This window comes from Haliotis rufescens, unplaced genomic scaffold (genome assembly GCF_023055435.1).
Source record: "Haliotis rufescens isolate VD_foot unplaced genomic scaffold, xgHalRufe1.0.p SCAF_32, whole genome shotgun sequence".
Lineage (NCBI taxonomy): Eukaryota > Metazoa > Mollusca > Gastropoda > Lepetellida > Haliotidae > Haliotis > Haliotis rufescens.
Window position 1 is genome coordinate 2452622 of NW_025964024.1, and position 72089 is coordinate 2524710.

General features: G+C 44.3%; 3 protein-coding genes across 3 annotated transcripts; 1 reads left to right on the forward strand and 2 right to left on the reverse strand.

The window, feature by feature from the left end:
* Window positions 1-24114: 24114 nt before the first annotated feature.
* Window positions 24115-48858, reverse strand: LOC125371943 (polycystic kidney disease protein 1-like 3). Its single transcript, XM_048380644.1, has 4 exons — window positions 48718-48858; window positions 43969-44029; window positions 42998-43060; window positions 24115-25367 (listed from the first exon to the last, which is right to left on the reverse strand). Exons 1-4 carry the CDS (start codon window positions 48856-48858, stop codon window positions 24115-24117), a joined length of 1518 nt encoding a protein of 505 aa, XP_048236601.1.
* Window positions 48859-49924: 1066 nt separating this feature from the next.
* On the forward strand, window positions 49925-52285 carry LOC124152078 (achaete-scute homolog 1-like). Its single transcript, XM_046524825.2, has 2 exons — window positions 49925-50784; window positions 51496-52285. The coding sequence occupies exons 1-2, from the start codon at window positions 50103-50105 to the stop codon at window positions 51531-51533; spliced, it is 720 nt and encodes a 239-aa protein (XP_046380781.1). The 5' UTR covers window positions 49925-50102; the 3' UTR covers window positions 51534-52285.
* Window positions 52286-57195: 4910 nt separating this feature from the next.
* LOC125371944 (extensin-like) lies at window positions 57196-58665 on the reverse strand. Its single transcript, XM_048380645.1, has one exon. The coding sequence runs from the start codon at window positions 58663-58665 to the stop codon at window positions 57196-57198; it is 1470 nt and encodes a 489-aa protein (XP_048236602.1).
* Between the last annotated feature and the right edge of the window lie 13424 nt (window positions 58666-72089).

Genomic DNA, 72089 nt, shown 5'->3' on the forward strand with positions numbered 1-72089 from the left:
TAACGTCCACTTCGACGTCGGTATACTCGAATCCTTCCATCGCTGTGGCTGAGGTGAAAACGAGACCCGTCAGTGAATAGAACTTGTCCCCACTGCATGGCCGTCCAGCGTAGACGCTGTCTGCACCACTGTAGAAGTGCTTGACGGTGGTTTCCTGTCAAAATGGGATGTCTGGCGGGTATTCTGGTGACAATCCCTGCACATCTGAGGCGACGACGTACGGTTTGTGAAGATATTCGTCGAAGGCCAGGGATGCTTCTTGCAGTCACTGTTGCTGGCTGGAATCAATTTCGTAGGTGTGTTGTTAGAATCCAGTTGTCTTGTCGATTATTGGTTACGCTTGGCCTGCGACTCCGAGGTTGGTCTCTGACTGCATTCGTCTGTTGCGAACGTTGCCGTAAACACCAAATGATGTTTCTGTGGACGTTAAATTGTCTTGCAACATCTCGTTGACTCGATCCTGCTTCAAGCATACCAATGGCTCGCAGACGATCATTTTCGGACAGGCGTGGCATTTCGTAATGTTTTATAATTGCGAAAGTTTGTTGTTTTTATGGGGGTGTTGTTGTCAGCACGATGCTAAACAATACATATGGAATCCCTTTAACGCACATGTTTTATACCCATTCTTGGGTAGTGAAATGCATGGGGCTTGCATAAAAGTCAACTTTTGCATGGAATGCATGCTTTTCTGTAGCAGTTGCGTTTTTGTGACTTGATTCCATACATGTACTACAATATTGAAAACCAAACTTTACTTGTTTGAAAAATACACTAACATATTGGTGTCACAGGAACTCTTGTTGTTGAGTATATGTTAAAAAAGAATTTAGCCTGTTTACAAGCAAGTAGTGAGTGAGTTTGGTTTAACGGCGCTTTGAACGGTATTTCAGTTATATCACGGCGTGTCAGCTTGATGTGGGAGGACAGCCCGAAGTGTTGCAGGTCTCAGACGTTTACCACTTTGGCGAAAACCTCGAGTACGGGTATGGTGCAGACAAACCTATGAAACATAATCGGGGTGAATCGGGATTCGAACCCACGATCATAGGTTTCTGGCGGGCCAAGTGCGCGCAACAGTAGAGACTGAAGGCCATATAACAGAAACTCCTGGTTCCCAATACCGGCCAACATGACTTTTTTTCGCGTTCATATATGCTACTTCCTTTTCTCCAATTTAATTCATATCATGAAGTTTGCATGTTGCGACACAATGTTTATGGTGTTCTTAATGATGAAATACAAAATATAAAAAAACACATAAATAACTAACCACGTGACGATCAAGAAAAACATGAAATGTGTTACTTGTATCAAATAATAATATATATAAATTGAAATATCGACTTTGAATGATGACAAGGTCTATGAAGTTAGGGATGCGTTTCCATTCTTAGTTTGAATTACCGTATCTATGTTGTAAATAATTAGAGAGTATCTTTCATATCGTCAGATTTACGGGCCTACTTAATTTTTATTTATCAGTGTGGAAGTAGACATAAGATACTTTTTTACAAGTTAACGGCTAGTGAAACGTGTTTTCCAAGAGCTCTACACCCATCTACATTTCACAACTTTTGCATGTTCTTTATTCCAAGATTTCAAAGAGCGTCATACAACTCTTGCTCAGAAGCTGTTTGATCAAGGTTGCAACATTCGAGGCCTAAGTGAAGTTTTAAGTTAACATGTGGAGGGTACTAATATTTCGAAATCTGACGCATCAGTGGCAAAAAGTATGTACGATGCAATTTCCTTTTTTGACTTGTCTTTTCAGGTTAACAATTGAATAGCCTTTACATGTGTATGTGAGTGAGTGAGTGAGTATGGTTTTACGCCGCTTTTAGCAATATTCCAGCAATATCACGGCGGGGGATACCAGAAATGGGATTCACACAATGTACCCATGTCGAGAATCAAACCCGGGTCTTCGGCGTTACGAGTGAACGCTTTAACCACTAGGCTACCCGACCGCCCCATATGTGTTTGTGACGGATGGCACTTGTGGGACAGGTTGCGCTCAAATTTAATATTAATAAAAAAATTCTTTGGAATTGGCCCATTTACAGCCCTAGACGTATCCAGGCCAACAAACCTCATCATGTCCTTTTTGATAAATCCAATGAAATCATTGAATTTTCTGTACCCTTTGACACTAATGTGATTGACAAGATTGAGAAAAAAACATGGCAAATATACGGATCTCGCTTACGAAATGTCACGCTTGCATCCCAAGTACCTCCCAATCTCTTGACTGACATTGGGAGAGTACCCGGGTTTGCTTCCAGGAATACAGCCCTTCCGCCAAAATGGGTAATGCAGAAGGCTGCAGGATTGGGGAGTCTTCACATTCTCCGAAAAGTTCTGGGTGGGTTTGACTAGGCAGCGCTTCCTGGGAGAAGTCCCACTCGCTCTCTGGGCTGCGTTTAGAGGGGGCAGGGGCCATGAGCTGATGATGAGCCTAACCAGGCTGACTGTGCCAGGATCACCCGAACCCTCTTTGCTGCATTTGATGTTTTAATCTGTACATAATGATAAACTCTAATGAAAAACAATTTTACAGGCAACAAATGCATCCAATGGCAGTGATGAGAAAAGACCAACCATGGATTCCAGTGAAAGGTTTTGGAAACAGTTGTGGCAACTGTAACCTCGAGGAACCATGGGTAGAGGAATATAATGATTGTGTACACGAAATAATAATAATAATAATAATAATAATAATAATAATAATGATAATAATATTTATTATTATTAAGAGGAACCATGGGTAGAGGAATATAATGATTGTGTACACGAAATAATAATAATAATAATAATAATAATAATAATAATAATAATGATAATAATATTATTATTATTTAGAGGAACCATGGGTAGAGGAATATAATGATTGTGTACACGAAATAATAATAATAATAATGATAATACTATTTATTATTATTTAGAGGAACCATGGGTAGAGGAATATAATGATTGTGTACACGAAATAATAATAATAATAATAATAATGATAATAATATTTATTATTATTTAACGTAATTCGATATACATGGCATATGTTATATGCGCTACAAAAGAGGTGTATGGACTGTACAGTAATAAAGACGAGGAAATTCGTTAATTTAAAGCTTTAGGGGCCATAGCTAAAAAATCGGTTTATCCGTGCATCGAAACAAGCGGAGTTCGGGAATACAGTTCGGGACCTAGAAAGATAACGTCGGTACCACAAAGTGTTATCGCAATAATCGAGTTGTCGAGTTAAAGGAGTTCGAATTAACCGCATGTAGGACATTACAAAAACATTTTACCCTAATGAATTTTAACAAACTGTGAGGCAACAAAAAATATACCCAGTTTTTTATGTGATTGAAAATTGTTAAAGTGTATTATGTCCATCTAACCATCACTCGATCCAGAAACAGTTTGTGAAAAGTAATCTGTAAGTGTATGTAAAACTAAATTAGGTCAATGAAGACTAGGGTAAGAAATGGATTGCAATCCAATGACCTCTTCCATGCTTCAAATGTTGTAAATTTTTGCCGAAAAGCGCAAATTTATTTATTTTCAAAAAAGATGTCTGAGACCCATCGGCAGTTGTGTTTTATTATATTTAAAATTATATTTTAGAGGTATTTTTTGAGTGACGATTAAGCGCCAGGACAGTTCATTTGTAGGATATGGTATCGCTTACTTAAGATTTTTTCAATTGAAAATGAAGCATTTGATAAAATTAATTGAAAGGTATGGTTTCTCTTGCCCCCAGTTTAGTATTGACTATCCATAGCAAAATGGTGAACCCGGTTTCCGAAAATAATTATTTTGATTTATGGTATTTATTTGATTCACGATAATCCTTGACCACATTACATATTAACAGATCCAGAAGTAATTAATTAAGAAACAACACATCCCTTTGACACGACCAATATTTTATTGTAAATGTTGTTGGCATGTATTGAGTGTCGCCATGCATTCTCCGTCCATGTTAACGCCGTCCGATCACTGACCAGGCTACCCTGGCCGTGTTTACCTGTCTGACAGCCCCTGGGTCAGTACAAGTGTAAAGTGGCGTAGGCTAGGTGGCGGTGTTGAAAGAAAGCAATTAAAACACTAATGTGTAGTATGACTTATAACGTGGTTCCTTTAAAGAAAACCCCGGGTGGTCTGTCGACCAGTTCACTTTGTCCAATACACAATGCTACATTGGCGCATCATTAATTTTAAAATTCAAATAAAATGATTTGTTGAGGTATGCCTGACCTTCACAATGCTAAAATCTGCTGGGATGGCAGACTCTCCTGGCCCCACTCAGTCGACCCCGCCCAACCCAGACCTTTCGTGACACGCGCTCCCGGACCCCAGGGGAGATATAGCTGGGATGTAATCAGGGTGTACACCCGGGCCTTTGAAGCTTGGCGGGTGGGGCAGAGGGGTGGACATTGTCATAGAGTTCTGTTAGGCCACTGATTAGTAAGATGAGGGTAATTGGTCGTTAGTAAGGCTAGGCATAGCTTCACATCACAGTTGGAGGGAGTCGGCCGGTGGTCAGAACCCCTTTTGTTTAGATTAACGCTGCCCAACACTCCATGGGTGCTGGAGGTCAAGAGTTACCCAATGACCTTCACTAGCAAGGACAATCAGTCCATTAACTGTCTTTGTTACTCACTGTTGCAATCGGAGCCTCCATATGGCCTTCACTATATCACACACCCTGTGTATTGACTGAAGTAATTATACCTCGGCATTGTATGTGGGGTTGTGGTGATGTGCAGGACGGCGTTGATGAGGTATTGACAGGAGTTAAAGTCATCTGATTCCTGTTCGTATTCTCTGATTTCCAATATGTAGCTTCTACCGCTAATCTCATGTAATCAAGTACAACGCGAAGCGTAAGGCCTACCCCAGGTCCTATTTCTCCGACAACTCGTAAAGTCTGAGAAACGCAATGATTTCCACTCCGATAAAGAGGAACGTTTCGCTCTCTCACCTCCCCGATCGTATCACTCACGCGCACCTTTCAGTCTTCTTCAAGCAGAAATGACATATTAATTGTGTCATTGCCATCATGACTCCTCATGTCTTCCTGACAGACGAACAGCGTCACGGGGACAAGATCAAAACGCGGCCTTTTTTGACATCTTCAAAATTTAATGATTCATGCTGTGGGGTTTGTCTCACTTCTGTGTTTGTGACGTCACATTGGCGGACACCTCTTTGTTCCTTCTGGACCACGTAATGAGGCAGAGAAAATGACCTCACGCCCGGCCTCCGACGACGACCACGTGAAGCGCCTTGTCACACAGCACGTGACGCCATGGCAACAGTTTAAACTACTAGGTTTTAAGGGTGGGCGGTTCAGGTGTTTCTTATCAGGAAGATCTCTCCGTATTTAGACATTAGTAGAGATTGGGATCTTAGACAATATGACGTCATGATAACAAAGGTCACGTCGTTGCCAACGCCAAGTTGATCCGACTGTCGGCACAAGACGCCCACGTGGGAACTCTAGGTGGAGAAGGTACCCAGTATCCTTGTCGTAAGATCCAATTAAAATCGATTTAATGATAAATAAGATAGTGTGTCATCGACACTTACGGCATTTATCGTTGCTCATGCTATCAGCCACTGGTATATCTTTTCCAGATGGGAAATATTACAGAAAAATATCGTACATGGACACAATAGTCGCATATACATTAGAAGACATATTTTATTTATTAAACAAATGGTATATCTTTCAATGCAGGAGCATGTTTGTGCTTCAGACAGGCCAAGGTTCGTTATCAAGGACGATTGGGCACGCCAGAAACCTATGATTGTGGGTTCGAATCCCGGTTCGCCCCGATTATGTTTCTAGGTTTGTCAGCACCATACCCGTGCTCGTGGGTTTCACCGAAGTGGTAAACGTTTGAAACATGCATCACTTCGGGCTTTCCTCCCACATTAAACTGACACGCCGTGATATAACTGGAATACTGTTAAAAGCGGCGTTAAACCCAACTCACTGACTCACTATCAAGGACGATTCAAATAGACGATTAGCGGAGAGTGCAGCAGGCCTTAGATACATTGCCAAATTTTCACAGACAAAGATCAATTTATCTGTGATATTGGTTGTTATGATGTTAAAAAAGTGAAACATGTTTGCAAAGTTATCCCAGTGTTCCTAACGTAGGATAGGTCTATTAGCATATAGATAGGAATATCCCACAAAACTGGGGTCGATGACATGCATCAACCAAGTCAGCTAGCCTGACCACCCGATCCTGTAAGTTGCCTCTTAGGACAAGCATATTTGCCTCTTACGACGAGCATGGGTTGCTGAAGGACATTTTCTAACCCTGATCTTCACGGGTACAAATAGATAAGAATAACCCCGTACTGTATATGTCTACAAATAGATAGGAATAACACCGCTCAGTAGATGTCTACAAGGAGATAGGAATAGGTCGATGCTGTAGATGTCTAAAAATATATAAGAACAACCACGTACTATATATGTCTACGTTAAGATAGTAAAAGCGCCGTGCTGTTTATGTCTACACATACACGAAGGTCTAAGTTTCGGTATAAACCAGTTTTGTCATCCTACCCCAGCACAGCCTCGATAGGCCCAGGCCCAGTGGGGAAGCCGCGTTAGAATTGCTCCCTCAAACTCAAGTATTTACAGACCGCCATCATAAAGCTGGAATAATGCTGAGTGCGGCGTTGAACAACAAATAAACAATGGCAGACCTAGTTTTACTTCAAATACCTTTTCTGAGTCGCGAAGCATGATTCGTTTGTTCTGTACTAGTGAGTGAGTATGTTTTTTACGCCGCTTTTAGCAATATCACGGCGAGGGACACCAGAAATGGGCTTCACACATTGTACCCATGTCGGGAATCGAGCCCTTTAACCACTAGGCTACCCGACCGCCCTTTGTTCTGAACTATGTGATAGTGAACGAGTGAGAGGGTTTGGTTTATCCCCGCTTAGATATGTAGTCAGTCATATCACTGCTATACACATTTAACAGGGAAATGACGATAATGAGACAGGTCATCATACCTTGCACCATCAACACAAATATCAGTCGGCAGAATTCGCATTTGAAATGTGAACATTTCCTATATATCTGCACAGCGACACCTTGAACCCCTTATACTAATTGGGGCGGTCGGGTAGCCTAGTGGTTAAAGCGTTCGCTCGTCACGCCGAAGACCCGGGTTCGATTCCCGACATGGGTACAATGTGTGAAGCCCATTTCTGGTGTCCCCCGCCGTGATATTGCTGGAATATTGCTAAAAGCGGTGTAAAACCATACTCACTCACTCACTCACTTATACTTATTAATTTGTTATATGAACACTCGAGGACCAGGTTTTAATTTGAAATTATGCAAATATATACTTATTTTGCCTGATTGTCACAATTATAGTCGAGCCGTACGCAAGTAAATATACACAAACTATTCTGCTTAAGTATCCATAATTGTTTACGATTTTCTTACTTTAATTTTTTTCAATAACTAACATAATTTGTAAACAAAAAATATAAAAGGATAATAATATCATGTTACATTCAAATAAGCAGATTGTGTGCAAAAAAATCCATTCAGCCAAAATAGTGAAATGAAATGTTTTAGTGCCCATAATAATACCCGAATCACGTCAGAATTGAATGCAAATTGTTGCTTGCTCAATTATAAGTTTCAGTTTGAATGAATTAATTTCTAGGTATATTTGTATACTAATTCAAACGAGCGTTCTAACATTCTTTGACATGACAATTCCTGCATATTTTCCTGAATATGAGAATGGCATTCAATAAGCTTTTCTTTATAACAACAAAAGTACGGAAGGCCCTATTAGCCAAGTTTAGCAACGTAGTCGGGCTAGACGGTCGCGGACACGTGCCACGGTGGAGTCAGTGATGCGCTGACAGTAATTGGTATAATTTAAATCCATATGATTGGTTTAATGTCCTTTAAATCCTTTTTTTCATTGTACGTCGCCTGTACAGCCAGTATTAAAACACATTTAATCGCCATCCGATTCGTCGAATATGAGCAATGTTTACCATTTCTAAATCTTGAAACCTTTTGGCCTACGCTACCATGAAATAATTGCCAAGCATTAAACTACCACAAAGATAAATAAGGGTGTTAACGTACTTGATTATTGAACATGTCATATCTTAAGACCGCCTCCGTGGTCTAATGGTAGAGCTTCCGCCTGGAGAGCGCAAGGTCCGGGGTTCGATCCTCAGCCTCGTCATACCAAAAGACGTTAAACGATGGTACTTGTTGTTACCCTGTCTGGCGCTCGGCATTAATGGGCTAAAACAAGGACTGGTCGGCTCGGAGTCAGTATACTGTGTCTGAGTGTCTGAGTGTCATGTTAAACTGCGGCATGGTATGTCAGTGTGCTAGCTCTATAAATCGGCATCAGTCCGGACTAGTACAAGCAGCCACACACACACACACATACACGTGCATGCACGTCGCTATATAAGTGCAATAATCTTGGACGCGACGTTAAACCCCATTTCACCGCCTGTTATATCTTAAGTCAATCATAACGAAAACTACAATGTTCCGCATTTATCTATGGGAATCCATGCATTCGGACGCGTATGTTATTTTAACTCAGAGTCGTTTAAAGATTGAAATTATTTAACCGATTTGATAATATATATATATATATATATATATATATATATATATATATATATATATATATTGAAGTTCGTATTGATGTATGAGGTGAAGTTAAATGGGGTTTAACGTCGTGTCCAAGATTATAACACTTATATAGCGACGTGCATGCACGTGTGTACACGTCCGGACTGACGCCGATTTATAGTGATAGCCCACTGAGATACCATGCCGCAGTTTAACATGAATCCACAGTATACTGACTCCGAGGTGACCAGTCCTTGTTTAAGCCCCTTAATGTCGAGCTCCAGGCAGGGTAACAATCAGTAACATCTTTTGGTATGACGCGGCCGGGGATCGAACCCCGGACCTTTCGCTCTCCGGGCGGACGCTGTACCACTAGACCGGTCTGTGACGTTTCGATGAATGATTTGCATGGTGATTCTGAAGACGCACAGAAGCCGGTTCCACAAAGCGATCGTAGCGCTAAGCTGATCGTAACTCCCATACATAGACTTAGGACTGCCGTAGCTCTACGATCGCTTTGTCGAAGGGGCTTCTTAGGAGTGAGTGAGTGAGTGAGCGAGTGAGTGAGTGCGTGTGTGGGTGGGTGGGTGGGTGGATGACTTAGTGAGTGAGTGAGTGGGTGAGACACAGTGAGTGGGGTCGGTGAGAGAGAAGCAGTGAGTGGGTTAGCGCAATGAGTGAGGGAGTGATTGAGCACAGTGAGTGGGTGAGTGGATGAGTGAGGGAGTGAGTGAGGTAGTAAATGGGTGGGTGGGTGGATGAGTGAGTGAGTGAGTGGGGTAGTAAATGGGTGGGTGGGTGGATGAGTGAGGGAGTGAGTGAGGTAGTAAATGGATGGGTGGGTGGATGAGTGAGAGAGTGAGTGAGGTAGTAAATGGGTGGGTGGGTGGATGAGTGAGAGAGTGAGTGAGGTAGTAAATGGGTGCGTGGGTATATAAGTGAGGGAGTGAGTGAGGTAGTAAATGGGTGGGTGGGTGGATGAGTGAGGGAGTGAGTGAGGTAGTAAATGGGTGGGTGGGTGGATGAGTGAGAGAGTGAGTGAGGAAGTAAATGGGTGGGTGGGTGGATGAGTGAGAGAGTGAGTGAGGTAGTAAATGGGTGGGTGGGTGGATGAGTGAGAGAGTGAGTGAGGTAGTAAATGGGTGGGTGGGTGGATGAGTGAGGGAGTGAGTGAGTGAGGTAGTAAATGGGTGGGCGGGTGGGTGGATGAGTGAGGGAGTGAGTGAGGTAGTAAATGGGCGGGTGGATGAGTGAGGGAGTGAGTGAGGTAGTAAATGGGTGGGTGGGTGGATGAGTGAGGGAATGAGTGATGTAGTAAATGGATGGGCGGGTGGATGAGTGAGGGAGTGAGTGAGGTAGTAAATGGGTGGGTGGGTGGATGAGTGAGGGAGTGAGTGAGGTAGTAAATGGGTGGGTGGGTGGATGAGTGAGAGAGTGAGTGAGGTAGTAAATGGGTGGGTGGGTGGATGAGTGAGGGAATGAGTGATGTAGTAAATGGATGGGCGGGTGGATGAGTGAGGGAGTGAGTGAGGTAGTAAATGGGTGGGTGGATGAGTGAGGGAGTGAGTGAGGTAGTAAATGGGTGGGTGGGTGGATGAGTGAGAGAGTGAGTGAGGTAGTAAATGGGTGGGTGGGTGGATGAGTGAGAGAGTGAGTGAGGTAGTAAATGGGTGGGTGGGTGGATGAGTGAGGGAGTGAGTGAGGTAGTAAATGGGTGGCTGGGTTGATGAGTGAGAGAATGAGTGAGGTAGAAAATGGGTGGGTGGGTGGATGAGTGAGGGAGTGAGTGAGGTAGTAAATGGATGGGTGGGTGGATGTATGAAGGAGTGAGTGAGGTAGTAAATGGGTGGGTGGGTGGATGAGTGAGGGAGTGAGTGAGGTAGTAAATGGGTGGGTGGGTGGGTGGATGAGTGAGGGAGTGAGTGAGGTAGTAAATGGGTGGGTGGGTGGATGAGTGAGGGAGTGAGTGAGGTAGTAAATGGGTGGGTGGGTGGATGAGTGAGAGAGTGAGTGAGGTAGTAAATGGGTGGGTGGGTGGATGAGTGAGGGAGTGAGTGAGGTAGTAAATGGGTGGGTGGGTGGATGAGTGAGGGAGTGAGTGAGGTAGTAAATGGGTGGGTGGGTGGATGAGTGAGGGAGTGAGTGAGGTAGTAAATGGGTGGCTGGGTTGATGAGTGAGAGAATGAGTGAGGTAGAAAATGGGTGGGTGGGTGGATGAGTGAGGGAGTGAGTGAGGTAGTAAATGGATGGGTGGGTGGATGTATGAAGGAGTGAGTGAGGTAGTAAATGGGTGGGTGGGTGGATGAGTGAGGGAGTGAGTGAGGTAGTAAATGGGTGGGTGGGTGGGTGGATGAGTGAGGGAGTGAGTGAGGTAGTAAATGGGTGGGTGGGTGGATGAGTGAGGGAGTGAGTGAGGTAGTAAATGGGTGGGTGGGTGGATGAGTGAGGGAGTGAGTGAGGTAGTAAATGGGTGGGTGGGTGGATGAGTGAGGGAGTGAGTGAGGTAGTAAACCATTGGGTAGGTGGATGAGTGAGGGAGTGAGTGAGGTAGTAAATGGGCGGGTGGATGAGTGAGGGAGTGAGTGAGGTAGGAAATGGGTTGTGGCGGGATGAGTGAGGGAGTGAGTGAGGTAGTAAATGGGCGGGTGGATGAGTGAGGGAGTGAGTGAGGTAGTAAATGGGCGGGTGGATGAGTGAGGGAGTGAGTGAGGTAGTAAATGGGTGGGTGGCGGGATGAGTGAGGGAGTGAGTGAGGTAGTAAATGGGTGGGTGGGTGCATGAGTGAGTGAGGTAGTAAATGGGTGGGTGGGTTTCTGAATGAGTGAGTGAGATACATTGAGTGAGCGGGTGAGTGACTGAGCACAGTAAGTGGATGGGCAGGTTGAGTGTGTGAGTGAGTGAGCTAAATGAGTGACCGCCATTATACAGCTGGAATTTTGCTGAGTGCGGCGTTAAACAAAAAACAAACCAACAGAACGAAGACAAATATCATACTTTGAACTGAATTAGTCAAGTTTAGATATAAATTGCAAACAAATAATAACTTCTCATTTGAGAAAAATGTTTTATCGGATATCGTCTTTTGATAATTATGAGGGATTTAAATAATCCACGACTGGACAGAGCTGTGAAACACAGACGGTTCTGAGCAGCCGGTTGCGCAGCAGCGTCAGGTAACCACTTTATGCCCTGGATAAGGCCCGATACACGGTCCCTGTGTGACGACAGCCCCCTCTAGGAGATTATCTCCCACACAAAGGAGGCGAGGGGGTGGGGGTGGGGGCTGATTGGAAGATGTCACTGATTCAAGAATGAAATAATAAACTGAAATTAAAAAATCCGATTTTGTTTTGTGTTTTTTCTCTCGTCAGTATTACAATCCGGCAGCAATAAAACCTTCTTGACAGTTCCAATAAATGTTGTGAGCGGTACTGTATTCACCTTGGGAAACAACCCCATCACAATTCATTGTCTTCGTGTAATAATACACCCCCAACCCACCCCAACCCCCACACACACCTCTGCACAGCTGAACTTATTTAGAAAGTAGTGTGCATTATTGTCAAGAAAATATTTAACTCAGGCATATGTGGAAAAGCGGAGAGCTGACATCTCTCCTTTTGTGCACAGATTTCACGCAAGGACAATGGTATAAAAACGATAGACGACTACATTTGAGGTCAGTTCAGTTTTCCATCATATTTTATCAGAACAAAATGGAGACTGCTTCACTCGCAGGGGAGGTAAGCTCAATAGGACGTAAGCTGCACCAAATTATTGCAATACTTATGGAATGTCCCTGAAGGGAATATGGCTTTATGTCATGTTATAAATTGACAACGAATAAACACTAATCCACTTTGTCTTAAAGTGCACGATTTTGAAGTCTCGACTTAGAACTCAGCACAGAAAATCACGTTACAGATTAGTCGAAAAATCTTCACAAAGTAGCCAGGTTTGATTCTAGTAATCTCTTCATCTACCAAATATCGACTGTTCCCGCGTGATGTCCCCAGTTCCTTTCATCTGAATAGGTCCAAGTCTCTGCAACTGTGCAGTCACCCGCACATTGCTCTGGGATGGTGTGTATGCGGGTAACGGCGGCACTAGCCTGGTATCTGACACGAGACTACAACGAGATCAAGCTCTTCAAGCACGAGTCAATCCAATATGGCCTCTCTTATCTTTGATCTCGCGAGAAGAGGCGAGACCCCGTGTGATGAAATGTAGTTGCACACGGCCCCCTGGTGAGAGGTGATCCTCTGTGGATCTGTCACCTGTGCAAGTCCCAGCTCTTTCTGGGACATCCTGGGACCATGATTCATCACATGCATAGTTCCACCTGTCTAACCCGTCTCTCCTGCGATTGCACGGAACCAGGGCAAACGCACGGTGCTTTTATCGGCAAACCACTGTACAGTAGTGTGAATGAGAGTTAGAGGAGTCCAATTACAACTGAATATTGTTGAGTGCAGTGCTTACATCTAAACAAGTTAGAGGAATACAGACATTGTTGCAGTATTTCCATCTGAACAAGTTAGAGGAGCACAGGCATTGGTTGGGTGCAGTATTTACATCTGAATAGGTTTTAGAGGAACTCAGACATTCGTTGAGTGCAGTGTTTACATCTGAACAAGTTAGAGGAGCACAGGCATTGGTTGGGTGCAGTATTTACACCTGAACAGGTTTTAGAGGAACTCAGACATTAGTTGAGTGCAGTATTTCCATCTGAACAAGTTAGAGGAGCACAGGCATTGGTTGGGTGCAGTATTTACATCTGAACAGGTTTTAGAGGAATTCAGACATTGGTTGAGCGCAGTATTTTACATCTGAACATATTGGAGGAACACATTCATTGGTGCGGTATTTCGTCTGAACATATTATATGAACACTTTGGTTGAGCGCACTATTTATATCTGGACGTATTAGATGAACACAAACATTGGTTGAGTGCAGTTTTTCCATCTGAACAAGTTAGAGGAACACAGACATTGGTGCGGTATTTACATCTGAACAAGTTAGAAGCGCGCAGGCATTGGTTGTGTCAGTATTTACATCTGAACAAGTTAGAAGCGCGCAGGCATTGGTTGGCTGCAGTATTTACATCTGAACAGGTTTTAGAGGAACACAGACATTGGTTGAGTGCAGTATTGACATGTGAACAAGTTGGGGGAGCACATACACTGGTTCAGTATTTACATCTGAACATATTTGATGAAAACAGACTTTGGTTGAGTGCAGTATTTATATCTGAACATATTAGATGAACACAGACATTAGTTCGGTGCAGTATTTACATCTGAAAATGTTAGATGAACACAGACAGTGGTTGAGTGCAGTATTTACATCTGAACAGGTTTGAGTTGAACACAGACATTGGTTGGGTGCAGTATTTACTTCTGAACATATTAGATGAACACAGACAATAGTTCGGTGCAGTATTGACATCTGAACATGTTAGATGAACACAGACATTGGTTGGAGCAGTATTTAAGTATTGACATATGAACATGTTAGATAAACACAGACATTGGTTGTGTCAGTATTTACATCTAAACATGTTAGAAGCGCGCAGGCATTGGTTGGGTGCAGTATTAACATCTGAACAGGTTTTAGAGGAACACAGACTTTGGTTGAGTGCAGTATTTACATCTGAACATATCAGATGAACACAGACATTGGTGCAGTATTTACATCTGAACATGTTAGATGAACACAGACATTGGTGCAGTATTTACATCTGAACATGTTAGATGAACACATACATTGGTGCAGTATTTACATCTGAACAGGTTTTAGAGGAACACAGACTTTGGTTGAGTGCAGTATTTACATCTGAACATATCAGATGAACACAGACATTGGTGCAGTATTTACATCTGAACATGTTAGATGAACACAGACATTGGTGCAGTATTTACATCTGAACATGTTAGATGAACACAGACATTGGTGCAGTATTTACATCTGAACATGTTAGATGAACACAGACATTGGTGCAGTATTTACATCTGAACATGTTAGATAAACACAGACATTGGTTGTGTGCAGTATTTACATCTAAATAAGTTAGATGAACACAGACATTGGTTGGGTGCAGTATTTACATCAGAGCAAGTTAGATGAACACAGACATTGGTTGGGTGCAGTATTTACATCTGAACATGTTAGATAAACACAGACATTGGTTGTGTGCAGTATTTACATCTAAATAAGTTAGATGAACACAGACATTGGTTGGGTGCAGTATTTACATCAGAGCAAGTTAGATGAACACAGACATTGGTTGGGTGCAGTATTTACATCTGAACATGTTAGATGAACACAGACATTGGTTGAGTGCAGTATTGACATCTGAACATGTTAGATGAACACAGAGAATAGTTCGGTGCAGTATTTACATGGGAACAAGTTAGAGGAATACAGACATTGGTTGGGTGCAGTATTGACATCTGAACATGTTAGATGAACACAGACATTGGTTGAGTGCAGTATTGACATCTGAACATGTTAGATGAACACAGACATTGGTTGGGTGCAGTATTGACATCTGAACAAGTTAGAGGAACACAGACATTGGTTGGGTGCAGTATTGACATCTGAACATGTTAGATGAACACAATCATTGGTTGTGTCAGTATTTACATCTGAGCATGTTAGATTAACACAGACATTGGTTGGGTGCAGTATTTACATCTGAACATGTTAGATGAACACAGACATTGGTTGAGTGCAGTATTTACATCTGAACATTTTAGATGAACACAGGCATTGGTTGTGTCAGTATTTACATCTGAGCATGTTAGATGAACACAGACATTGGTTGGGTGCAGTATTTACATCTGAGCATGTTAGATGAACACAGACATTGGTTGAGTGCAGTATTACATCTGAACATGTTAGATGAACACAGACATTGGTTGGGTGCAGTATTTACATCTGAACATGTTAGATAATCACAGACATTGGTTGAGTGCAGTATTTACATCTGAACATGTTAGATGAACACAGACATTGGTTGGGTGCAGGATTTACATCTGAACATGTTAGATGAACACAGACATTGGTTGAGTACAGTATTTACATCTAAACATGTTAGAGGAACACAGACATTGGTTGGGTGCAGTATTTACATCTGAACATGTTAGATGATCACAGACATTGGTTGGGTGAAGTATTGTCATCTGAACAATTTAGATGAACACAGTCATTGGTTGAGTGCAGTGTTGTCATCTGAACATTTTAGATGAACACAGGCATTGGTTGAGTGCAGTATTTACATCTGAACATGTTAGATGAACACATACATTGGTGCAGTATTTACATCTGAACAGGTTTTAGAGGAACACAGACTTTGGTTGAGTGCAGTATTTACATCTGAACATATCAGATGAACACAGACATTGGTGCAGTATTTACATCTGAACATGTTAGATGAACACAGACATTGGTGCAGTATTTACATCTGAACATGTTAGATGAACACAGACATTGGTGCAGTATTTACATCTGAACATGTTAGATGAACACAGACATTGGTGCAGTATTTACATCTGAACATGTTAGATAAACACAGACATTGGTTGTGTGCAGTATTTACATCTAAATAAGTTAGATGAACACAGACATTGGTTGGGTGCAGTATTTACATCAGAGCAAGTTAGATGAACACAGACATTGGTTGGGTGCAGTATTTACATCTGAACATGTTAGATGAACACAGACATTGGTTGAGTGCAGTATTGACATCTGAACATGTTAGATGAACACAGAGAATAGTTCGGTGCAGTATTTACATGGGAACAAGTTAGAGGAATACAGACATTGGTTGGGTGCAGTATTGACATCTGAACATGTTAGATGAACACAGACATTGGTTGAGTGCAGTATTGACATCTGAACATGTTAGATGAACACAGACATTGGTTGGGTGCAGTATTGACATCTGAACAAGTTAGAGGAACACAGACATTGGTTGGGTGCAGTATTGACATCTGAACATGTTAGATGAACACAATCATTGGTTGTGTCAGTATTTACATCTGAGCATGTTAGATTAACACAGACATTGGTTGGGTGCAGTATTTACATCTGAACATGTTAGATGAACACAGACATTGGTTGAGTGCAGTATTTACATCTGAACATTTTAGATGAACACAGGCATTGGTTGTGTCAGTATTTACATCTGAGCATGTTAGATGAACACAGACATTGGTTGGGTGCAGTATTTACATCTGAGCATGTTAGATGAACACAGACATTGGTTGAGTGCAGTATTACATCTGAACATGTTAGATGAACACAGACATTGGTTGGGTGCAGTATTTACATCTGAACATGTTAGATAATCACAGACATTGGTTGAGTGCAGTATTTACATCTGAACATGTTAGATGAACACAGACATTGGTTGGGTGCAGGATTTACATCTGAACATGTTAGATGAACACAGACATTGGTTGAGTACAGTATTTACATCTAAACATGTTAGAGGAACACAGACATTGGTTGGGTGCAGTATTTACATCTGAACATGTTAGATGATCACAGACATTGGTTGGGTGCAGTATTGTCATCTGAACAATTTAGATGAACACAGTCATTGGTTGAGTGCAGTGTTGTCATCTGAACATTTTAGATGAACACAGGCATTGGTTGAGTGCAGTATTTACATCTGAACATTTTGGTTGAACACAGACATTGGATGAGTGCAGTATTTACATCTGAACATGTTAGAGGAACACAGACATTGGTTGAGTGCAGTATTTACATCTGAACATGTTAGAGGAACACAGACATTGGTTGAGTGCAGTGTTGTCATCTGAACATGTTAGATGAACACAAACATTGGTTGAGTGCAGTATTGACATCTGAACATTTTAGATGAACACAAACATTGGTTGGGTGCAGTATTTACATCTGAACATTTTAGATGAACACAGACATTGGCTGAGTGCAGTATTTACATCTGAACATTTTAGATGAACACAGACATTGGTTGAGTGCAGTATTGACATCTGAACATTTTAGATGAACACAGACATTGGTTGGGTGCAGTATTTACATCTGAACAAGTCAGAGGAACACAGACATTGGTTGGGTGCAGTATTTACATCTGAACATGTTAGATGAACACAGACATTGGTTGAGTGCAGTATTGTCATCTGAACAATTTAGATGAACACAGACATTGGTTGAGTGCAGTATTGACATCTGAACATTTTAGATGAACACAGACATTGGTTGGGTGCAGTATTTACATCTGAACATTTTAGATGAACACAGACATTGGTTGAGTGCAGTATTGACATTTGAACATTTTAGATGAACACAGACATTGGTTGAGTGCAGTATTGACATCTGAACAAGTAATATGGGCACATATTTCGGCGCATATTTTTGCTCCTATGTTACCTTATCTTTCTGTTGTCAAACACAATTGGTGATCTCGCCTTGGAGCATGTTCAGACAATCAAATAAAAGTACAAGATTAACCTTCATAAAAATAATGGAATATAAAATCGTTCTACATATTTATTTTCATATTTTAATGAGAACAAAACGTGTCTTTCATATTCTTCTATTTCATGGCCACCGGGTGCTATGTACATAACTCCACCCCAACTGCCCGGGGTACGGCTGGTCGACTCACCACCTCCCCGGGACCTGCCCCTCCCCCGGCTCTCTGTTCAGACATCGTTATACCCCATTCTTCTACCTTCACCAACTACCTGCCCTCCTGTTCATATCTACCTGTGAACTCTCCCTGTGAAAGCGCATCAGACATATGCCCTGCTGACATGTACTTGCCGGAGGATAATCTCACCTCGGTGTGTTCTCCCTCCCCCACAACGCCCCCTTCCTGCCATTTGTGCACATCCCGTCATTTCCCGACCAAACAGTTCCCATAGCAGATCTCTTACCAAGTGGATATTTACGTATTTTTTATATATTGATATATCATATATTCTTGGATTGATATATTATATTATTTGTTTTGTTCGAACAATACTTACAATGTTAATATGCAACAAACACATATAATTGAGTCATTTACTAGTACTAGTCCTATTATTTGTTGTTTTTATTCAATTGGCTTACAAGCGCAATTTGTTTCCCAAAAGAATTACTTGCATTCATCAAGCAGTTTTTTGTTTTATTCCTCTACCCTTTTTAAAACAACTGTGAAGTCATCTTTTAAAAAAATAGGTGTATCCGCGCTTGTGTATCTTGACATTCAAATACATCCAAGCCGCATGAGTAATTGGTTGCCACAATACGCACGTTGGTGTTTTTCTTTCTGACATATACTCTGCCTCTCGGTTTGCCTGGCGTGTTTGTGAGTCAACGAAGCCCAATGTGCGTTTTGAAACATGTGTAGAGTTTTCTCTCAGAAATTATATTGTCAATTTGTATAAAAGGTATGATAAATAATACATGTTCTGTCTGTCTGTTTTAGTATATGGGTCATAAGACGTATGGTTTTAGTGTCTTACATTGTCAACACCCGGAAATGACTCACAAAACTGGTTTTGAAAAAATCTTTTGCATGTTTAACTCTCTGTCAAATATTAACATGCTGAAACGTACACCCCCACCCCCACCCCCACCCCCACCCCCACCCCAGCCGTCACCCCACAACACCCACCCATCCCGTTCCTAAAGCAAGTATTCTCCTTCCATTCTCCCCTTCCATTCTCTCCCTCCAGGTAGACCTTACAGGAGTTCGTCTCAGGTCAAGTTCCCAGAACCGCCCCTCAGTCCCCATATGAGCTGTATTAGAGGGGTCTGGATCGGATTATTCCCCCGTGAATCCCGTGGGACATGCACCTCTGGTGAGGCAGGGGATTACCCCCACCCCCTATCTGTCTCCGCGTGTGATCCTCATTTGACAGATCTGATTCTTCCGGTCGCAATGATTCCTGGGAACGAAAAGCCTCATCAACGACTAGCTACATCAACAACATGTATGGCGCCGGGAGATGGTGCGCGCAGTTGTCGACAGTTTTGCGTCCCAGTGTGAAGCAATTTGTTCCCTGTCGAAGTGTTGCTGGAATAAAATACAAGGTGTAAAATGGCACATCATTTTTTTAAAAAGAAAGAGAAAAAAAATAAAATAAAATACTAAAGGCATTAAAGTAAATGCATTGAATTATCATTGTATCAATTGTTCTATTCATGAAATTAATGCGTCCTCAAATGAATGCGAGTGTCAACCCCCTAGCCAATAATGCGTCATGAAATGAGTGTATGTCTAAGTAGTATAGTATAGTATAGTATAGTATAGTATAGTATAGTATAGTATAGTATAGTATAGTATAGCATAGTATAGTATAGTATAGTGCCGTAAAAGGTGACTATGCTTGTCGTAAAAGGCGACTAACGGGATCGGGTGGTCAGGCTCGCTGACTTGGTTGATGCATGTCATCGATTCCAATTGCGTGGATCGATGCTCATGATATTAATCACTGGATTGTCTGGTCCAGACTCGATTATTTACAGAGCGCCGTCATAAAACTGGAATACTGCTGAGTGCGGCGTTAAACAACAAACCAACCAACTAGATAGATAGTATAGTATACAGTCGGATGACAACACTACTGGATCTAGTCGGACCATGATAACACTACTGGATCTAGTCGGACCATGATAACACTATTGGATCTAGTCGAACCATGACAACACTACTGGATCTAGTCGGACCATGATAACACTACTGGATCTAGTCGGACCACGATAACACTACTGGATCTAGTCGGACCATGATAACGCTACTGGATCTGATCGGACCATGATAACACTACTGGATCTAGTCGGACCATGATAACACTACTGGATCTAGTTGGACCATGATAACACTTCTGAATCTAGTCGGACCATGATAACACTACTGGATCTAGTCGGACCATGATAGCACTACTGGATCTAGTCGGACCATGATAACACTTCTGGATCTAGTCGGACTATGATAATACTTCTGGATCTAGTCGGACCATGATAACACTACTGGATCACGCCGAACACCGGGTATTCCCAATCCCCATATTGATGATACAAGCTGTGAAGCCCGACCTGTAGCTGTAGAGTGAATGGGCGGGTCAGAGTCCCATTCGTGACCAACTCGTGTTATTCCGGGACAAGCCGGATAGCGAATCGTGCCCCTCTCATGACAATCTTTGCGACTGGGTTCCGTCTTAGCGCAAACGGGCATACCTAAAACAATTGTCAACTCGTTGTAATATGGTTGTCATATATTTCCCCATATATTACATATATTTCAGATGCAATTTAAAGCACATCAGGACTTGCGGAATTATACAGTATGATTGAACACATTTAACTGTATTTTGGGTATATATTGAGATGCAAGACATATGTAAAATCAAAAATTATTGCTGAGGGATTCTTTGACGAAGAACTTGAAATCATACGCGCTTTTTGATTGGTTTGTCGTATTTTCGCACATAACATTCATCGATAGGGGGACGGGTCTTCTTTCAGGTTACGGAAAGAGGCGAGTGGTGACGAATGTCAGAGTCCATGCTCCTTAAACATACACATATCGCCTTAAACACAACATTTGCTCATTATTATACTGACTTTATTTCCTCGAATTGTAATGACGTGACATCGAACTTTATTCATTGAAGAGAGTGAGTGGGTTGGAGTTTAAGGCCGCTTTGAACATTATTTAGAAGTATCACGGCGTGTTAGTTCAATGTGAGAAGAATCTCAAAGTGGAGCAGGGCCCCGTTCCTCAAAGCGATCTTAGCACTACGATGATCGTAAGCCTATGTTAAAGTATGGGACTTACGATCACCTTAGCGCTAAGATCGCTTTGAGGAACGGGACCCATGTCTTAAACATTTACCATTTTGGTGGTACCAGGCAGGTGGGGAATGGTACTTACAAACCATGGATCAATATCAGGACGAATCAAGGAATCGGACTAAGAACCAGCGGATCCTGCCACAACTAAGGGAGCAACTCTCTCCCATCCTTACCCACAGTTGAAAAGAGTTTCCAAGTTGAGACTATAATATGTAAACATATGAATGGTGAGACACCTGACATTGTTGGAACACCTCAAAAGTGAGGTCTCTAATTACAACATCGGTGCAATTACATCACCCGACCATTCTTTAAAAGCAAGATAGCTTTAATTGTTTTTCAATCAGCATTCAATACGGGCTATTTTTTCTTTGCTTATAATGTTTTTATAACGGTTATTTTATTGAAAACGTGCTCAAGATGAGTAGTCTTCATGGACGAGGAAAGCGGTGGGATGGAGGTTTGAATGGGGTGGGAATCGGGTGGGGCGGGGCTCTCCTTACATGTATTAACGTTACCTGTGTGTCACGGTCACGCGTTACAGTTGCAGGGTGGTGCGACGTTCTTGTGTACCGATCGTCTCGGTGTCACGATGTACGTGACTGCATTGACGACACACACGTTCCGCGTCGCTGTCAACGTCCCCCAAAACTGATACAGTAGCGTCTGCCTTTGTCCCCCAGGCTGACACTATTGAGTGTCCTCTAGCCTTGTAGCTTGTCACCTGTGGACCCCGGTGTAGATATCCCCTCGAGGAACACACTGGACATACCTATATGTGTATACTTTACATCGGGAGTCAACAATCACTGACCGCTATCTGGAGCCCTGGCTGACCAACACGTACATTGTAACGGTGTGTTTATAATAAATTCTGTAGTCCATCCATGTCAGCATTGTGACGGACATGAGATGCAGGCCACGTGTTATAACGGTGCTAAAATAACAGTATCACTAGAAGCGGGTTGAACAAGGCGTACCGTGTATTAAACTGTTATCAGAATGATAATAATAATAGTCATGTAAGATATACATGCATACGAAGAAAGGTACACTGACTATAATATAGAGTAGTATTGATGACAGTAAGAATAACTGTAGAAGAAATAGGCGAAGTAATAGAAGTGGTAGTAGTAAAGTAGTAGCAATAATAATAATAATAATAATAAGAAGAAGAAGAAGAAGAAGAAGAAGAAGAAGAATGAGGAGGAGCAGCAGCAGCAGCAGTAAAATGAGTTGTATTTATATTGTTAAAAGTTATGTTCATTTTCAAAAAAAAGTTGACCAGTAAAATGTTTTAAAGTTACCTATAAATGTAAAAGTAGTTGTGAAATGTGTATATGATAAGCGTCTGACGTCATCTGAGTATTCGGACGATCTATAATAATGATTATATGACCACAAGTATCTCGAACCTTTTCTAACCCAATTCTCTGTATTTCCTGTATACAGTTCTGTTTTACCTCTGTTAAAAAGCGAATTATTATCAGGGTGGCCCAGTCCCCGCAATTCGCTGTGCAGAGTTGCGTCCCCTGGGCACGCCAGAAACCTGTGATTGTGGGTTCGAATCCCGATTCGCCCCGATTATGTTTATAGGTTTGTCAGCACCATACCCGTGCTCGTGGGTTTCACCGAAGTGGTAAACGTATGAGACTTAATCACTTCGGGCTTTCCTCCCACATTAAGCTGACACGCCGCGATATTACTGGAAAACTGTTCAAAGCGGCGTTAAACCCAACTCACTCACTTGTGTCTGATCGCGTCTGTCTATGGACACATGTTAAAACGAAGACAGTGTTGAGTACATGCCGACACCATATTCCGCGGGTCACCACGACGGCTTGACGAGCTGTCCCCCAAACAATAATAATAACAGGTTTCAGTTTGCCTTTTTATCAATAAACAACAAAACTATTAAGATGTCAAAGTAAACTAAAATCATATTAACATGACGCTGAATGTGTGTCAATGAACCGTTCTAATGGATTAAACGCATAATGACATATCATTACCTTCAAATTAACTCAATAATTTCATTTAAATTCTTTCAAAAGCAAATAATTATGGATTTTAATGAAAAATTAAATCTATGACAACCGCTTTTCAAGTGCACTGAGCTACCATCACAATTACACAGCCAAACTGGCAACGCTGATCGGGACTGTGAAGACAACGAGCTTAAGACGTTACTTCATTACTGCCATCGAGACCCCTCTGTTGAACTGTGAGGTATTGTATTGACACCGGTGTCAGGAGACAATGTATTCTTCTACCTGCCATACCTAATGAACTTGAGGCTAAGCGATCTTCCGTTTAGTATTGGCCGCCCCCATTGTGTCACTGATGGCATGTCTCGGCTCTAGATGGGGCCAAATAGCGCCACTGTTTGTATGCACATCTGATGCGCTGCCCTCATTAAGCACCGCTTCCATTTAAGATCGATGGGTGAGGGTCTGGGGGTCAGGAACAAGAGGCGGGTGGGATGGACAGGTGTATCGAGATATTCCTGAAAATTGAGTTAATGTTATAGGGAAAGATTATTAAGTTAATTTGGCAGGTTTTAATCTGGTAATTATGTCAATGCTGTGGGGGTCAAGTGGGGATGTGAGGGTGGTCACGGTGCAGGTGAGGGGTACGGGCGAGGGGTGAGGATGAGGGTGTGCGGTATAATGCGGATTGGGATAAAGAGGTGAGGGTCGTGGATGCGGACGAGGGTTGAGGATGAGGGGTTAGTATCATGGGTGGGGGCGAGGGGTGGGGATGAGGAGTTAGTATCATGGGTGCGAACGAGGGGTGGGGATGAGGAGTTAGTATCATGGGTGCGGACGAGGGGTGGGGATGAGGGGTTAGTATCATGGGTGCGGACGAGGGGTGGGGATGAGGGGTTAGTATCATGGGTGCGAACGAGGGGTGGGGATGAGGGGTTAGTATCATGGGAGCGGACGAGGGGTGGGGATGAGGGGTTAGTATCATGGGAGCGGACGAGGGGTGGGGATGAGGGGTTAGTATCATGGGAGCGGACGAGGGGTGGGGATGAGGGGTTAGTATCATGGGCGCGGACGAGGGGTGGGGATGAGGGGTTGGTATCATGTGTGCGAACGAGGGGTGGGGATGAGGGGTTAGTATCATGGGAGCGGACGAGGGGTGGGGATGAGGGGTTAGTATCATGGGAGCGGACGAGGGGTGGGGATGAGGGGTTAGTATCATGGGTGCGAACGAGGGGTGGGGATGAGGGGTTAGTATCATGGGACCGGACGAGGGGTGGGGATGAGGGGTTAGTATCATGGGAGCGGACGAGGGGTGGGGATGAGGGGTTGGTATCATGGGCGCGGACGAGGGGTGGGGATGAGGGGTTGGTATCTTGGGTGCGGACGAGGGGTGGGGATGAGGGGTTGGTATCATGGGTGCGGACGAGGGGTGGGGATGAGGGGTTGGTATCATGGGTGCGGACGAGGGGTGGGGATGAGGGGTTGGTATCTTGGGTGCGGACGAGGGGTGGGGATGAGGGGTTGGTATCATGGGTGCTGACGAGGGGTGGGGATGAGGGGTTGGTATCTTGGGTGCGGACGAGGGGTGGGGATGAGGGGTTGGTATCATGGGAGCGGACGAGGGGTGGGGATGAGGGGTTGGTATCTTGGGTGCGGACGAGGGGTGGGGATGAGGGGTTGGTATCATGGGTGCGGAAGAGGGGTGGGGATGAGGGGTTGGTATCATGGGTGCGGACGAGGGTTGGGGATGAGGGGTTGGTATCATGGGTGCGGAAGAGGGGTGGGGATGAGGGGTTGGTATCATGGGTGCGGACGAGGGTTGGGGATGAGGGGTTGGTATCATGGGTGCGGAAGAGGGGTGGGGATGAGGGGTTGGTATCTTGGGTGCGGACGAGGGGTGGGGATGAGGGGTTAGTATCATGGGTGCGGACGAGGGGTGGGGATGAGGGGTTGGTATCATGTGTGCGGACGAGGGGTGGGGATGAGGGGTTGGTATCATGTGTACGGACGAGGGGATGGGATGAGGGGTTGGTATCATGTGTGCGGACGAGGGGATGGGATGAGGGGTTGGTATCATGGGTACGGACGAGGGGTGGGGATGAGGGGTTGGTATCATGGGTACGGACGAGGGGATGGGATGAGGGGTTGGTATCATGTGTGCGGACGAGGGGTGGGGATGAGGGGTTGGTATCATGGGTGGGGACGAGGGGTGGGGATGAGGGGATAGTATCATTGGTGCGGAAGAAGGGTGGGAATGAGGGGTTAGGGTAATGGGTGCAGACGAGGTGTGAGGTTCATGGTACGGACGAGGGGTAGGGATGAGAGGTGAGGGTCATGAGTGCGGGAGGCGTGTGGGGGTCTGGACGAGGGCGAGAGTCATGAGATCGGTCGCGGGTGGGTGTAAGGGCGAGGTTACGGACTCGGGAGGGTTGTTTCAGAGATGAATAATTTGTTTATTGTGTTAATGAAAGCATCGGGGGCGGTCGGGTATCCTAGTGGTTAAAGCGTTCGCTCGTCACGCAGAAGACCCGGGTTCGATTCCCGACATGGGTACAATGTGTGAAGCCCATTTCTGGTGTCCCCCGCCGTGATATTGCTGGAATATTGCTAAAAGCGGCGTAAAACCATACTCACTCACTGATGAAAGCATCGAGGTCTTTAAGTCATTTGCAATGGCACAAGAGTATTGTCTGTGTCGATATTGCGATGGGGTTTGGTGTGCCATGGAATGATGTAGCGACACCTTGGGGTAGCATGTGGGGTGGTGGTGCTTATGGAGCTAGGGTATGGTGGTGGGGTGGGGTATGGTGTAGAGGATTTAGATATGCCTTAAATACCTAGGCATGAAATTGGAAATGGTTAGATGGACACAAATTGGCCACTACCTTAAAAAGCTTTTATTTAATGATAACGGTCGACATGAAGAAAATTGGAATATTAAGGGAGTAATCGTTCATCCACATGCACCATGTCCCCGCATGTGAAACTAAAAGGTCGTGAGCGAGATGACTCCATGGCGACCTCCTCAACCCCCAGCCATTGAAAGATACCACAATATTAAACGATTCTTTTTCCGGAATGAAATCACGTAACACAACCCAGGCCGGTAATACCTCGCCATAGAGAGTTAATCGCGGGTAGGAAATATAATCAAAGGATGTGTAATTTGTTCCCATGGGGCACGCGACTAGGCAGCAGACGACATGACCTGTGTACCAGACGACATCTTGTCTATACTGTCAGTTCAGTTCAGTTTATTTCTCTGAATAACCACCAACGGTGATCTCAGGATCTACACGGAGAACGTGGGGCAGGGGTTGGGGTTGTCAGGTCAGCTAGAACCACTAGGGCGTGGGGTGGGGGTTTGTGGGTGGGGGTCAAGGTAAGGATTGGATTTGATAGGCATAGATGAAGTGAGCGAGACGTTTGAGTACAAATGTCTCACGACTAAGGTATTAGAAAGAAATGGTGAGAAGCAGTCGTGGTAAATGGATCTATTAAGATGTTGGGAGTAGGTTGAAGGAGGGGTAGGGGTGGGGGTGGGGTAGGGGGGGGGGTGGACGTGTTGTATGTGTGGGGTGCGGCATTTGGGTGTTGCTGGTTGTTGATAATCGGGTGTGGGTGCAGGCTGTAGGGGGTGACGCTATGTCATGTGTGGTCAGTGTGGGGTGAGGAATTTGGTGATCTGGGGTTGTTGGGGGTGTTGGACGCAGGATGTAGGGGGTGAAAGTAATGGAATGTGTCGTGTGTAAGGGCTGTGTGTTTTGGTTTGAGGATGGGGTGCGGGATTTGAGTGGTTAGGGGTTATTGGGGGTGTAGGACGCAGGTTTTAGGAGGTGAGCGTATAGGATTTGTCGTGTCTGCCGTTTGGGAGGTGTGGGAGGTGGGGTGCGGAATTTGAGTAGTCAAGGCTTTTTGGGGGTGTAAGGCGCGGGTTGTAGGGGTGAGGGTAATGGGATGTGTGTGTGTGTGTGCTAGTGTGTGTGTGTGTGTGTGTGTGTTCGGGGGGGGGGGGGGGGGGGGAGTGGTAGTGCGGGATTTGGTCGTTGGGAGGGGTGTAGGGTATGGGATGTGTCCTTTATGCGGGGTGCTGGATTTGGGTGCTCAAACCGGGTTGTTGGGGGAGTAGGGCGCAGGTTATAGGGTGTGAGGGTATGGTATGTATCGTGTGTGAGTTGTATTTCTTCCGTATATATAGACACAGATATATAAATGAATATGGATAGATACAAACATATTTATAAATAAGGTTTTGTGATAATACAAATACACGTTCTGGGGATATTTAAAGATATATTCGTCGTTCTGTGGAGATGCACGGGGGAAGAATCTGGCGACAGTGTCTCGTTCTATGACCCCGGGGTCAGCTGCAGTCTAACGGTTGACATGCCACAGTTAAACAACATAAAAGAAATTCATGCAAACATCAGGTTTAAATGCTGCCGTATGACCCAATGTGTTGAATTGATGACATGAAAATGATACTCATATCTAGTGTTTCGTCTTTAGTGTGGTCAATAAAACGTCAGAATGACATTTGATTGTAGCATTATCCGGCTGATTATTATCATTATGTCCATGTGTGTCATTTAACGACATTTGATCACCGACACTGGGAATGCTAGCACATATAGGAAATAACCCCCCATTGTGATGTGCGTGTAGGTCGCCTGTGAAGGTATAAGATGCGGGGTTAAGACTACTCTCTTCCCCAACCCTAGAATCACACAATTTCCACGGCATCGTATCCACGGGAAAACCTTATAATTGCGAGCATATTAGGTTTTCTGTCTTTCGAGTAATACCAGTAATTACTCTTTAGTGTGAAAGCACGTCTTATCGACACGCTATTATCTCGCGTTGAAATCTATCCCCAGGTCCGTAGACGGGGGATTCGGGAGGGAGGGGATCCTCGACTGGCTTCATCAAGTCAGGCGAATGATGCGGACCGACACCATCTCCCAGTCCCCTGCTTCCAACCCTTCGAACAGTTCCGTCCACAATATCTAAAACACGACTGAGCATGCGCCAGTGAGCACGTGACATGTTGAACACGGACAGCACGTGCAATTATTGTCTGGACAACCAGATCAGTGGTCATTGAGTTTTTCCAAGACGCCATTGTCTGGACTTGAGCTCAAAGTGCCCGGATATCACTGCGATGTATGTCCGGTCGTCCCTCTTGGCTATCAACGTAATGGCTAATCCCTAACTTATCATCAGTCAACCTACATCAATTATTGCAATTTCCATGAAGTCAACGATTTCACAGGCATTTAAATGCCTGTACGCTGGAGCAAGTTCAAGTCAATATTGTCAGCCTATACGACCTCACTATAAATGCACTTAATGGATAGCGTTAGTCCGTCCGCTACACTCACCTTTACCCTGACATTAAAAAGGCATATATCTTGTGACTGTATTGAGGGAATGTCCCCAGTGTTTCAACTTCCCCATTCCTTTACTCGGGGTCATGCAAGCGTGTCATGGCGTTATTCTCACCCCTCCTCTTCCCGCTCTGCATCGGCGGCCCAGCCAAGCTCATCCACTTGTCATTTTAAAAGCCCGTCAGAACGGATGCTGATTATTGTTGAACATTAAAAGACTCGTCATATTCCTCTGCATCTGTAGTTTGTAACCACCAGGCCGTGGGTGGACGACAAACGGGCGGATATATGTCCCATTGCCGTCCGTATTCAAGCCACACAGTGACACTTGTCATGGCCTCACTGGCGCATCTAACTGTAGGCTCCTCATGCTTAATAGTCAGAATCAAACAAAATTGCTGTATTATAACAAATATGGGAAAAAAGTATCCATAATTATATCTATTATTGCCGCTGGGTATCTGTTTCAGGCAGGAAATCCGGTAGATTGAGGGTAATTTGCTCAAAGAAGTGATTTAGGCACTTTTATTGAACAGGCTTTTCTCGGCAACCTGGCGGGGGTATCCTTTAGGGGTTCCACGACATGGGCTTGTTTAATACCCCGTTACACCCACAAACCTAGGGTGTATCTTGTCCCCTCCTCATGGACACACGGGGTAAGGCAGTACATGGACGGAACCGTGATAATTCCGGTACTCCCTGACAGCAAAACTGAACTTCAGCCGTGGGAACGGCGTTATTTTGTAGACGGGTTATTTCCCGGATGCAAGGTTCACAGAAATTGTCATGTGTTATTGAAAAACAAAATTGATTTTAATAGAAATGGTTTTCACAATGTTTTCTGTTTTTTGAGTCTCTGTGTTGATGGTGGAAAGTTTGTTCACTGATGTCAATACTGACGGTTCCATGAACACCATATTGTCTCATTAAAGTGGCTGGTGCTAAAAATATGTATATCAACACAAGAGTGGGATGCACTGATACACGAATAAACTATGCACTGGTATTGGTATTCGGAATAATTGTATTTATCAATAAACCACCATCGGTGGTATAAGAGCAGAACAAAGTGCAAATAAACAATATATGTTCATCAAGGCATTAAATGAAGTCGATATAAATTCAGACAGGCATTTCACTTCTTTTAACTTCGTAGTTGTTATCAAACGTTTAAATGGATATACATTAGAACATACAAGATATTTCTCAGGTAGAAGTGACAATCTTTTATCAACAAAGGTTTCACATCGGAATACATAATGGAACTCGTCGGCAACTGATGGAGAATTACAAAGTGTACATAAACGTTGATCTTTAGGGATATTATTCCATGGGTCAGACTCAACGGGTAGGTTGTGTTTTGTTGTTTGAAATTATATAAGCTGATATGCTATAGATTTGGGTAGAAGAAGATTGGGCTTCTCCATGTCTGGAAGAATTGGTCTGTCAGTACTCTATCTACTGTTGAGACTAGCCACTGTGTATTAAGGTATGTGTGTGTGAGTGTGTGTTTGTGTGTGTGTGTGTGTTTGTGTGTGTATATGTGTGTGTGTGTTTTTGTGTTTGTGTGTGTGTCTGTGTGTGTGTGTGTGTGTCTGTGTCTGTGTGTGTATGTATGTCTCTGTCTGTGTGTGTTGTATGTCTCTGTGTGTGTGTATATATGTCTCCCTATCTGTGTGAGTGTGTATGTATGTCTGTGTGTGTGGAGGAGGGGGAATAAAGCAAGAGGGAAATATTGTTCTTTTCACACGTAGCCTCCTGCACATAGAAGTGACGATCGTACAAACGAGGCCAGTGAGTTACGTTTAACGTCATCATGAGAAGTAAAAAAAACCTACTCCACATTTAACAGGGATATGTCCATTATACACAATAATGATTACATAATTTGTCAAGTATATATTTAAATATTTAAATAAAATGACAATCTGATTATCCCTAATCTGTGTGTGAGCTTAGTGTAGGAAGAGAAAGGTTATTGCTCCAAATGACGTTGGTAATTTTTAATTCTCTTATTCAATCCTTTTTTGTGGATATGTATATAATTAACGCCAGAAAGTCGCGAACAGGATGCCTCCGTTCATCGTTTGATAAGAGCACAAGCATGGCGATAGTGCCAGAGGAAGGCGTAAAGTGGTTTATTTGCTTGTTTGTTGTTTAACGCCGCAATATTCCAGCTTTGTGACGGCGGTATGTAAATAATCGAGTCTGAACCAGACAATCCAGTGATTGACATCATGAGCATATTTCACTCAATTTGGATACGATGACATGCATCATCCAAGTCGGTGAGCCTGATCACCCGATCCCGTTAGTCGCCTCTTACGACAAGTCATGTGTTTCCGAAGACCAATTCTAACCCAGGTCTCACGGGGGACAAGCATGCTGGTTGCTGAAGACAAAGTCTAACCCGGATCAAGACGGGTGTAGAGTGGTTAAAACTTGCTGCATCTTTGAGACCATTTTTTCAAAGTACGTAATCAGGGTCGGAGGAGGAAATAGCTTTGTCATTGAAGGTTGGGGTAATTAATGAGATGTGGATGTGAAGCAAATTAAAATATGCATTATTTAGTTATGAATAAAAACAAATTTAACACAGATTCATCAACTGAACACACTTTAAACGACAGTGTCCCTAGACAAGTTGAAGAGATGAAAGTGGGCGGGTGAGTGAGGACTATATTGGCGTGGGTGAAATGAAGCGTTATCAATCTAATGCTTTATGTCTAAAAACAGAAATATAATGTGTTTTTCATCTCGGGGAAGCAATGCTACCATGATATGTAATATCAACTATCACCTATGTAGATTAAATTGTTTAAACTGAGTTTGAACTGTTTGAATGTCATTTCGAAGTTGGTAAATAACAGTAAATATGTTGCTTTTACCATAAACTAATTTTGTATTGTCCCACAATATCTATCTATCTATCTATCTATCTATCTATCTATCTCTCTCTCTCTCTCTCTCTCTCTCTCTCTCTATATATATATATATATATATATATATAGCAGGCTAATGTAAACCATGAAAGGGTGGTCGCCCTCCGTCGAACTAGAAATACGCTGATACACCTAACTATCTTTCAGTGCCTTCAGCCTTCAGTCATCTTAAGCTTGTTATCCAACAGTACATGTGCTTTGTGAATCAGCATTTGTATTCAGTTATCTAATACATTATTCAGGCTATCATAATTGAAAGCTAAAAAGCACAGGTGCCAGTGTTTGTTGGATGAAAAGATTTTTTTGTGCTGATCGTTTTGCATGAGACGACACTAAGTAACAGGTGACACACCTAACTGTATGACACCCGGTCATGCCTATGTGTCACAGAAGATTATCAATGTTAACCCGAACAGGCGGCAAACAGACGCTGCTGATTAATATGAATATGAATTGGGGTTATATAATTTTACAGTAAAAGCTGACAGGGAGGGGAAATGTAACATTTGATTTCATGATTTGCCAGCACACGTTATGTGCTTTTCCTGATTTCATTTATGAGGCCATCCCTATTGGGGTAGTGTTTCTCATTGCTGTGCTCGGCGGGCGAAAGACATGCGGAGACATACGTCGAAAATAAACAGTTGCATATAAAGATTTTTGTAAAATGTTCACAGCACGAATGTTGCATCTTACTTTTAAGAGTTAGGTATTTACTATTTTCAAGAAAGTACTTTATCATATACACCCATGTTTGATGGTGGCTGAAGATGAAACAGATGGTTATTTGATGGTGATGCAATTGATGCGGGTATCATGGTTGTATTTTGGGTCTTATGTTTGCAGTGTTTGGGTGGTGTTTTCAGTCATGTGACGTTTTAATAACGTTTGTAAATCTTTGGCAAATCTAATTTTCAATTCGATACTCTCTTTTGCCCGGCAGTTAATATTCCAAAAGCAACTTAAGCGTTACCGGAGTTTGGAGACTAAAAGAAAAAAGTGGAGAGCTTACAAGACAAAAATAACCGATTTTACTTTTTCGAAAATTCTACCGATAAAAATTGAGGATTTTTTTTATGAAACGGAAATTCTTTTCCCGAAACGAGTGCTATATTTTCAGGCGGGCGATGTGTGTCAATGAGAACAATAATTATTTTATTTTATTATAGAGCGGGAGATGAGATACACCTTAAACAAAATATAAATGACCTCGTGGTCCTCATCGCTCCTATATTAGGTCAGATGGTATCACAAACAGAACAGTTCATTTTTACGATCTTGGGATCTGTTTCGAAAACCATTGTCGTTACTGTCATTCTTTGAATTACGACAGTCGTGTCGCTTTATGGCACGGGCGGAGTCAACTTTTATCGATCTAGTACAATACTGTGGTATCAAGAACTGGTAATGGAGATTCACGTTGTTTGGTATAGCTAAATGAAACTAGTTGTTTTGAAACCCGCAATTTGTTACCGGTCTTTAATGTCGTTCACAGAGTCGTAAATGTAAATTGTATAATCGCGACTGAAATGAATTAAGGAACCACGGTCCGGTGCCTATTTCGCGTTTACATCTAGACGCTGTGATTTGTGCGAGAAACTAAGACACAATTTCGATAAGGGATTTTTTTAAAATTTCCGTCTTGAATTCTTAAACATAAATCTTGATTTACGACTCAAATAATCACCCGAAGGATTGAAGTTAAGCTATGTTTCCTATTGTTGAACAATAATCCTAAAATTGTAGTTAAGCTATTATGTGTTAGAAACGGCGGTGATAAATTCGATCATGCTTAAAAAACAACCAATGTATCCTCGGTTGTTAAAAATATTAATAAATAGTTTCCTGGACATGTTGGACGGTCTGAAAAATAAAGTGTTGTGAGTGATTTTTTAATGTTTTGAAGCGCTAACTGAAAAGAATATTCGGGCTTGAACAAAACCCCATGCTCTGTCCCCTAAAATATGATTATGGTCGGTCTCGGTGTATATCTCTTGTTATCTCTGTCGGGTAGATCACAAAGCAATGGCATCGTCGAAAAAACGACACACCGAGTAATGTTGTTTTTGTCTTCGCAGTCCTTTAGAGAGTTATAATGTTGCCATATAAACGTGTTGGGTAATGAGCTAGTGAAGTCCCACAAAGCGATCATAATGCTCCGACTATTGCATGTATTATACTATGGGACTAACGGTAACGTAGCTATATGATAGCTTTGTGGAAAGGTCCCAAGTAGGTTTTCTCTGCCTCTGGATATTCAACAAATCACCCGTATGAGGCGGTACGTACCCTCATTGCCAACCAAGCTGTGCTATCACACACGTTCAATTTACCCTACCCCCACCCCAGCCTCGTCAAACTGGGGTACGACATGCACTACGTCCGGCTCTCTGCCTCACCCCAGATTCATATAGAGAAATTGTCCCATTGGCACACACTGTCGCCCGTCAACAGATGGGCGAGGAGATCCGCCATCAGCACCAACAGATGGTGAAGTAATTCCGTCACTGAGACGAGTGTATGAGTCGTGCTACAATAACGCAATCTGTCGTGGTCGACCCACAGTCATCCCTCCCCGACTCCCGGCACAGATGAGCTGACAGTTGGCCATCAATGTTAATTAGAAAATCTGGGTCAAGTAGAAGAAACTGATTTGAGAAATCTAGGTCGGGCGTTAAAGCCGAAATTAGAATATGCCAAGACGCGTACAACAGATGTGCCTCCGTGAAACTAATATTATTATTTTATCCAATCACAGAAACGGAGTATTTTTATTTTGTCAATTGTCTGACAATATGTTAACGGCAAAAGAAAGTATACACCCATGTTTAATGGAGGCTAAATATGAATCAAACCGGAAATGGTTATTCTTTTTTTTTTTCTTTTTCTTTTTTTTTTGACATCATTTATTCATGTTAATTTTCCACGGGTTTACATGGCCCTGTACATTGCCACGTGGACTGGCATACCAGGGTTTATATTTTTATATTTGGTTATTCAATGGTGATGTATTTGACACGTAGTTGTGTTTTGGGCATTAAATTTACAGTGTTCCGCGACTGTTTTCATGCTAGTAACGTTTTGATAATATTTATAATGTTATATCAAATCCACTTTTAAACTGTATAAGTTCTTTTGTCAGGCAGTTAAGTTGATTGAATATCAGTGTCATGTCGTTCTGACGTTGACAGTTGTTAATTTTGATTACAAACTGACAATTTCTTAGCGAACAAGCTGTGATTAGGACAAGGAAGTTTAACAGACAATTGCTGAGAGTCACTCACACTTCGGTCAAACTGTGAGAGTACTTCATATAATTGAAATACACGTGTCTCACACTGCAACGATGAAGCAAAGGAGTGCCCGTGTACCTCGTGATAGGCGTGGTTGGTATCCGCGGGGGTTGAGATCTACCCTATCCTGGTTGAGTGAGTGAGTGAGTGAGTGGGGTTTTACGCTGCTTTTAGCAATATTCCAGCAATATCACGGCGGGGGACACCAGAAATGGGCTTCACACATTGTACCCATGTCGGGAATCGAACCCGGGTCTTCGGCGTGACGAGCGAACGCTTTAACCACTAGGCTACCCGACCGCCCCTATCATGGTTGAAAGTTTATATATATTATCATAGCCCTATCCTAAGGTGTGTCATTATAAAAGGTCTCCACTTGCAACACTATATCGTTTTTGGAAGTGACATATACTACTCTAAAGAAGTTAAGGACCACCCGATTCCTTAATATTACCATGAGTCATGCCTTGGCTGATTAACTGTAGCAATATACACGGGTTCCATGTGGTATATCATACGGCAGTACTATATAAAACATTAATGTATAGTTCTTACAATAGGACGATGTATTGAGTACTTGGCAAGGAGAAAAGTTTTCAGATAAATACGCCCACTAAATGGTGATTTGTTATAGAATAACGAGATGTCGAGACTGACTATGTGTTTTCGTGTTAACGGGGTTTCTATAGTAACGAGGTTTACTCAGAGCCCAGAACCCAGAACATTATCAGCCACACCCAGAACCCAGAACTACATATCTGCACCCAGAATAACATCGGTTTATTACAAAATCTTCAATTTATTCATTGCAGAAATTCTGCAAGAAGTGTTATTGTATGATGGCATTTACCACTCAACATGCTGTAAAATTTCTTTTCCGAAAAATCCCGTTTGTCCAAAGGAACAGAAATGAAATAAAAACTCATAAAACTGCCATCGATATGCTCCACATGATAGTAAAGAATTAAAAAAAACCCTCCAACTTTGATGCTGAAAACGAAGAAAGATAAATTGACGTTTCAGAAGTCCTCCCTCCACCCAATGCCCGTCCTGACCGGGGGTCACTCTCCGGTCTAAATACCCCCTCTATCATCTATACATGTTCATACACACCCACACAAAGGTCGGGGGAAGAGGGGTCAGCAGGAACGCAATGCTCCCCCACTCCCCCTCCCAACACACTGTCGCCTCCAACCCCGAGAGCGCTCATAAAGATACCCCCAATGAGCCGTGTACTGCCCGCGTCAACCCATCAATACACCCGGGCAAGCCAGTCGGAAAATGAAAATGTGATATGTATTTGTAAGTTAAGCCAAACATCAGTCTAAATGAGGTATGGTAATACCTGCTTTGTGCGTTCTACATATTAACTATCGCCACTTGTCATTACAGCTCATCAAAGATCAACCCAAATCAAACAGAAATTGAGAACAATTGGATGTTTGATATTCACCATACACATCTAATGTTTACTTAAATTCGCCATATCAATAACATTTATAGATAGATGCACATAAATCACAAAGCAACATTAAAGATGAGTACGTTGACGTTAATCAGATTAACCTGGATGACCTTAGCTCACCCGGGAGTGACTGTGATGGTATCAATATGGCAATGACAACCATCCTTCAGACCCTGGGTCACGAGTTTTCGATAAATAAATAAAAGCAACAAAGCCTTTTCCATAAATACAAGAAAGTTCTGCTTAATTCAGAGTTTATTGTACGATTCCCACTGTATCACAAACGTGTTTATTTATCACTATACAATGGTGATGATGCCAGGGATTCGAGAAAAGTGGCACCCCACCGGTGGCATCCGTCACAAACACATGCAAAGGCACATCAAGTGTATACCTGAAAATACACGGGAGCACTAGGTTGAAGTCAAAATAAGTCCTCAATAATGTCCTCCACATGTCTACCATAAAACGTTTTGATGGCTTTAATAAAGCCTTGAGTGTTGTAACATTTATCAAATAACTTTTGAGCAAGTCGGATAATGCTTTTGAAATCTTGGTAGAAAGAGCATGCTGTACCTAAAAAGGTTCGAAATGTAGACAACAAGGTCTGGTGCTGCAGGAATATTGCTCGACATAAAGGGAAAGTTGACTGTTGGAAAGTTGAAGTCATCCCTCTTGTCATAACGTCTTGTGGAAAGTGTTTTGAACATAAAAAAGATGAAACGGTCTCACGAAGCTCTTTTGGCTTATGGTCTACGATAAACATGCCTTTAATTCCTTAGATGAAGAACTTATGCACTGAGCACACCAGGATAATGTTTAAGGAATGAAGAGTAAGCGAGAATTGTTTTACGCCTCTTTTAGTATTATTCCAGCAATATCACGTCGGAGGGCCTAGAAATAGGCTTCACACATGTTAATCGAACCCGGGTCTTCGGCGTGACGAGCGAAAGCTTTAACCATCGGGTTACCCCAGCGTCCCTTAAGGAATAAAGACGAATAAAAATACACAACGGTTGATAAGGACTCGTTTTGTTCCACAATATCTCCAATTTTCAAACATTAAAGTGAGGTGAGATGAGTTGAAACAGGCTTTAACGTCGCGTTCATCATGATGACACTTATGTAGCAATTGCATGCACGTGTGTGTGTGTGTGTGTGTGTGTGTGTGGGTGGGTGGGTGGGTGGGTGGGTGGGTGTGTCTGCTTGTACTAGCCCGAACCAATGCTGGTTTTATAGTGCTAGCCCAGTGAGATACCACGCCGCAGTTTAACATGGATCCTCCAATAAGACACAGTTTACCGACTTCCAGTGACTTTTTTATACCACGTAGACGGTTTACACCACGTAGACGGTTTGAAACACTCAGAAAACATTACAAAACAAAATTGTCCAAAGATACTAAGTCACTGGTTTGTCAGACTCCATTATTTACAAGTCGCTATGATAAGGTGGAACACTGACTTCGGCTTAACAAAAAGAGAAAATAAGAATATGTTTACCGAAAATGCGCAATATAATTACGAAGGCTAATCACAGATATCATTATCACATTTGAAATACAATGTATATCCCTGGTTGTTGTATGGAGTTTGTATATCATGGCGTGACAAATACGGTGATGGGGGTACATGCACGCGACTCTGGAAGTGGAATTAGATGTCTACAGACATTAAACCAACGCTCATTAACTACATAGTAATGATTATAATACTGTACATTCAACTCGTATAGCAGTTGTACAGTCTAGCGTGGGCGTCCCCCTTGGGATCAGCGTGACAACATACTTATCATTAACACTGCTGACACACTGACATATATTTATCAAAGTGTTGTTGAAAACTGTGAAATCAGTTGACACCTAGTTTTACCTAGTTCAGTTTGTATTAGTCAGTTTGATATTCGTCATGTAGTTTACAACACCTGATATCATCACCATTTCACCGTGAATCAAAATACATGCGCGTGATATAGTCAGAATCGTACAATATAATTTGCTTTTAGCAAAGATTTCTTATGATAATGGAAATATTCTTTTGTCCTTTTTAATTATTTATCTTCAGCTAAAATGCCATAATAAAACATTTGGTTAAACCAGTGCATTACACAGATTACAAATGTTAAAAGCACTGACGGATATGCTTCTGTAAGGGGTATGTGATGTCCAAGAAATAGAGCGGTGGGGTAGCCTAGTGGTTATAGCGTTCGCTCGACACGCCGAAAACCCGGGTTCGATTCCTATTTGGTACAATGTTTGAAGCCCATTTCCGGTGACCCCCGCCGTGATACTGTTGCAATATTGCTAAAAGCGGCGTAAAACCACACTCACTCACTCACTCACTCCATGGAACAAACATGGTCTACAGTTAAGAAACCTACCAAGTGCGGGAATAGGGTAACAGACAGACAGTTGTTGGTTGTTAAATAAACTCCATAAAACTTCACAATGAAAGTTGGGCTCAACTAATTCTGCAATCTTCTGAGGTTAACTTTATGATTGAAACGCTACCACGTAATTAACCACACATTTATTAAAACCTAATTTCCCCAAATATGTATTTCCTAAATATAATTATAAGAAATGTGCAAATGGTACTTTAATGTTAAAATTTTAGCTAAATCAAGTACACAAGTCAACAACCACTCAGAAAAACAACAAACTTACGCAATTATTCAACATTACAAAATGCCACGCTTGTCCGAAAATGAGCGTCTGCGAGCCATTGGTATGCTTGAAGCAGGATCGTGTCAACGTGATGTTGCAAGACAATTTAACGTCCACAGAAACACCATTTGGTGTTTATGGCAACGTTGGCAACAAACGAATGCAGTCAGAGACCATCCTCGGAGTCGCAGGCAACGCGTAACCAATAATCGGCAAGACAACTTGATTCGAACAACACACCTACGAAATTGATTCCAGCCAGCAACAGTGACTGCAAGAAGCATCCCTGGCCTTCGACGAATATCTTCACAAACCGTACGTCGTCGCCTCTGATGTGCAGGGATTGTCGCCAGAAGACCCGCCAGACGTCCCATTTTGACAGGAAACCACGATCAAGCACTTCTACAGTGGTGCAGACAGCGTCTACGCTGGGCGGTCATGCAGTGGGGACAAGTTCTATTCACTGACGGGTCTCGTTTTCACCTCAGCCACAGCGATGGACGGATTCGAGTGTACCGACGTCGAGGTGAACGTTACAGCAAGACAGAGGACCCGTTTGATAGTGGCAGAGGGAATTCTCAATGGACATCGCTACCGCAACGAGATCATCGGCCCTGTTGTTCTACCGTTTTTGCATCGTCATGGCCCAGGCATTACCTTTCAATATGACAACGACCGGTCTCTTATTGTTCGACTTGATCAGGATTCGAGGCCTGGTCCATTCCATGAGACGAAGATATGTTGCTTGCATCGCAACCAGAGATGGACACACACGCTATTGATTTGTAAATGGACATTTTGGCATGTTCATGTTTTTTATGTAATCACGCATTTTCTGAAGTCAGTATGGCAAATTAAACCATTTGAACACTTACAGGAGTCTTTTATCTATTGCAAACCGAAATTGTTTCAGATTTGGTAAAAAAACATAACTTTGCATTAAATCTTATTCAATGTCACAGGAACTTTTGTTGTTCAGTATAATTAGATATAAACTGAACTTTAAACGAAATGATGCTCAGCATTCGACCGCCTCCCTGGTCTAATGGTAGAGCGTCCGCCCGGAGAGGGGATGATCGGCGGTTCGATCCCTGGGCGCGTATAACCAAAAAACGTAAACAGATGGTACTTGTTGTTACCCTGTCTGGTGCTCGGCATTAAGGGGCTAAAACAGGGACTGGTCGGTTCGGGGTCAGTACACACTCTCACTCCTATATTTTGATCTTTCCAACAGGGCGGTCGGGTAGCCTAGTGGTTAAAGCATTCGCTCGTCACGCAGAAGACCCGGGTTCGATTCCCGACATGGGTACAATGTGTGAAGCCCATTTCTGGTGTCCCCCCGCCGTGATATTGCTGGAATATTGCTAGAAGCGGCGTAAAACCATACTCACTCACTCACTCACTCACTATTTCCAACACATGCAAGTAGCAACCACCAGCCATCCGCTGTCAATTCCAACAAACAAAATTGTCCAAAGATACTAAGTCACTGGTTTGTCACACTCCATTATTTACAAGTCGCTATGATAAGGTGGAACACTGACTTCGGCTTAACAAAAAGAGAAAATAAGAATATGTTTACCGAAAATGCGCAATATAATTACGAAGGCTAATCACAGATATCATTATCACATTTGAAATATAATGTATATCCCTGGTTGTTTTCAGTTGTATGTTTATCATGGCGTGACAAATACGGTGATTGGGGTACATGCACGCGACTCTGGAAGTGGAATTAGATGTCTACAGACATTAAACCAACGCTTATTAACTACTAAGTAATGATTATAATACGGTACATTCAACTCGTATAGCAGTTGCACAGTCTAGCGTTGGCGTCCCCCTTGGGATCAGCGTGACAACATACTTATCATTAACACTGCTGACAAGCTGACATACATTTACCAATGAGCTGTTGGAAACTGTGAAAATCAGTTGACACACTTATCAACTAACCTGTTTCTTGTTACTAGGCAATTTGTCGTGTAGGTAACAATCTTAGAATAGCTGCGTCCGCCGGGAGATCGTGCAAGTTGAACTGTGAAAATGATGACTAACAGAAACGAAACATATCGTTCCATTTCATTGATACCAACCGTTAATATGTTCGTTGATCTTGTCCCCGTGAAGATCCGGGTTAGGGTTGGTTTTCAGCAACCCATGCTTGTCTTGAGAGGCAAGTAACGGAATTGGGTGGTCCAGACTCGATGGTTGGAATATGGAATATTACTGAGTGCAACGTTAATAAACAAACAAACAAACAACAAAACATTCTAGCCGCGAGTTGCCAGCCCCCCCCCCCCCCCCCCCCCCCCACACACACACACACACTTAATAAGTTGTGTTCGTCATTTTGCAGATTCCTTTCAATCCCACGCTTGTATTTAGCACTTGACTAGTCCAGTGTGTGAATTGGGTCTGTCGTACGTGACTCCTCGCCATTCAATGATATGACTGACAGCCCCGTACACTAATATTGCCGACACATCTTGCTAAACTAAGATAAACTAGCAAAAGTAAACAAAAGTAGCAACTAAAATACTTTAGACTAAATACTAAAATACGTCGCTAAGTAACTAGATTATTCGTAATGTAGAAAAGGGGCAAAAGAAAGTGTATCAAGTTTGTTCTTTACGTAACTGAAATTTGAACGAACAGTTGTTAAATTTGATTATGCCTATTTAACCATCACTTATCCCTGAAACAGTTTATAAAAGCTAATCTGTGGCTGGGTAATTTTGTGTAAAAATAAATAGGTTCAATAGAGAAAAATGGGTGAAAAATGAATTTGCAACCACGTGAATCCTACCATATATGAAATATTGTAAAATTATGCGGAAATTATTTATTTACTTTCAAAGATAATATGTCTAATATTCCCATCAACAGGTATGTATTATGCGAAATGTATTTTTTAAAATTTTAAAAGTTTTAACCATGTAAAATGATAAAACCATATGGAAGTATTCTTTGTATACTAAACGTCAGTACAGCTCATGTTTGGGGATATATAATATCGCTTACATAAGATATTTTCAATTGAATATAAAACATATAAAATCAACAGAGAGGTGTATTTTCTTTTGTCCCATAGTTTAGTTCACGTTTGTTTGTTCTTTAACGCCGCACTCAGCAATATTCCAGCTATATGACGGCGGCCTGTAAAATAATCGAGTCTGGACCAGACAATCCAGTGATTGACATCATGAGCATCGATCCACGCAATTGGAATCGATGACATGCATCAACCAAGTCAGCAAGCCTGACCACCCGATCCCGTTAGTCGCCTTTTACGACAAGCAAAGTCGCCTTTTACGGTAAGTATGGGTTGCTGAAGACCTATTCTACCCCGGAATCTTCACGGGTCGTTTAGTTCACGAGTATTGTCAAGGAAGTGACTGGATCATACGACATGTTTAAATTGATGAGATTTAGAGAAAGACACAAATAATATACACCTTTTAAAATACCATTGGTTTAAAAAAATTAATATTTTTAAACATAAAACGCCAGAGAATAACCCGTCTCGATTATCCGCCGAAAAAAAAATACAAGAAAAAATAGCGGTGAAAATTATATGAATGGATCACTGAAAATCAGTGATGACACCTGGGCCCACATGCACAAAGCGATCTTAGCGCTAAGACTATTGTAAGCCTATGTTAAAGTATGGGAGTTACGATCATTTTAGCGCTAAGATCGCTTTGTGCAAGTGGGTCCAGGTGTTTGTGAAAAGGGTAAGCATGTCCTGCCCTACCGGTAGAACCCGCCACTCGTACAAGCTGCATTACGTTGTTGTCTCCTGCCACGCGACGTCGGCCTGTAAACAAACAAGACAATCAACGCATGTATGTATATGAATTATCCAAACTGACCATAATACATGTACCTTCTACTTACAGGGACGGGGATACAAACTAGATAGCAGCGATCTTACACACGATGAGCACGACGCGTGGTATTTGGTGAAGCGGCGGTATAATCAACGAAGCTATTAGCAAGGGGGCCTCTCTTCGTTTGATATATCAATTATTGATCGGAAAATAGTACTATTATTTTGAATCTGTGTTACATAAGCAGTGGTTTTGTTATCTCTTAATTAAAGATATCTTGTTTGGGGGTCACGCAGATAATAAGCGATAAAATTATTTAAAAAAACGTCGTATTTTCAACGTCAAAGAGTGTAGTTCGGTTGAATTTGGAAAGTACCATTTTATACACATTGACTGTTACTTGTCATGTATTGCACGTGCAGTCTTCTAGTTTGCATTGTTTTTAACAGCAGTTATCTATGTTTACAGTTACTAAAAGGCATAATTATATTTTTCAACTCTTAATCACATTGTCAACATACTCAGATCTATTAACGCGTGTTGGCAAATGTTCAAATGACACCCAACACCCAAGGTGACACTTTTGTAATGAGTATATAATAGATAAACTTGTTAATCTGATTGAAGGGGTTTGTTAATTAGGGTTGCATGCCCCAGCTTTGTCAATGATGCTGTATATATCCTGTACACATGAGAATAGCTTACTTAAAAAGTCATAAAGCGAGTGGTTTACGAGAGTTTAGGAGACTGGCTGCACGCGATGTCATCATGCGTTACACTTTGGTAGTAAATGCGACACGGACATTATAGTGTGCATGGCTAGTATACAGCCTCGGGCTAAACTTGACCACGTATATGTCGTAATGACCACATACACATATTTACTGGACAATACTGTCCGATACTTGACGTTCTCGCTTCGGTAGCTCAGTTGTCTCCGAGAACCCAGGAGCCAACTGAAAGTAGATCACAGGGAATGTTGGGACAACGATACCGACCAACAGTGTAAACTGATTATAAACTGTGTTTATGTCATTACCAGAACTCCGTGATTTAAAGCATTGCTGATTCAGTCAAGTGGAAGGCAACACTACAACACGTGTGTCGGGTCTTTGATGTGTGTTTGAACCTGATGGGTTGAAAGCTTACAGGTTATGGCCCATTGCTTTCGGGAAATACCTTTATAAATTTAATTCACATTGTCGCTGGTTTCAGAAACCTTTAGCTTAAAACCTCCCTGCAACAAGCTTCATCGGATCTATTTGGGTCAACTGGCTACTCCGTAGGTGTATCTCGACTGAAAATGTTTCCTTTTTATTGTTAAAAGACACTGTTGGCAGTCTGCAATTATATGTCCATCTTACAACAACGAAATGAATAATTACAGACAACAGGCATCACATCACGTCATGGTAGAGGAGCCCTTTTGCAATCTCCAGACGCGATACTTGTTTTAATTGTGAGGTCCTAGATATCCCCGTTGATGACATTGTCTATCCGATAATAAAGCGTACTGACGCTAACCTTAGACAAGAGTGAATGAGTGAGTGAGTTGGGTTTAACGCCGCTTTTAACAGTATTCCAGTTATATCACGGCGTGTCAGCTTAATGTGGAAGGAAAGCCCGAAGTGATGCAGGTCTCAGACGTTTACCACTTCGGTGAAACCAACGAGTACGGGTATGGTTCTGACAAACCTTGAAACATAATCGGGTCGAACCGGAATTCGAACCCACAATCATAGGTTTCTGGCGTGCCCAAGGGACGCGAATCGCGGCGCCTTGGACGACTGGGCCACCCGTGCCCCCACTTAGAAAAGAACACAGCACGTTAGTTGAGACCTGGATTTTACTTAAACGTGAGCTTTAAAAAGTACGACTATGCCGTGTATAGGTTTATGGCATACCGTAACTTTCGTATCCTTCGAAAGGTACTCCAGTTAACAAACCTGAAACCTTACATTACTAAGTGAGTGGATCAGTGATTATGGTTTTACGCTGCTGTTAGCAATATTCCAACAATATCACAGGGGGGACACCAGAAATGGGCTTCACACATTGTACCTATCTGGCGATCGAACCCGGGTCTTCGGCGTGACGAGCGAACGTTTTAACCACTAGGCTACCCCGCCGCCCCTTACATTGCTAAGAGTTCGATTACCAAGAAATACATACGCTATATATAAGGTGATGTGAAATTGGGTTTTATGTCGGATACCAGATTATTACATTTATTTAGCGACGTGTATGGACGTGTGTGGCTGCTTGTACTTGTCCGGACTAGTGCCGGTATTCCTTCAATGAGACGTTTCGGTACAGAGGCTGGCTGGTACCGTTATCAAGCATCAACATCTTGGTAGGAAATTGTTATAAAGCGAAAGTAACGTTAATACCGGTACACGGATACTTCAGCTACATAACGTCACTAAAGTATGGTTTTACGCCGCTTTTAGCAATATTCCAGCAATATCGCGGCGGGGGCACCAGAAATGGGCTTCACACATTGTACCCATGTCGGTAATCGAACCTGGGTCTTCGGCTTTCACCACTAGGCTACCAGACCGCGTAATCACAAAGGGTAATACTTTCTAGAGGCGTTGTTTGACAAAAGTGATGAATGCAATTCCCTATTTGAACTTGTACAATCGTTCAATGGACCCTGCAGTTAACAGAGATCACTCATAACCATGGAGTATCATCGCCTTTAAGTATCAGTATTTTGTCCATTTAATAACTCCAATCAATAATATTCGTAGCGTAACAGTATCGATGTCTAGGAATAGTATTTCATCGTGTATTGCCATTCCATTACCATGCGACAAACGGGATCGGGTGGTCAGGCTCGCTGACTTGCTTGATGCATGTCATCGATCCCAATTGCGTTGATCGATGCTCATGATATGAATCACTAGATTGTGTGGTCCAGACTCGATTATTTACAGACCATCGTCATATGGTTGGAATATTGCTGAGTGCAACGTTAATCAACTAACAAACAAACAACAACAACCATAACAATGCACGAAATTCGATCAGTCGAGACACCCTAATACCGAGACACCCTGAATTATATCACTCAGTCATTGTGGTTGATGATGCCGACATCGTAAGGTGCTTCAAGGTCGGGTGTTTATTTCGGGTGTGGTTGTGCGAGTAGTGGTGCTTATGGTGATGAAGCTGATGTCGTGTCACCAGTGCTGTCGCAGCGTCAGATATGCATACCGGAACAATCTATTTATTTTATTGCTACGCGCTGACCTGAAAGTATGAAAGGTCGCGATAAACAATGTCCAACATCCATCTTGATAATTCCTTTGTGCGCTTCATTCGTGTTAATGTCCTATCTCCCTGCCGCGCGAGTGTGTGTTTGGCATTGCGGCTCCTGTGTCCTCTGATCCCCTGAGCCGGTGCATGGGCCTCACCCCCTCGTGTTTATAGCTGGCATCCCCCGTGTCACGTTCTAGGGGGACCGGGCGACTTGATACTAACCCGTACTCCCCAGTAACCCCCGGTTTACCCCGACAGAGGGAGATGTTTACTTCAATATCGACACAGCAGATAGGACTTTCATGTCCTTCACATCTGAGGAATGGCCCTTGTTTCTACAAACATGGGTCACGCGAACAGGTCGGGTCCACACGCGCCATTAGATGGGGGGAAACCGGGTATGAGGGGGTGAATAGGGGTGTCGGGGGGTGTTTGATCCTATGATATATTATTCATCGACGAAGAAGATATATTGTGACGCCACCAATATGAAGTATTTCTTTTCGAGACGGTTTTAAACTGAATAGGTGTTTTAACGTTTTGGCTCCGTTATCCCGATTCTGTATGGGAATGACGGGGGCGTCGACAGATGGCAAGGGGTGGATTGGAAGGGATGGGAGGGGGGCTCATTCAACTTTGAAGTGGAGAAATCTGTACTTCAATGCGGTGATTACACACTCAGGAAACTAGCGGCAAGATGTTCCAATCGTCTTCTGGCCAGATTGCAGATTTTGAAGACAATGGCGACACAGAGTGAAACCCGACCAAACCCCCCAATTACATTAAAATTGCTCCCCTGAGACAAACCTTTTTAATTGATTTGAAATTTCGGAGCGCATTAAGGAAATTTAGGGTCATAAACGAACTCTAACACATGGTTCGGATATTCCAGTCGAAACACCTGAGGCGATGGTTTGATTGGAAAACAGATCGCAAATAGTTTGTAAAATCTGATTTTCCGTCGTGGCACAATAGAGTGTAATAACAATCATACTGTTCTTCAACGGAGATCGGTATCACGTTGTCGGGATCGCGTTCTTCAATGTCCTCCGGCTCAGGGGTCGCGTGTCTGGTATATATTCACACTTACACCCCCGGCAACACGTAATCCAACATGGCGGTTAGAAGGCTGGAAATTGGCGCATCAATCAGAGGCCGTCCGCACTCTGCTGGAGGCTGCATTATCGGAGTAGGTAAATAAAGTAAATACGGTCTGGTTTGGAAAACAGGTGATAATCACTTCTTTGATCACTAAGGGGATTTCACACTTCATGTTCCTACAAAGCCCGGATGATGTCAGAGCGCGTGGCTATTACGTCACAGCAAATATGGACAATGTCCGACGTTGGAGAAACGACGTGATATAATGAGGTTGAATGTCGCCTCCCGTCAGAGTGAGGACTGCATCTATTGTTGATCTGTTTACACAGTTAATGGCTTCTTGGTAATTTGCGACAAATACTGGCTATTTATTATGCATCAACAGCATACAAACAGCAACATTCTAATGAAGTCAGAAGTTGTTAATTGATAGCAAAAACACACTTTCAAATACCAAATATCGAATTAAGACTTAAACTAGTTGGGTTTTTTAAATATTAATACTACAAACCTATGGCATATTTAGCTGTCAGGAATTATCAGATGGCTGTGACAGTGGAGGTTGTTTGTCATTTTCTAAACACCTTGGAACGTACGTTCCGATAGGTTGTTATTAAACTATCAAAAGAAGTTGAAGAAAAAAACATTTTTTACTTGACTTTAGTTAATCTGTCATAGATGGTGGATATTGCAACCCACATCCTTCCCCGCACAGTTGTACCTTAACATGTTTTGAGTAGTATACATTATAGCGGGCTATTTTCCGTGGATGGTCTAGAAGTAATTGTCACGTGTAAATCTAAGACACTGTTTCACTATAATTAGGGTACACTTTTTAACTGCACGATAAATATAGATGATATAATTAAAGTTCCAATACAAACAAAATAGGTGTGAATACAATCACACGTACAGGAACGCTCATTACCCGAACCTGGTCCATCCGTGACATCGAATTTTAATTTCAAGTTTTAAAAATTATATTTCTGGTTTTAATAGATGTTATCCTAAGATATTCGGGCGAGTGTTGTTTAAGCTTATAACCGTTATAGGATGCTGGAAACGCTAACAGGACATCAACAATAGCAGTCAGATAGTGTTTACAAATTGAATTCGTGCCACCTGTTCAGAAATATCAGCCTGTCCATACATAACTCTCACCCTATGACAAACTGCAGTTAAACAAAGCTGTAAAATTAATAACAAGAATGTAAAGGAATGGGGATGCTTTGTCTTGCCTGATGTCTAATACGGGTCGTTTCAATGACCACATTATAACCATAAACTCGGCCGGAGAGAGGGTCTTGGCGGGAGGAGGGCGGGTAAGCGGTGAGGGGATGTCAGCTTGGCGGTCAGTCATCAGGGCGGGAACAATCGCCCAGCGCAGGGGAATGGTTAGAGGGACGCAGGTGTCCGTCATTCCGCTACACTCCAAACTAATGGAGCCAAAGAGAGCTGTTTCAGATCTTTTATTAAAAGCTAAAATTGGAATATCCAATACACGGAATTTCAGAAGTAGAAACTCAGTTTAGTAACTTTTCTATTATATACACTACCGGGCAAAAGTATACACCATGTTTGATAATGGCTAATAATGAAACAAACATGAAATTGTTACAAGTATTCGATGGTGATGTATTTCATACGTGTATCATAGTTGCATTTTGGACCTATATTTGTAGGTGTATGTATTGGTGACTGTTTAGCTTAGTAAAGTTTTGATAACGTTTGTAATGTTTTGGTGAAATCTACTCCAAGTGTACACTTTGTTTTGCCTGTCAGTGTATATGTCGGAAAAAATTCAAATTTCACCAGTCCTACAGATCATCCATTTGAAGTTTGCTTGGGGCTATTTGACTAGCGCTAGTTTCTTACGTTGTGATAATGTCCCACAAAACGCATAATATCAGTTTATCGCGTTCTAGCACCCAAACAGACTAATCTTCACTTTTATTTTCGTCAACGTGAAATAGGTCTATCTACAATGATGACGACTTGAAACTTCCCGTAAGGTATATTTAATACGATTACTTATACTTGGTTGCTAATGTCTGATTCAATGTATTAACAGTTTAATAATAAAATCTGTTGTTGTCTTCCGTACATTAACAAAGCACAGTGAATGTAAAGCTAAACTCAGAGCTCGCCAAGAACGACAGTTTAGGTCACAGTCCAGTGCGTAGCGCTTCCCAATACCTGTACAAAGGGTCACACGTAGATTTTGCTTGTAAAAAGCACATTTAGCCAAAACGAAGAATTATTCAATGTCACTACCTTTTAAGTTGCAGAATATTTCATATGCAAGTTTATCTTTTTCAACCTATTAAGCTGTCGGCCTTATAAGGTTCTCCGGGGCTCGATCGGTATTTCTCTTCCACTGAGGGCACGCGCTGGGCGCGCGAGCGCCCAAATGATTGACACCTTGTCAGGTGCGTGGCTAGGCAAGCGGGGCGTGGCCACGGTCTAGTCACCGGGTTATAAATTCCTTCGTTCATTGACAATAGTCATTCGATAGTAGCGGCCTGTATAGGTGTGTGAGAGCTGAGGGATCCCTCCAAACTGACGAGCCAGGTATACCGTGCTTCACGCACTCCGGACACGAGACTCGCACGATTATTAACTATTGGCGCACTTTACTGTTGGTTGTGACACACATAACCCAAGATGACAACAGTTAGCTGTATGCCAATGCAGGCCATCCCTGTGTCCAATCTGAACAAAGTTATTGTTACCGGACCTTGCATCCTGCTGAAGGCGACAACCGTCGCCCAACAGGTCCAGGCTTTGCGACCTAAGAAGATCAAGTCAGATGATGAACCCGAGGTGCTGAGGTGTAAGAGAAGAATAGACTTTAGCAAACTCGGCTATAACTTACCCAAAGCTCAACCGGCTGCCGTGGCCCGCCGCAACGAGAGGGAAAGGAACAGAGTGAAGCTTGTCAACCTTGGTTTTGAGACTCTCAGAGAGCATGTTCCAAGCGGAAGGAAAAACAAGAAGATGAGCAAGGTGGAAACTCTGCGATCGGCAGTGGACTATATCCGACAGCTTCAGGAGGTTCTTCAGACAGATAGTCGGGAATCCTCCCCCCAACGTGTGCCGGACTCCATGGACACGTCCCCCTCCCCTGTGTACGCTCCCCAGGCCAGTGACCAGACCCATATGACGGTGCCTAACCTTGTGTCTCAGATCCCTACCCCGATGACTGACTCCCCGTCCCCGAGCAGTTGTTCTGATACATCGTATGACTCTCTCAGCTCCCTGGAAGAGACAGATCTAGTGGATTTCTCGCACTGGATCACAGAGTTATACAAGTCGTCAGAAGTCGGGGTTCAGCTCAACCTTACAGGTACGTCATCGCATCAATGATATAACCCCGCTGCATTCTGCGTCGTAATATCTATTTAAACCTATTTCTATGCTCAATATCGCATTCATTTTCTATTTTAACACCCGATTATGCGAGTGCACGAATCTTTGTTATATTCAAAAGGGAAGAATTTGTATTGAGTTATTTAAATAGAAATGTCGATTAACTGTACTGATCGCAAACGACGGCGTTGATTTGTTATTTCTGCCTGTTCGCCTGTGCGATAATATTTAAGGTGTGTACCGAAACGAGTCGGCAAATACAAGAAATAAATGGCTGAAGCGGCTTTTGTATCTCGGCCTTTTCATAACTGCCCTATTTGGTAGATAGTTAAGAGTGTGATTTGAATGGGTATGAATGAAGTATTTTGGCTAGGATGCGCGAGGCACTGGCATTGAACTGGGAGGCGGACAGTGCAAATAGCGACACACTGTCGGAGTGCTGGCCCCATCTGCTGGCTCCCAGCCCCACAAAGGCAGGCCTAGGGACCTGGCGGATACCGGGCTCGTTATGCTTACGCGATTCACTACTTCTGTTAAAGAAAACAGTTATATGAAAAGATACCAAATATAACCAGGGCCCGTATTTATCATGGCGAAAGTCGCGCGCTTTCTGTGTTCGCTGCGAAATACGGCGTATTGTTAATTCGGTTTCATTCAATCTAACCCTTTTGCTTGTTTTTTTCTTTAGGAGGTGAACTCGATTCAAAAAGTCCACGAGAGAGGTAACTGAAGTATGCAAGGAAGTTATGGAAATGTCATGCGAGGACTACATGTCCCATCTCCATGGTGACGAGCTGATCCCCACCCACGGGACCCCCACCGTGGGTAACGGTCACCCACAGTACTGGTAGGACGAGAAGACAAGAACGATGACGTTCCAGAGAAACAGTATACTAGTACCTGCAAGGACTGCTGAACTCTCCGTTCAACTAACTACCGTGCCTTATTTTCCCTGCCCCCCTAATGTGACCAGGGGTGTCGGGAGGTTGTGTTGTGGAGAGAACTCGGGTATGTGCGACCCACCCGTTCAATAAATTCACGGTGGCGCATATAGAAGACAGTGGACAAGGTCGAGACTGTCGCTGCAGTGTCTCGCGACCTACTCGTGCCAGCACGCGACAGTTGATGACGTCACAACTGCCATGGATTCAAACAATAGTCATATCATGCGGTATTTTTCTACAAATTGTTTTCTATTTTGAAGATACTGTTTCTACAAAAGATCTATATTTTCCCCAAGTGTTCACATTAGCGTATTTTGCAATGAGTGCTTTATATTGTATAAAGATGTACATATATTTTGTAAATTATACTCTCTTGTTATGCTCTGTTTGTGAGTATGTTTTGAAAGGAGCACTAGCGAACTGCTACCGTGTGATAATCTCAATAGCATTTTGTACAATTTTACCATCGATACAAGCTATATTTCTACGAAATGTGCTTTATTTTTGCAACGAATAAAATGTTTGCAATTTCAATATGCTTTGGTGTATTCATATTACTTCGTCTGAATTTTATATGTTCTTCACGACGCATATGTTGCAAGATTCTACTCTTCATAAAATATCAATTATGAAAAGAAAATCGATAAATATTTCAGACTGGGATTTTGTATCGTTTGCGAGCAGGGAGTCACCAGGGGCCGATACTTGACCGAGTTCTTTCTTTCTTGAATTCTGATTTCATGGTAGAGAAAGAATGTAAAATGTTTACGACAGTGGGTTTGTCTATGCAATGAAGGGGAATAGGTGCTATTTATAAACACTCTGCTTCAACGTGGTAGCGCTTACTGTTGATTCCTTGTCCCCACTTGGCGTCACAATAGTCACGCTAGTCGCCCGGCGTTGCCCTCCCGATTTTATTGCCGATATGAATACAACATTAAATCACCGTATTCCACAACCGTTCTGACAAGGAAAGAAAGGGTTTTACTACGTTCGGATATATTTGGGGCTAGAGAAGATATTTTTGGGGTGTAGAGAGACCAAGGGCAACGTGATGGGAAAGGGGCGCACTGTGTCGCCGACAGCAGTGTGTACTTATATATATCTTTGTGTCGGACTGGGGTGAGACAAGGCGCCGTGGCTGTAGCTTGGTTATTACCCATCTATAGAGAAGTGGCCCGGCTGGCAACATAGAGCTAGGCCAACCCCGACCCCTACTCTGGACTGGGGGCTCATGTGTGAAGGGACGGGTTTTTTAAAGGGGTCTTGAGTATTCCTGGGCATGCGGGTTATCGTGGAGAGGTCGGAAAGCAGAGAATGGAACTGTGGCTTGAGGGTTAAATCGTGTAAGGGTCGGACGGAGACTATAGGGCCGGTACAAGAATTGGGTGGAATTGTTTTGTTCGTGTGAACTAATTGCAGAAATTCTGCTTGTGATGAACATTAGCATTCCTGGGCAGATATTGAACGTCGACGTGTGTTCATCCATTCGAAGATAATGTGGCGCCATTACATTGGATATTTAGTAAATATATACCGATTTTCGGGAAATACTATTTTTACAGTACATCGATTGAAAGCTTATTTCATATTACTTATTTCTAAACTAGTCTCGTTTAATTAAACCCCTTTAAAGAGGAGACAGGATTGCATCATCGTTGAACGACCTCAAGTACCTCTCATATTATAGACACATATATACCTCCATCTGCCACCAAGGAGGGTGGTAAATGCGGTATAGAATATCGGTAATGAAATTTCTCGACGAAATTCTGACAAACATTCGGCCTGCATCATGGAGACAAATTCTGAAGCCAAATAGGAAAATATTAAAGCGTATTTCAAAGAAACTCGCGCATGCTTTCTTACTCGACAGATTCTCTTTATAGTAGTTGTGTGTGTTATATCCCCCGTGCCTCAGCGACTTCACATTTCACTGGCCACGGTCGACTGGCCACGGCGAGAAGGGCGGGCGAATTTGGCCGTCTCGCTCGAGTAGGTCACGTCTATAAGAAGAGTAGTAAAAGGTTTACCCCTCCCCCTGCTCCCCCCACTCGGGAGACGCGTGCCGCTTTGTTGTGAAGTAGTCCAAGACGAATGCGGTATAGGGTGACGGGTTAGCCGAGTTCACGACAGACAATGGTGGCGTAGGATGGGGCATCTAGTTGTCTTCTCAAGGCAGGCTCCGGGAGGGAGCTGGGATAGGGGAGAGCTCTCCGGGGAGCTGGGGTAGTGGAGAACTTGGGAGGGAGCTGGGCCTAGTGGGAGAACTGGGGAGATTCAGGAGCCTGTACTGGGAGGTGGGTGTTGAGTCAGGGGCCTGTACTGGGAGGTGGGTGTAGAGTCAGGGGCCTGTACTGGGAGGTGGGTGTTGAGTCAGGGGCCTGTACTGGGAGGTGGGTGTAGAGTCAGGGGCCTGTACTTGGAGGTGGGTGTTGAGTCAGGGGCCTGTACTGGGAGGTGGGTGTAGATTCAGGGGCCTGTACTGGGAGGTGGGTGTAGAGTCAGGGGCCTGTACTGGGAGGTGGGTGTAGAGTCAGGGGCCTGGAAGAGAGCTGTGTGTAGAGTCTGGGGTCTCGAAGGGAGGTGGGTGTAGAGTCTGGGGCCTGGAAGGGAGGTGGGTGTTGAGTCAGGGGCCTGGAAGGAGGTGGGTGTTGAGTCAGGGGCCTGGAAGGGAGGTGGGTGTTGAGTCAGGGGCCTGGAAGGGAGGTGGGTGTAGAGTCAGGGGCCTGGAAGGGAGCTGTGTGTAGAGTCAGGGGCCTGGAAGGGAGCTGGGTGTTGAGTCAGGGGCCTGGAAGGGAGGTGGGTGTAGAGTCAGGGGCCTGGAAGGGAGGTGGGTGTAGAGTCAGGGGCCTGGAAGGGAGCTGGGTGTTGAGTCAGGGGCCTGGAAGGGAGCTGGGTGTAGAGTCAGGGGCCTGGAAGGGAGCTGGGTGTAGAGTCAGGGGCGTGGAAGGGAGGTGGGTGTAGACTCAGGGGCGTGGAAGGGAGCTGTGTGTAGAGTCAGGGTCCTGGAAGGGAGGGGGGTGTTGAGTCAGGGGCCTGGAAGGGAGCTGGGTGTAGAGTCAGGGGCCTGGAAGGGAGGTGGGTGTAGAGTCAGGGGCGTGGAAGGGAGCTGTGTGTAGAGTCAGAGTCAGGGGAGTCTGGAAGGGTAGTTGGGAAGAGAGTAGTATGGGAAGTATATGTTTGAATTTTGGAGAAATAATTTTGCAGCATTTTATAAATCTGTAAGAAAGGATAAAATTTGCATATCTGTGATAATTAGATTCCAAACCGTGATCAATCAATGTATCACTCCATTCATTCAAAATAATAATTGATAATTGATTCTACTTCTGGTAGTCGGAGAGGAGGTGTATTGGAATTCTATATATATATAAGGATGAGACCCACCAAGAGACGTCGTCCTGGTGACAGGTAGTGTAAGTCACAGTTAGCATGCTCTCCATGTATTTACATTCCCAGGACATACAAGTGGGATTAGATGCACGGCGTATGTAGATCTACGCCTACGTGACGAGATGCTAGACGGCAATAACATGACCATAAACAACAGTTAGATGCAAGTTTCGCTACACTAAACGTTTTAAGCGACGCGGCGGCCTGTCATTCTACGTGTGGATAGTTGTGGGGAAGAATGTGGTTGTCTGTCGTACTGTCTCTCTCGTTCACTCACTCACTCACTCACTCACTCACTCACTCACTGTATCTCTCTTGCTGTATCTCACTCACTCACTCAAAAACCCACCCACTTACTACGTCCCTCCCTCACCCATCCACCCATCCGCCCATCCACCCACCCATTCACTCAAAAGCCCACCTACCCACTTGCTACCCCCTCTAACTCACTCACACACCCAAACACTCACTACCTCCCTCAATCTCTGACTCTGTTTTTACCCATCCACCCACTCACACACTACAATCACTCGCCATTTAGTGGCCATCAGCGTCCAAACCACCCCATTACTTCTCGCTACACACGCTCAGTGAAGCGGCTGAGTACGGTGACGGAATATGACGACAGCGACCATTGATACAATTGGAACTGGCACTCGGGCTTCATACATAAGGATCTAAATCAGACCATTAATTACAAGAGAATTGATTGCGCCAAGGTAATCATCGGATTAGACGAAGAATATGACAACGATAGCTGTACTACAGTTTCGGGGTAGCAGAGCGTGTGTTGTAGAGGGGTGAGGAGATGGGGAAGCGGGTGTCACCCCCGGGACGTGGGTCGGGGAGCGGTGGCGAGAATTACGCGGCCAGGGAAGTGGGTGCTGTCACCAGCTTTAATTACATCTCCGAGCAGTGATTTAATAGCGCTCTTCTTTGCTGAAAGGAATGATTTAAGAAGGTTGTTTAAAAGCCTCTTTAAACTAACTTAAATATCTCATTACTCTGTGTAAGCGCACCTGGGTGCGAGTTTGGGGGACAAGCGTGTGCCTCGCTGTACACATTCTCCTGTTGTGGAGTGCGCTGGTCGGGAGAGCTACCCGGTCGGGTGGATGTGAAAGGGGTGCCGGCTACTCGGAGCGTGCGTTAGTTGGTCGAGAGGGAAGGATGGTAATACGATGGGGGTATATTCGGACGGGGAAAGGAGAAAGACAAGGTACGGGGACGGTGTGAGATGGTGCTGTGGTAGGGGTATATTCGGACGGGGAAAGGAGAAAGACAGGGTACGGAGACGGTGTGAGATGGTGCTGTGGTGGGGGTATATTCGGACGGGGAAAGGAGAAAGACAGGGTACGGAGACGGTGTGAGATGGTGCTGTGGTGGGGGTATATTCGGACGGGGAAAGGAGAAAGACAGGGTACGGAGACGGTGTGAGATGGTGCTGTGGTGGGGGTATATTCGGACGGGGAAAGGAGAAAGACAAGGTACGGGGACGATGTGAGATGGTGCTGTGGTGGGGGTATATTCGGACGGGGAAAGGAGAAAGACAAGGTACGGGGACGGTGTGAGATGGTGGAGGTATATTCGGACGGGGAAAGGAGAAAGACAAGGTACGGGGACGATGTAAAGTGGTGGGGGTATATTCGGACGGGGAAAGGAGAAAAACAAGGTACGGGGACGATGTGGGGAGGTGGGTGTATATTCGGACGGGGAAAGGAGAAAGACAAGGTAAGGGAAGATACAAACTGGGAGTGCTGATTACGCTCTTTGCGGCGACGGACGTTGAAGCGGATGTTTGATCGATACACAGAAACTATGCAGGGCGGGTACAGGATATTAATCGATGACATACTTCTGTCAGTTTATGCTCTGTCGTGTCATTCTAGCACGTTATAAAGCGGTACATGATCTTTGAAGTGGTACTTTGATCACCCCCGCACGTTAGATGTGTAGGGTGAGAGTGTGGGGCGAGTGAGGGATAGCAGTGTGTGCAGGGGGTGTGCAGGGCGAGTGTGTTAGGGATCTGAGGCGAGCTCATGATGAGTGACTTAGGAACCGAAGGCGAGTGCAGGGCGAGTGAGTATGGAGACTGGGGAAAGCGCATGATGAGTGAAAGGCGCCTGAGGCGAGTCAGTGTCGGGTGTTGGAGGCAAGTGTTGGGCGAGTGAGAGTCGGGGATTGGAGACAAGTGTTGGGCGAGTGAGAGTCCGGGATTTGGAGGCAAGTTTGGGTGAGTGAGAGTCGGGGATTTGGAGGCAAGTGTTGGGCGAATGACAGTCGGGAGATGGAGGCAAGTGTTGGGCGAGTGAGAGTCGGGAGTTTGGGGCAGGTTTTGGGCGAGTGAGAGTCGGAGATTTGGAGGCAAGTGTTGGGCGAGTGAGAGTCGGGAGTTGGAGGCAGGTGTTGGGCGAGTGAGAGTCGGGAGTTGGGGGCAGGTTTTGGGCGAGTGAGAGTCGGGGATTTGGAGGCGAATGTTGGGCGAGTGAGAGTCGGTGATTTGGAGGCAAGTGTTGGGCGAGTGAGAGTCGGGAGTTGGAGGCAAGTGTTGGGCGAGTGAGAGTCGGGAGTTGGGGGCAGGTTTTGGGCGAGTGAGAGTCGGGGATTTGGAGGCGAAAGTTGGGCGAGTGAGAGTCGGAGATTTGGAGGCAAGTGTTGGGCGAGTGAGAGTCGGGAGTTGGAGGCAAGTGTTGGGCGCGTGAGAGTCGGGAGTTGGTTGCAGGTTTTGGGCGAGTAAGAGTTGGGGGCAGGTTTTGGGCGAGTGAGAGTCGGGAGCTGGAGGCAAGTGTTGGGCGATTGAGATTCGGGAGTTGGAGGCAAGTTTTGGGCGAGTGATAGTCGGGAGTTGGAGGCAAGTGTTGGGAGAGTCGGGAGTTGGAGGCAAGTGTTGGGCGGGTGACAGTCGGGAGTTGGAGGCAAGTGTTGGGAGAGTCGGGAGTTGGAGGCAAGTGTTGGGCGAGTGACAGTCGGGAGTTGGAGGCAAGTGTTGGGCGGGTGACAGTCGGGAGTTGGAGGCAAGTGTTGGGAGAGTCGGGAGTTGGAGGCAAGTGTTGGCCGAGTGACAGTCGGGAGTTGGAGGCAAGTGTTGGGCGGGTGACAGTCGGGAGTTGGAGGCAAGTGTTGGGAGAGTCGGGAGTTGGAGGCAAGTGTTGGCCGAGTGACAGTCGGGAGTTGGAGGCAAGTGTTGGGCGGGTGACAGTCGGGAGTTGGAGGCAAGTGTTGGGAGAGTCGGGAGTTGAAGGCAAGTGTTGGGCGAGTGACAGTCGGGAGTTGGAGGCAAGTGTTGGGCGGGTGACAGTCGGGAGTTGGAGGCAAGTGTTGGGAGAGTCGGGAGTTGGAGGCAAGTGTTGGGCGAGTGACAGTCGGGAGTTGGAGGCAAGTGTTGGGCGAGTGACAGTCGGGAGTTGGAGGCAAGTGTTGGGCGAGTGAGAGTCGTGTGTCTGAGGAAGGTGTAGGGCGAGTGAGAGTTTTATTGTGCAGGACTTCAAAACAAGAGCGTACGGAGAGCGTGTTGCGAGCATGTGGAGAGCGTGTGGTGAGCGTGTGGTGAGCGTGTGGCAGTTATTGACTGACAAATATTACGTGTATATTTACTGCTTTATCATTGAAGTGCAACTCCACATTTTTCAACTTTATCAAATGATGCGTACAAGCGAGTAATCTGTCTATAAAAGGAAGTCCTTAGTGTTACAAACACATACTCTGCTATAAGTGAAGTCTTCGCTTTCCACCATATATTGCGCTGACAATAGACCTCCTGTCATCGCATAACACGCATATCAATGTCAAATCAACAAATTCCGGATGTAAGTTTTAAGCAAGCACAAAAGACCACTGAGACTCCCATGAGAAGGTCTGGATGGAAATGTGGCATTTTTATTTGGAAGGTTATTGATAAGTAGCTACAAGTAAACTGTGATTCGCGTGACCCAGGTACACGCGCAGGTCTCGCGACAGTGCAGGTAGCCCTCACGCCATCAATCAAAGCCCTTCCTCTCCACAACGCTCAGGTAAGCTTAGCTGATTTTATACCCGCGATAAATGGCTTGGGGGAACAGGACGACAGTTTGCCAAAGGATCAAGGGGAATATATAAAGTGTTTTATTAACTTTTGAATTCAATTTATGAGACTGTTTTGCAGTTTAATCTCTGCAATTTGATAAATAACTTTATCATTTGTCGCCATTCCTGTGCCCCCAGTCATCAGAGATATTCGCGCATATCGCCACGTCCCGCGCCAAGGTGACATCATACATCAAACATGTGTGCTTTCCCTTACTCACTCTATCCCTGCAGTCTCCACCCTCATATCTCTGCCCAAACGTCGCCCCACCCCGCTACCCACCACACCACTGTAGTTTCCACCCTCACACCCCGTAGCCTACTCTTCAGCTCACGCCCGCATACCCTTCAGCTCACAACCCGGTTGCCTATCCTTCAGCCCACACCCTCGTAGCCTATCCTTCAGTTCACATCCTCGTAGCCTATCCTTCAGCTCACATCCTCGTAGCCTATCCTTCAGCTCACACCCTCATAACACATCCTTCAGCTCACATCCTCGTAGCCTATCCTTCAGCTCACACCCTCGTAGCCTATCCTTCAGCCCACACCCTCGTAGCCTATCCTTAAGCTCACATCATTGTAGCCTATCCTTCAGCTCACATCATTGTAGCCTATCCTTCAGCTCACACCCTCGTAGCTTATCCTTCAGCTCACATCCTCATACCCTAGCCTTCAGCTCACAACCCGGTTGCCTATCCTTCAGCCCACACCCTCGTAGCCTATCCTTCAGCTCACATCATTGTAGCCTATCCTTCAGCTCACACCCTCATAACACATCCTTCAGCTCACACCCTCGTAGCCTATCCTTCAGCTCACGTCCTTGTAGCCTATCCTTCAGCTCACACCCTTGTAGCCTACCCTTCAGCTTACACCCTCGTAGCCTATCCTTCAGCTCACATCCTCGTAGCCGATCCTTTAGCTCTCACTCTCATAGCCTATCCTTCAGCCCACACCTTCGTAGACTATCCTTCAGCTCACACCCTCATAGCCTATCCTTCTGCTCTCATCCTCGTAGCCTATCCTTCAGCTCACGTCCTTGTAGCCTATCCTTCAGCTCACACCCTCGTAGCCTATCCTTCAGCTCACACCCTCATAACATATCCTTCTGCTCTCATCCTCGTAGCCTATCCTTCAGCTCACACCCTCGTAGCCTGTCCTTCAGCTCACACCCTCATAGCCTGTCCTTCAGCTCACGTCACTGTAGCCTATCCTTCAGCTCATACCCTCGTCGCCTATCCTTCAGCTCACACCCTCATAGCCTATCCTTCTGCTCTCATCCTCGTAGCCTATCCTTCAGCTCACACCCTCGTAGCCTATCTTTCAGCTCACGTCATTGTAGCCTATCCTTCAGCTCACGTCATTGTAGCCTATCCTTCAGCTCATACCCTCGTAGCCTATCCTTCAGCTCACACCCTCGTAGCCTATCCTTCAGCTTACACCCTCGTAGCCTATCCTTCAGCTCATACCCTCGTAGCCTATCCTTCAGCTCACACCCTCGTAGCCTATCCTTCAGCTCACACCCTCGTCGCCTATCCTTCAGCTCACACCCTCGTAGCCTGTCCTTCAGCTCACATCCTCGTAGGTTATCCTTCAGCTCACGTCATTGTAGCCCATCCTTTAGCTCATACCCTCGTAGCCTATCCTTCAGCTCACACCCTTATAACACTTCCTACAGCTCATACCCTCATAACACATCCTTCAGCTCACACCATCATAACACATCCTTCAGCTCACACCCTCATAACACATCCTTCAGCTCATACCCTCATAACACATCCTTCAGCTCACACCCTCGTAGCCTATCCTTCAGCTCACACCCTCATAACACATCCTTCAGCTCACACCCTCATAACACATCCTTCAGCTCACACCATCATAACACATCCTTCAGCTCACACCCTCATAACACATCCTTCAGCTCATACCCTCATAACACATCCTTCAGCTCACACCCTCGTAGCCTATCCTTCAGCTCACACCCTCATAACACATCCTTCAGCTCACACCCTCATAACACATCCTTCAGCTCACACCCTCATAACACATCCTTCAGCTCACACCCTCATAACACATCCTTCAGCTCACACCCTTGTCACCTTGTTCCACCCTATCGTCTCACCCCTATCATCACATCCTTGGTCCACACCATCCTTTCAGCCAATACCAGCTCTGCCTCGCTCTCCCACAACCCATCAGTGCTCAACATCTTCAACATGCCTTCTTAAACCCTGTTCGTAAGGAAAAATAACAATGTGCCATGTATGTTAGAGATAAGTTGGACGTTGATCATTAGGTAAGATCCATCTTCAGGTAATGATCGGAATGGATTGGGAAGCCAGCGTTACAATAACCAGAATAAATAATTTACCTGGAAAAGGGTAGTCGAAAACCAAATAGTTAAAAACTAGTTAAGCTGTCACCAATAAAGTGTCACATGTTCCCGTTATGCCAACGGCTAAATGCCAATCAAAGACGTCCCTGGCATTTGTTTGTGTGTAAACATATATTTAGTCAGCAACTCTGGTGTCCTGTAACCAACCGGTGAGTGACTGCGTCACCTCTTGTTTACAATATCAGACAAAAACACACAGACTGTTGGCGACATTGCAATGAAAGTTTACTGCAAATTAGTTCCATGGCCAGACAATGTTCTTGTTGAATAGTGCGTGTAAGAGAGCACAGAATTAAAGTTAAGTGGTCCCCCAAGAAGACAAAACCAGGGGCGGCGTTTTTCTGACCCCCAACGGCCCTCTTTGTTACCCCGGCCCGCTGACGATCTCTGCCCTGATTTATGCCGCGACAATAGCCCGTGGGTCGCGCCCTCCAACCACCCCAACCCATGCCAGACTCTGACACTTAGTTTCTCACAGAACACTCTTCCACATCCGGACTGCTCTCACAACACGTGCAATCAGTGGTTTCCTGCAACTGTGACCTTTGACTTTAATCAACACGTGCATTTGTTGATAACCTTCGTGTATCGCTATCCGGCAGGACAATACTCTACAGGCACCGGTAAGCCGTGACACCGGTCTGTCCGTTATTAACCCGGTATTCAATCCAAGGAGACGCGGCACAATGGAAACGTTTATCAATTCTAATATCCATCAAGACTACAGCCGATATCATTTCACATTCTACAAACACAGGAACATTTTTGACAATGTCTTAATCTTCATACCGTTTCAAACATTTAGAAATCTTTTGTTGCTATGGTGACACACTGTGAAAATACAATTTGCATGCGTTTTTCTGTAAGTGAATGTAGTTTTAATCGATTCATTTTTGGGGTCAGAGTAAATATGATGATTTTAAATGTGTACAAGTTCTTTAGCTATTATTTTAATTATCGCATCGCAATCGTTAGTGTCATTTCGTTGTTGTCTGTAGGATCAGTGTGTCATATGATCAACACATACAACACCCTTATATTTTGCCTGAAGTAAACTGCCCGAAACAGAAGGAATACACTTGAAAATGCCTTCATAGCTCTGCTCATTTCTGTGAACTGTGAAATTGCGACCCCCGTGTTCATCTAAACGTCATGTGCATGTTCACTGTTGTGGATTGATATGATGCATGTAATATCGCCTATGATACCCACACCAAATACATCACCATCGAATCGAATGTCCATTTATTGTTTATATATTTTTAGCTATTGACATAGAAACCAGAGAAGAATAATATCATGAATATTTCTTTGAAACCGTTTGTATTAATGTTTCAGTATATACATATATCTATGTTATATCTATGTTTTGGTTTCTGTAACCAGTGAGTGTTGTCATAATTCTTGGTCATACGAAGCCTACCGTTACCATCATTTGGTCCAATGTTACCAACATCGCGCTACTCAACAATAAGTCCAACACCTCATGCAATCTGATGTTACCCAAGACCGCCTCCGTGGTCTAATGGTAGAGCGTCCGCCCGGAGAGCCGAAGGTCCGGGGTTCGATCCCCAGCCGCGTCATACGAAAAGACGTTAAAAGGTGGTACTTGTTGTTACCCTGTCTGGCGCTCGGCATTAAGGAGCTAAAACTGGTCGGCTCGGAGTCAGTATACTGTGTCTGAGTTGGGTATTCATGTTAAACTGCGGTATGGGATCTCAGTGGGCTAGCACTATAAATCGACATCAGTCCGGACTAGTACAAGCAGCCACACACACACACATACACGTGCATGCACGTCGCTATATAAGTGCAATAATCTTGGACGCGACGTTAAACCCCATTTCACCTCACCTCACCGATGTTACCCCTGACAGCATCAATGTTACCACTCGAAATACCTCATCCTTCCACACCCTGGTAACGATAGTATGCGCCTTAGGTTATCCCTCAAACCAATAAGTGTTGACCGTGAAGCTGGAAAATGATACCTACAAAGCTAAACAATGTTACCCTTATATTACTTACTGGTACCCTTTAAACTACCCAATACTACTCTCAACCTACTCAACGTTACCTGGAAACTATCCAGTGTTGGCCTTCATATCAACCAAGGTACTCTCAACTGTCTCAACGTTTTTCTCAAACTTCGCAATGTTACCCCATAGTACCCAAAGCTACCCATATAACTACCCCGTGAAGATCCAGGTTAGAATTGTCGTCAGGAACCCATGCTTGTCGTAAGAGGCGACTAACGGAATCGGGTGGTTAGGCTCGCTGGCTTGGTACATGCATGTTATCGTATCCCAGCTGCGTGGATCGATGCTCATGATGTCAATCACTGGATTGTCTTGTGCAGACTCGATTATTTTCAGATCGCCGTCATATACGTGGAATATTACTGGGTGCCGCGTTAAATAACATACAAACAAATCAAATCTCAAAACTGTTATCATGGTATCCCTCATATCCACTCTGATATTCTTCCGCCACCACACCCGTATTGATAATATTGTTTCCTGTTCCCACCCTTCCACGGGGGGCACGGGTGGCCCAGTCGTCTAAGGCGCCGCGATTTGCTGTGCAGAGTTGCGTCCCTTGGGCACGCCAGAAACCTATGATTGTGGGTTCGAATCCCGGTTCGCCCCGATTATGTTTCTAGGTTTGTCAGCACCATACCCGTGCTCGTGGGTTTCACCGAAGTGGTAAACGTCTGAGACCTGCATCACTTCGGGCTTTCCTCCCACATTAAGCTGACACGCCGGGATATAACTGGAACACTGTTAAAAGCGGCGTTAAACCCAACTCACCCACCCTTCCACCCAGAATCACAACTGGCATTATTACCAGACTGACGCGACCGCCTCCGTGGTCTAGTGGTAGAGCGTCCGCGAAGGTCCGGGGTTCGATCACCGGCCGCGTCATGCCAAAAGACGTTTAAAGATGGTACTTGCTGTTACCCTGTCTGGCGCATTAAGAGGCAAAACAATGACTGGTCGTCAGTATACTGTGTCTGGGTGGGGTATTCATGTTAAACTGCGGCATGGTATCTCAGTGGGCTAGCACAATAAAATCGACATTAGTCCGGACTAGTACAAGCAGTCACGCAAACACGTTATATAAGTGCAATAATCTTGGACGCGACGTTCAACCCAATTTCACCTCACCTCACCCAGAGTCACACTAACGCACTGCAAGCGCCACCAAAACATAGCCAGTCGGGACAACGATCCCCGTCGTCAGCCCATGAAGGCTCCACACAGGTCATTCCGAGCCCTCACAATAACCGGGAAAGAACATGCAGTGCTGGAGATTCTATCAGTGGCGTGTGTCTGGTCTGGTCGTCTCGGTGATGTAAAGATGCTGATGGAGAGATGGTGACTGTCAGTTTCCAACACTGTCGCCCTGCTATGTGCATGTATGTTACTCCAAGGCAGGTATTGTGATGTCGTGACCTGATGTCATCAAAAACTAATAGGGAACCACACGTTGCCTTCTGTCAGAGATCACGTTCGTCTTCTGTCTTCTTCGTCTTCACTTGGCAGACGGAAGAACAGAAAGCACGCTTAACATGCTCTGGCGAGTTCTTTTGATCCAAGTGTTGCCAGATCCCTCGCTTAATTATTGTATTATTTATTACCCAGAAGCAAAGGGAACATCAAGAAGCTATCCTGAAAGGTATTACGTGTACCTGGTTGTCGTTAAGAGGTTGTCTTGATCTTCAACCAAGATTGTATGCTACGTAGGACTTGACGCGTTGTTAAACATTTTGGGCACGTTTTAAGCAAAAGAAAGTATACACTTGAAAATTGGATTTGACCAAACGTAATCAAAAGGTTACTAGGCTTAAAATGGGGGCACGGGTGGCCCAGTCGTCTAAGGCGCCGCGATTCGCTGTGCAGAGTTGCGTCCCTTGGGCACGCCAGAAACCTATGATTGTGGGTTCGAATCCCGGTTCGCCCCGATTATGTTTCTAGGTTTTTCAGTACCATACCCGTGCTCGTGGGTTTCACCGAAGTGGTAAACGTCTGAGACCTGCATCACTTCTGGCTTTCCTCCCACATTAAGCTGACACGCCGTGATATAACTGGAATACTGTTAAAAGCGGCGTTAAACCCAACTCACTCACTAGGCTGAAAAAAGTCGCCGAAACACTGCAAACTTCAGACCAAACCGCAACTATGATTCCCGTATCAATACATCGCCATCGAATAACCATTTTCTGTTTGTTTCACTTTGCCATCATCAAACTTGCGAGTATATTGTCTTTTGCCCGACAGTGTACTTGGGTGAACGTTGGAACAGTAGTGTCAGTGAGTGAGTTGGGTTTGACTTGTTTTGAACAACATTCCGGTTACTGGTATATTACAGCATTAGTGAGGAGGTATGCCAGAAGCGACATGGTCGTCAACGTAAAACTATGCCACTTTGGGGAAAAAATATGAGCACGGGTATGGTGGTGACAAATCAAGGATCCTACGATTAGCGTATCCTGACATCCCTCAAGGAGGCACAGTGAATTACGGCACCTTAGGTCACTGGACCACTGATGCATGTATTCTTACCTTTCGCTGTGTACACGAGAGGAAAGTTAACGTAATACAGGACAACAGCAGATAATAAAACATGAGGTCCCTGCATACACGACCGTGATGTGTGATAAGGATAGCATTAGATAGTTTGAGGGTAATACTGGATAGTTTGAGTATAACACTGAATAGTTTGAGGGTAACGCTGGATAGTTTGAGAATACCTTTGGATAGTATGAGAGTAACGTTGGATAGTTTGAGAATACCTTTGGATAGTATTCGAGTACACTGGATAGTTGAGAGTAACTTTGTTTGAGAGTAATACTGTCTAGTGTTAAAATAACGTTGAGAAGGTTGAGAGACCATTGGAGAATATAAGGGAAGTTTTGGATGGTTTCGAGGTAACGTTGTGTAGGTGGAGGGTAGTATCGGATAGTCAAAAGGGTACCAGTGGGTAATATACGGGTAGCATTGGTTAATATAAGAGTAATACTTGGTAAAATAAGGGTAACATTGGGTAATATAAGGGTAACATTGGGTAAAAAAAGGGTAATATTGGGTAATATAAGGGTAATATTAGGTAATATAAGGTAACATTGGGTACTTATATTGGTAATATTTTCCAGTTTCACCGTCAACATTTCTACGTTTGAGGAATAACCCTGGAAGGCAAATATTAATATTACCAGAAGGTTTGAAGGGGGAAAGGGGGAATGATTGATGGTGCTAGGGATAACATCGGCTTGCGTTAGTGTTACACTCGTTGTACAGTGAAGCGCTCGTGATCACATTAGATGAAATGATGAGGATCATTGGGAGGTTTGAACATGCTGCAAAACGTTTGATCGAAAGATTGGAAGAAAGATGTGACATTGTAAGGAAAGTGGATACGTTGCAAGGAGAAAGGTAGAAAAGTCAATGTGATACAAGGGCTGTGATGGCAGTTTGATGTAAACAAATATGTCTGATGATTTATGATGTGTCGTGCGTGGTTGAATTAGTACAGAGATCTAGATAGCAGCAGGGATTGAACTCTCCAGCATCAGCTTCTAAAGATGTGAATTTACATAAGAACCGGATGATGCGCGAGGCTCGGGCAGACTGCCTGTATCTGATGCTAATGCTCGCTGGAGTTGTACCACAAACAGGGGCTGTCAGCCATGAACGGTGACGCCGCTTCACTTAAGGTGGAATGTGATGTTATCCTGTTGTGGGGATTAGAAACCTTTGTTGTCGGGATAATCGTTCCTGCTATCTGTCATCAACATATAACAACAATCATCTGATCACCCATTACACCAACGTTCCACTTGTCCATGCACTCGTCACACCAACCACCACCCCAATACTACCCGTTCATGCACTCGTCACACCAACCACCACCCCACCCCTACCTGTCCATGCACTCGTCACTTCAACCACCACCCCAGCCCTACCTGTCCATGCACTCGACACACCAAACACCACGCCACACCTACCTGTCCATGCACTCGTCACACCAACCACCACAACTACCTGTCCATGCACTCGACACACCAAACACCACGCCACACCTACCTGTCCATGCACTACACACACCAACCACCATCCCACACCTACCTGTCCATGCACTCGTCACACCAACCACCACCCCACCCCTACCTGTCCATGCACTCGACACACCAACCACCACAACTACCTGTCCATGCACTCGACACACCAACCACCACAACTACCTGTCCATGCACTACACACACCAAACACCACAACTACCTGTCCATGCACTACACACACCAAACACCACGCCACACCTACCTGTCCATGCACTCGACACACCAACCACCACAACTACCTGTCCATGCACTACACACACCAAACACCACGCCACACCTACCTGTCCATGCACTACACACACCAACCACCACAACTACCTGTCCATGCACTACACACACCAAACACCACGCCACACCTACCTGTCCATGCACTACACACACCAACCACCACAACTACCTGTCCATGCACTCGACAAACCAAACACCACAACTACCTGTTCATGCACTACACACACCAAACACCACCCCACACCTACCTGTCCATGCACTCGTCACACCAACCACCACAACTACCTGTCCATGCACTCGACACACCAAACACCACGCCACACCTACCTGTCCATGCACTCGTCACACCAACCACCACAACTACCTGTCCATGCACTACACACACCAAACACCACGCCACACCTACCTGTCCATGCACTCGTCACACCAACCACCACAACTACCTGTCCATGCACTCGACACACCAAACACCACGCCACACCTACCTGTCCATGCACTACACACACCAACCACCACCCCACACAAACAAACAAACAAGTAAAACAACCCACCCATTTTTCTGCCCCCCTCCCCATCCCTTCACTTTTATCCACCCCTATTACCTACCCTATACTTCCACCCCCTAGCCCTATCCCAAGCCCCTCGATCATGCTCTAGTCATGTCATACACCCATCCCAACGATCGACCTACCGTAGGCTTCACCCCTACCCAAGCCTTCCATCACTACCCAACCCCATCTCTACCCCACCCTACGATGCCACACTCAACTACACGCCGATAACCATACCCTTTCACATGCTCCCCCGCCCCCTCCTTAATTCCACATGCTTCCAAAAGAACGACAACACTCATTCCCCATTACTCTACCCATGTCAGGGGCGGCAGGGTAGCCTGGTGATCAAAGCGTTCGCTCGTCACGCCGAAGACCCGGGTTCGATTCCCGACATGGTTGCAATGTGTGAAGCCCATTTCTGGTGTCCCCCACCGTGATATTGCTGGAATATTGCTAAAGAGCGGCGTCAAACCGCATTCACTAACTCACTACCTAAGTCAATATATACATCGATCTCTTTAGCAATCGTCGATCATGCTGTCAACCACTGGTAGCCTGGCTACGCGTAAATTAGCTGGAATAGCTGTAGCGTAAAACAATATTCACTTCCTCACCTCACTGACTCAATACCCCTTCCCACCCCTAAACCCCTACCCACATTCCGTACGCATTCACCGTAACTCTGAGCTCCATCTACCCTTACCCCAACCCTTTCAGTACCCGGCGGTGACATTAGTTCGTTATGTATTCGCCTGCACGGGCAGCCCGTCGACCGGAATACTGAGTACAATCACCCCCAATCGGAAAATATATCTCAACGTTTTTTTGCCTCTCTGAAATCCATGTCATTCATGGCCATTCTGGTTGATTTATATGTACAAAGAGACGGCGCGTTCCTCGTGTAACCATATTTGTTTACGACATGCTGACATTAACATCGCCGGCATTGTCAACCTGCCGGGCACATTCCACCCGGGTGAATAGCAGGTTACTCACAGACAGCTAAAAAGTAACAAGTTAAGGTTTTCGTTTGGAGGGAGGAGCCTTGCGATAGAGGATGGCTCCTTTTACTTTACCACGGAATTTGTGAAAAAACACAAGGAAACCAAACCGGAAAGGCTGTGGTCTGTTATTCTGATTTGGTGCTTGTTTAACGCTGTTGTCGTTGCACTACCGTTGGTGGATTTCAGAGACAAAATGTTTCTGTATCTGAAAAGCCTAGAATCGGAGACGTAGTCTAAAAGATGATGATGATGATGATGATGATGGTGATGATGATGGTGGTGGTGGTGGTCGTGATGATGATGATGATGATGGTGATGATGATGATGGTGGTGGTGGTGGTGGTGGTGATGATGATGATGATGATGATGATGATGATGGTGATGATGATGAGGATGGTGGTGGTGGTGATGATGATGATGATGGTGATGATGATGATGGTGGTGGTGATGGTGATGATGATGATGATGATGATGATGATGATGATGGTGGTGGTGATGATGATGATGATGATGATGATGATGATGATGATGATGATGATGATGATGGTGGTGGTGGTGGTGGTGGTGATGATGATGATGATGATGATGGTGATGATGATGATGATGATGATGATGATGATGATGATGAAGGTGGTGGTGGTGGTTGTGAAGTACGCACCATGGCGCCTCCACCCTGACATCGTGTTTACACCAACTTTTATGAACTTGGAGAGATCCTTTGTGCTGAGAGAAATCCCCGCAACAAAGCCCGTTTAGTCCACACGCGGCCCAGGGAGCAGTTGGATTTACCACAACATGAAACCGCCACACTGCAAGCAAGAGGTCTAACCTAACGCTGACCTCTCCCACTAGCCCCCTTCCCGACCCCCCACCCCCCCCCCTCATGTGGCACGCGCCACCCTTAATACCAAATGTTTGCACTTCATGTTTGCAGCATGATAAGAAACGAAATAGCGGATAGGTGCCACAGATTAGAGTACGGGGTGCTCAGACGGACTGACTAGTTGCCGGGCGGGGGCTGCCGTGAGCTGTTATGTCTGCCTTACCCCTACCCCCCACCCCGCCCCTCCTTCACCCCTCTATCCCTCATCCCAGCAACTTGCCCCAAAGTACCATTAAACCGACCATCATAAATCGCTTGTGTAATACAGTTATCTCCCCTGCGGTAATAACGCCCTCTACTGGTATATATTGCTGACAGACAGGAAGCCACGATGGTACTTCAGCTATTAAATCTGCCTGTAAAGCCAATCGAGGGATTAAGCAGGTTCCACTATCTCCCTCTTGATGGCCCGTGTCTCCTCGCTATCAGCAGGTATTGTACCTGTTAATTAACTGTGACCAGCGAGTGTCAGAAAGGTATTTGTCCACACAAACAGATAGATAAACAGGTGCTTACTGCAAACTCAATAGCCGGTTACTCAAGAGTTGCCTTAGGCAATTTGCATTATCTCCCCTTTGCACGTGTTGTCGAGGCTACAATGGCCACCCTGCGCTCACACTCCAGGATCTTCTCGATGGGGTTGGGGTGAAGGGCGGAACATATGCTGCCTACAGAATATATTGAATGTAAAGAACAGATTAAGGCGTGATTAGTTATAGGGTGTTACAGGACTAAATCTAATATACCTGTCGCATTATCTCCCCTGTTTATCTAACGCCACAATGAAGTTTACACGAGGGAGTTCACGGTTGGAGTTATCGAGGCCAAATGACGTAAGCAGCTTGCATGGTTCTTCCGGCCTCTAATACTGTAGAATATCCCCTTTCAAATCAACTAACAATTTCGCCAGCTGGATATATTCCGATCAATTCAGATTTGAACCACGTCTTCCAGGGAGATCCTTCATAAAATAAACTCAATGGTAAAATAACACCCAATGAGTGATGCTTATGTTTCGTGCTTCTTGAACAATAGGCTATACAATATACAAAGATCTTATTGTACTGTCATGTGTTGCTTTCTACTTCCAAAGTTGGCAAACAACAAGAATTGCGTCAATACAATGGGGGCACATGGAGACAGGCATAGCAACATTCCTTAGAGTTTGTACTTTGTGTATAACAGGAGATACTGAAAATGAGAATATCATTTTTTCATTAAATGCCCAGAATATGCTCATCTAAAAATGATTTATTGGTGTTGTGTATCTGAAGAACATGTTATTGCATGTGTGGTTTTGATGGCAAATCAATAACAGTACCATGTAACAACAGTGGCACACAAAGCGAGGGGAGGGTGGGGAATTGCCTGCCACAATAATACATTGTTGCAAGGTGTTTTTGTAAACATATTATTTAAAATTAAATTTATTATTTAAACATATTTGGTTTTGCAGCTGAAATGAAAGAATATCCAGTCCCCTGACAAAATCTCATGCAAAACACACCCACGCCCCGACCACACCCACCACACCCCCAACCAACTCACACACTTCTCCCAATATCATTTTCATATACACATGTGATACCTCGTCATGTGTACGTGCATAAATAACGGTTGATATATACTATAACTTGAAATATTGTAACATTAAATGGATTCGTTCGGGAATATGGTATTCGTACACACTGAATGAAATGA

What these genes read in the sequence shown, in the direction of transcription:
- LOC125371943 (XM_048380644.1), bottom strand. Translation starts at nt 48,858, where the DNA reads ATGACGGACACCTGCGTCCCTCTAACCATTCCCCTGCGCTGGGCGATT. An exon ending in TCTCTCCGGCCGAGTTTATG is followed by an intron (nt 44,030 to 48,717) that starts GTTATAATGTGG and finishes ATCTACTTTCAG; the next exon opens with TTGGCTCCTGGGTTCTCGGA. An exon ending in ACGAGTGGCGGGTTCTACCG is followed by an intron (nt 25,368 to 42,997) that starts GTAGGGCAGGAC and finishes TCCGCACCCAAG; the next exon opens with ATACCAACCCCTCATCCCCA.
- LOC124152078 (XM_046524825.2), top strand. Translation starts at nt 50,103, where the DNA reads ATGACAACAGTTAGCTGTATGCCAATGCAGGCCATCCCTGTGTCCAAT. An exon ending in GGTTCAGCTCAACCTTACAG is followed by an intron (nt 50,785 to 51,495) that starts GTACGTCATCGC and finishes TTTTTTCTTTAG; the next exon opens with GAGGTGAACTCGATTCAAAA.
- LOC125371944 (XM_048380645.1), bottom strand. Translation starts at nt 58,665, where the DNA reads ATGCTCGCAACACGCTCTCCGTACGCTCTTGTTTTGAAGTCCTGCACA.